General features: G+C 43.8%; 3 protein-coding genes across 4 annotated transcripts; 2 read left to right on the top strand and 1 right to left on the bottom strand.

The window, feature by feature from the left end:
- Positions 1–1,892: 1,892 nt before the first annotated feature.
- On the bottom strand, positions 1,893–4,184 carry LOC140311447 (tripartite motif-containing protein 16-like). The gene has a single exon (XM_072388819.1). It carries the CDS (start codon positions 3,941–3,943, stop codon positions 2,216–2,218), a length of 1,728 nt encoding a protein of 575 aa, XP_072244920.1. The 5' UTR covers positions 3,944–4,184; the 3' UTR covers positions 1,893–2,215.
- Positions 4,185–14,189: 10,005 nt separating this feature from the next.
- On the top strand, positions 14,190–24,541 carry gorab (golgin, rab6-interacting). Its single transcript, XM_072388637.1, has 5 exons — positions 14,190–14,382; positions 14,486–14,795; positions 17,039–17,140; positions 17,249–17,389; positions 24,058–24,541. Exons 1-5 carry the CDS (start codon positions 14,328–14,330, stop codon positions 24,377–24,379), a joined length of 930 nt encoding a protein of 309 aa, XP_072244738.1. The 5' UTR covers positions 14,190–14,327; the 3' UTR covers positions 24,380–24,541.
- Positions 24,542–41,019: 16,478 nt separating this feature from the next.
- prrx1b (paired related homeobox 1b) lies at positions 41,020–65,223 on the top strand. 2 transcript variants are annotated; one of them, XM_072388861.1, is made up of 5 exons: positions 41,021–41,697; positions 46,272–46,447; positions 52,883–53,064; positions 59,445–59,510; positions 64,468–65,223. In XM_072388861.1, the coding sequence occupies exons 1-5, from the start codon at positions 41,451–41,453 to the stop codon at positions 64,598–64,600; spliced, it is 804 nt and encodes a 267-aa protein (XP_072244962.1). In that variant the 5' UTR covers positions 41,021–41,450; the 3' UTR covers positions 64,601–65,223. The 2 variants fall into 2 exon arrangements, with proteins under 2 accessions (XP_072244963.1, XP_072244962.1); XM_072388862.1 differs by lacking the exon at positions 59,445–59,510 and having other exon boundaries at positions 41,020–41,697.
- Positions 65,224–71,009: the final 5,786 nt, after the last annotated feature.

The raw sequence follows: 71,009 nt of genomic DNA, 5'->3' as shown, positions 1-71,009 counted from the left end.
GGTCCGGTTTCTCCTTCTGACAGGTGGGAATCCTCAGAGCGTGCAGCACAGACCTCTGTTCAGATGGAGCAGGGACGCCCTTCAAAAACAGTAACAGGGCTTGGCGTGAGGTTGGTACAACCGCCAAGTCTGGAGAAATGTTTTGGTTATGATGGTGGAGGAGCTCAGGTTGGGTTGTTTTTCTCACATTCGATAGCTTTGAGCTTCAGAAAAATTAGGCAATGGTACAAAACTATCAGCAGCAAACTCTGTGTGAAGTTAGCCGACTGTCACAGAGCACGGAGTGAATAAACTGTGCTGCAGGGGGGCGTGTGGATGAAGTGGTCCCAGTAGAGTGCCTGTGTAGAAATCCCTCCGTTAGCTCTCCTATAGCTACAAGTAGCCACATAACAGCATCTATGAGCTAACAGAGCTATAGCACACGTTCATTCATTCATTCTTCTTAAAGAAGAAGAAATAAGGTTTAAAAATACCGGAGTTCCCCTTTAACGTTTATGCTTCAGTGAGTTGGAATATTTTCTATAGGGGAATTTTTAAAATTAGACCTTATTTCTGGCATGAAATACGTTCATCTACTCACTAAGAACAGTTTGGTGAAAGTCGGCGTCCTTCTGAAGATATTTAGATAACTGGAGATCCATATAACGGAGTGAACGGGGCTTAGAGGATGCAGCCTCTAAATAAGGCATTATCTGTCTTTATTTCACCAATACTTTAAGAAGAATGAATGAATGAACGTGTGCTATAGCTCTGTTAGCTCATAGCTGCTGTTATGTGGCTCCTTGCAGCTATAGGAGAGCTAACGGAGGGATTTCTACACAGGCACTCTACTGGGACCACTTCATCAATAAGGTGTTTTATGCTTTTTTAGGTGTTTTATGCTTTTTTAGGTTTATTATGTTGTCATTGACGCCCCCCTCCAGCACAACTCATTCACTCCGGTAAGAACGTCCATCTTACTCAAAGTCCTCGTTCACATTGTCAAAATCTGATAAATATCCTGCCATGTTGCACAAAACTATCAGCAGCAAACTCTGTGTGAAGTTAGCCGACTGTCACAGAGCACGGAGTGAATAAACTGTGCTGCAGGGGGGCGTGTGGATGAAGTGGTCCCAGTAGAGTGCCTGTTTAGAAATCCCTCCGTTAGCTCTCCTATAGCTGCAAGTAGCCACATAACAGCAGCTATGAGCTAACAGAGCTATGAGCTAACAGAGCTATAGCACATCTGTAGTAATAGTAATGCTACTCTTACTCTACAATTACCCTGGAGTAATAGTCTAGGTCTCGGTTTAAAAATACCGGAGTTCCCCTTTAATTCTTTGTCTCTCCTAAATTGAAGCAAGGAAATGTCTGGATCAGCATTCACCCTAACTACGGGCTGAATGTTACATAAAGTTAATGTTAAATGTTACACTAATATATGGCCTATGTCAGCCTGCCTGCTCATTAACAGTTTGTCTTTTGTTTATTCTGTTTTCTCTTGTTTTTTTTTGTTTCTGTGTTTGGTTTTAATGTTGGAAAAATAACTGAAAACTTAATTCAAAGAAGACTGGACTCATTTCTCTGAGATGAAGCTGTTTTATTGAAGAAAGTCAAATATTTTCTGCTCTGAACATGAACTCTGAACTTTGTGCTGTTACAGGAAAACTGCCTCAGTTATACCCTCACATCAGTTTGACATTTTCTCCGTCAGATTTCACACAAACACTGAAATGAAGACAACAGAAAACACTTTGTTCACTCCTTCAAAGCGGTATTTGCTGTGAAAATCTTCACTGGTTCTCACATTAAAGCTGATGAAGGATCTCCTGATTCCTGCTGATCCTGGAAATGACCGTTTCTGAGCACCTCAGAACAGACTTCCTCATCTGTTGATTTAGAAAACAGCAGCAACATTTGATCTCTGAAACCAATCAAAGTCAGTGTAGCTCCAGAATAATTTTACATTTACAAAGTGATGAGATGTGAACAGAATCTGTGATAAAGGAAGGTCTGCTGATCTCTCTGTTGGGCTCCATGAAGTGGAAGAGAAACAACAACATACAGACACATCAACACAAGCATCCAACTAACATTTAGAGCTCAGAGAAGTTTAGATTTTCATGTGGAGAAACATTTCTGTGAATAAAACTCATCATTAGCAGTGATATCCTCCATGGCTGCACAAACCCAGGAAAAAGCAGCAAATAAACAGCAAAGAGCTGACAGGATACCTTTATTCCACTTTACACAACTCTGCTGTGTCTCCATAAGAATAAAGCCCAATCCCAGCATAGAGCGGCTGAGTGAATGTGGTCTGGACTCTGTGGAGGAGAGTCATGGTTCCAGAGACGCTGTAGAAGGACAGAATACCTGCTCTGTGATCCAGGTACACTCCGACTCTGGAGGACTCAGGAACAGAGATGGAAGTTGAGATGTTGTTGTACATAAATGAATAACCGTCTGGGTCACAATCTAATGCCCAAGATTTGTCATTATAACCAAATCCACATTCATTCCCACCTCCTGCTCTGCTGATGTTCTTGTATGCGACTGCGACACCAACTCCTCTCCCTCTCCACTCCACCTCCCAGTAACAGCGTCCAGTCAGACTCTCTCTGCTCAGGACCTGAGAATATTCAGTGAATCTGTCTGGATGATCAGAATAAGACTGTTCTTGTTCCATTCTTGTCACTTTTCTGTTCCCCTCTGACAGGAACAGCTTTCTGTTTGCTGTGTTTGGATCCAGTTTGATTTCACATGAATATTTTAAGAAGTCAGCTCTGCTCTTTGGTTCTGGTTCAGGTTCAGGTTCAGGTTCAGGTTCAGGTTCAGGTTCAGGTTCTGGTTCTGGTTCCTGCAGTAAAACATCCACCTCAGAGACTCTCAGTGAGATGTTGGTCCATTCCTCTCTCAGGATGTCCTGTAGTTTCTCTCTGAGCTCTGACACAGCTGCTGTCACAGCCTCAAAGTGCCTCAGAGGACGGATCTTGATGCTGGATGAGGGTGTAGACTCCCTGAGTGCTGACACTGAGGGGCAGTTCTGTAGAAACTGGGTGTGATCCTCTGTGTGTGAGAGCTGCTGCAGCTCAGCATCTTTCCTCTGCAGCTCAGTGATCTCCTGCTCCAGCTTCTCCTGAAGCTCTTTGACTCGACTCACTTCAGTTTCCTGCTGGGATCTGATCTGCTGCTTCACCTCAGAGCTTCTTTTCTGGAGGAGACGGATCAGCTCAGTGAAGATCTTCTCACTGTGCTCCACTGTTTTATCAGCAGACTGATTGATGGCCTCCACCTCCTGCTGAAGCAGCTTCACATCTTTCTCTCGGTCCTGGACTCTCTGCTGGATTTGCTGCCGACTCCCCTCCAGCTCTCTCTGCCTCTCAGTCCTTTCTGCTGCAGCTGACACTGTGTCGTGGCCTTTATGTTCCTCCACAGAGCAGAGATAACAGATAGACTTCTGATCAGAGCGGCAGAACATCTTCTTCACCTCACCGTGACCAGAGCAGATGTTCTCCTGGAGGTTCTTGGAGGGCTCCACCAGCTTGTGTTTCCTGAATGGAGGTGAATCATAATGAGGCTGAAGGTGATTCTCACAGTAAGAGGCCAGACAGACTAAACAGGACTTGATGGCTTTCAGTTTTCTTCCAGAGCAGACATCACAGGCCACATCTTCAGCTCCAGCATAGCAGTGATCAGCAGGAGCAGCTTGGAGTCCAGTCTTCTTCAGCTGCTCCACTAAAGCAGCTAACATGGTGTTTTTCTCCAGGACAGGCCTCGGTGTGAAAGTTTTCCTGCACTGAGGGCAGCTGTGGATTCCCTTCTGATCCTCTCCATCCCAGAAGCCTTTAATACAGTTCCTGCAGTAGCTGTGTCCACAGTGAAGAGTCACCGGATCCTTCAGCAGATCCAAACAGATCGAACAAGAGAAGCTTTCTCGGTTCAGCTGAGCTCCTTTCTGCGCCATTTCTCCTCTCAGATCAGCGACTGAGTCGTCTGTGTTCCTGCTATAAAGGACTCCTCACAGCTGCTGCACCTTAAACACTTTGGACTTTAACTCGTGTCATCAGGCTCTAATCTTTCCAGGAGGAGGAGAAACTTTAAAGAATATCCAGTAAGTAATAAAAACTGAGTGGTTTTATTCATCATAAAGACATAAAAACAGCACAAAGTCCAACTTATTGGATCTGATATCAGAGAAAGAACTGATAAACTTTTCTGAGATGATTAACAGGTCAGCGAACAGAACCGTTTAGTTCAGCAGCTGCTGGTTACACCCATCATCAGGGGAGGGAACAAGGAGATATGTGAGAGCAGGAAGTGTGTTGAAGCTGTTTTACACCAGTTTTCATGGTTAAAATACGGCTTGATTCTTCTTTTAATCCCTTTGGAAAGAAGTTTAGCTTCACTTTCACAATGAATCATTCTGTTAAAACTCGGGAGATCCCGAGAACTCCCCATCCTCAGGTTGTGAGGAAGGCGAGTTCCCCGGCGGATGTTGCTGCTGAAAGTCTTGGATGAGACCCCGGTCCACAATGTGTTGAGCAGGAACCCAGGACTGGATTGTGGTATGATTGCCACCTTTCATGTGGGAGATCTGTGTTGAAAGGTATTACCTCCAGTAGGGGTCCTTAGGCAAGACCCCCTTACCCTACCTGCCTACCTGTAAAAGCGTCTGCTAAATGCATAAACATGACATGACATCTTTCCTCTGGACCGTAGCCCTCAGCGCATAGCATATATGATTCAATGAGGCGAGGGGGAGGTGGGCTTGACTTGACTATGTCGGGTCATAGACCGAGGGAGCTTCAGCTGACCTTCTCGATGACCTTCCTGACAAACTTGGGAGCCAGCTTCTTGGATTCCACACGCAGAGGAAGGTCACGGGTGGAGAGCCAAACCCTCTGGCCCACCTGGTATTGTGGAGCTTGAGGTTGGCTGCTGAGGAGTATCGGTCTGCCGCCTTCAGGAGGGAGGCCCTAGCATGGCTCCATGAAGGCTGAAGGGCAAGAGGCCTCCCCTTCCAGGGCTGGGAAGAGAGGAGGCTGGAAAGGAGACAAACCGGTGGCGGAGCTGGTCAGGGTGTTGTGGGCATATTCCACCCACAACAGATGCTGGGACCAAGAGGATGGGTTCTGTGACACCATACACCGGAGGGCCGTCTTCCTCTCAGCCTGGCCATTAGATTGCGGGTGGTACCCGGATGACAAACTGGCCGTGGCTCCCAAGAGCTGATGAACTGATGAAAACAGGGGCCCTCTGTCCGAGACCACGTCAACAGGAATCCCATGAAGGCGGAAGACGTGGTTGAGGAGCAGCTGGGCTGTCTCTTTAGCTGATGGGAGCTTAGGCAAGGACACAAAGTGGGCCATCTTAGAGAGGCGGTCCACAATAGTAAGAATAGCCATCTTCTCATTCGATGGTGGCAGGGCTGTCACAAAGTCCACTGAAATGTGGGACCGGGGGTGATGTGGCACCGGGAGAGGCTGCAGGAGGCCGGATGGTGCTTGACGCGATGTTTTATTCTGGTTGCAGGTCTGGCAGGCTTTGTCATACTCCCAGGTGTCCTCCTGTAATGTTGTAGAAGGACATCTCGGGTTCTCTGGATCCCAGGATGGCAGGTCAACTTAGAACCACGGGCCCGCTGGAGTACATCCGACCTCAGAGCTGCAGGCATGAATAAGCAACCAGTAGGGCAGGCACTAGGACCAGGCTGACCCTCTGTGGCAGCTCTTACTTTCTCCTCAATTTCCCAAGTCAGGGATGCCACAACACACAGGGACAGAAGGATGGTGTCAGGAGCACTGGTGCCATCATCCTCCCTCTGGAACTGACGTGACAAAGCGTCAGGTTGGACGTGACAGAGCCGGGTCTGTAGGAGAGGGTGAAATTGAACCTGGTGAAGAAGAGGGCCCATCGTGCCTGTCGAGAGTTGAGTCTCTTTGTGGTTCGAATGTACTCCAGGTTCTTGTGGTCCGTCCAAACCAGGAAGGGTTGCTTGGTTCCCTGCAGCCAGTGCCGCCACTCCTCCAGGGCCAGTTCAACAGCTCCCGGGTACCAATGTCATAATTTCTCTCGGCTGGGGAGAGATGGCAAGAGAAAAAGGCACATGGGTGGATCTTCTGGTCACTGGCAGCACAGCCCCTACACCCATGTCAGATGCATCCACCTCTACGATGAACCGCCGCTCGGCGTCGGGAACTCGGAGGATGGCTGCAGAACTGAAGCGGTCCCTCAGGGTCTGAAAGGGCGTATCTGCAGAATGGCCTTTCTCCACTGCTCTGGAGTCCAGTGACGGCGTGCTTTACATCGCTGCATCCGACGCTTTGCATTGCACCTGGTGATGTACGGCTTGGATGCAGTTACCATGGAAACCCATTCCATGAAGCTCTCTACGCGCTGTTCTTGAGCTGATCTGTCACAGTCTATGTTTTATCGGTCACAGTTTGTTTAATCATGGTTTCAGTTATGTTCTAGTCCCGTTTTTCCCACCTCGGTTCACTCAGGTCACCTGGCTCATTGTTCCCAGCTGCTCCTCATTCACTGATCACTCCCTCCACAGTATTTAGTCTTCTGGTTTCCTTTCAGTCGCTGCAGAATCCTTACCTCACTTTATGCCACACAGATAAGTCTCGTTTTGCCGATCTCAGTCTTGTTTTGTGTTCCTTCGCTTATTCTCGTTTTTGTTTCATAGTTAAGTATTTTTGATCCGGCTCTGCCGCGCTTTATGTTTTTTGGCCTTGTCCTGTTTTTTGTTAATAAACCTTGTTACGTTTGGAAGAGCTGCATCTGGGTCCTACCTCTCCGAACCGGGACATGATCAGAAAGTTTAAGTTCTGTAGCGATGGACTCTGCAGAAAGTCGGCGACCTCTGACCCGCTCTGCCTTTTTACCTGGCCGACCACTTCCTGGCTCAGCTGCTGTCGTTCCCAATCGCTTCCACTCTGTTATAATCCAGCTGACTGGAGTATTTAGCAGCGAGGAAACTTCAGGACTGGACTTGTTGCACAGGTCCTATCAGGGTACCACGCTGGGATTCACTTTCTTTTACAGATGTTTGTGGAAGCAGTCTCCATGCTGAGGTGCTTTAATTCATACACCTGTGGCCGTGGAAGGCACTGGAACACCTGAATTTAACTATTTGGTTGGGTGAGTGAATACTTTTGGCAACATATTGTATCTTTCTTATGTCAGAAATGGTTTGATTTCGTTAAACACTGTTTAAAAATTGCCAAAGCTAATGATAAACAAGTCAAATCAAGGCTCGAGAGCTTAAAACCGCCGGTAGAGTTTCTGTTTAAAGGCTCCAAAATGAAAAGTTTAGAGTCAGCAGATAAAAACATGGCACTTTTCTGTTCTAGGAAAAAAGGGAGGAAATAAAACCGAAACCGAGATACAGACACTGGAGGTGAAACTGCTGCTGGTTAGCAGCAAACTGGCTGCAGATGGCAGGATGAGAGCGATGGAGATTAAAGAAGAAAGTCAGAAGAGCAGAGGAGGCACCCTGACCGGTAAGAGGGACGAAGGCCGAGGGGTCAGCCTCCACTCTGCGTACAGATGTTTTAAAACAGCAATTAGAAAGCAGTTCCTCCAGCTCAGAGCCAAACTGACGGCCTGACCCCTAATCATCCTCAATTTTTTCCAGGCTCTGATGCTCGTCTCCTCAGAAAGGCTGTTTATGCTTTACTTCCTGTTTCCAGTGTGTGAAGACGACTGAATTCAAAGCAAATCGTCAAGCTTTTGAGACGTTAGGTTGCATGTTTTTGGTCAATAATGGTGCTAAACGAAGGAGAAGTTTGAGAGAAACAACATTTAGGTTCAGAATCCAGGCAATTCTGGAGGTTTTTTCAGGCATACATGATTTACATCTTTAGGGGTTTATTTCTGAAACATATAAAAGACGAGATATTACAAAAATATCAACGTTTATTTAGCTGTTTTAAAAACTAAGAACAAATCACATGACAGCTGATCCCTTTGGCTTTGTAATTAATGTTAATTTGGTTTCTCATCACTAGAGGAAAACATTTTGGAATAAAACGAAGTGAAATCAATAGTTTTTAGCTGTTTTCTTTTCTTTAATTACCGATATGTGAGGATAATATTCCTCAGCAGTTAACGGATCCGTCAGATAACAGATGGAGAAATACTTTAGTGATCCAGAGGTTTTCAGGTTTCAAATGTTCTATTTACACATAAAAATATAAGAAAATCTGACAACAATTTGGTTAAATTTAAGGTCAATGATAAGTCCAAAGGTGCAAAGTGCAGTTGCAGTTTCCACCATTAATATAAACTGTTTGCTGGGGACGTCTTTGTGTTTTCTTTCCTGAGAAAAAGTTTGCTCCGTGGACTCCTCGTCCTGAAAAATGACAGAAAAATAGTCCAAAGTGTCAGTCAGGTATCTTATATCTGAACAGCCCAATCTTTTAATATTCACCAGAACAATTGCTCCATAAAATAGTGTTTTGAATGCTTTCAAGAGATCTTTCACGGTGGCAGATGTCAGTATTCCACCTTGTGAAGCCTGTAGAAACACTGTATATATGCAGGTTATTACCTCAGTTTCTTCCACTTTGTGACAACATTAAACTAAAACAAGTGAAACTGCGTTTTTAAAGGATTAAAAATACTATCAGCTTTGAATTTTACAGAGAAGGTTGATCAACTTTAAGTTCTGAGACGTGCAAAACTGTCCATTTGTTCAGAGTGGATTTGGTTCATTTATCATAATTTCAGGAAAATAATGAACATTTCAATTAAAATGTGTAATAATAGACTTTTTTATGTGAAATGTAACTAATTTCTAATTAAAAAGATGGATATTTCATGTATTTTCAGTTATTTTACATTAGATTAGCTAATAAGCTAATTAGCTAATTAGCTGGACAAGCTAACAGTTTGTTATGTTGCTTCTATTCTTGCAAAAACCTCATTGAGACTTTTTTAAAGAATTAAATATGATAAATTAATAAATAAAGATGCTGACATCTGCATCTGGAGCAATTAAAACATTCTTTGTGTTTCTGGGTCTGTTGCTGAAAACTAGCCTTTTTAGTTCATTTGGGTACACTTAATGTACATTTAACCTTTTTAGATGTTACTTTATGTTCATATAGTCTTTTCTCATTTTCTTAATAAGGCGTAAAGTAATAAATCCAACATCCAACAATCTATTTGAATGCAGAGAATTGCTCTTAAAGTTACGAAGCTGTTGCTGGACAGCTGCAAAGCATTACTCATCTGAGAGAAAATGCTGAATTAAACAAACTGAACAACACAAACTGCAGCTTTGTGACAGGATGTTTCCTACAGAAATGCAGCTTAGTTTGATTTATGAATTCCCCTGTTAGAAAGAAACTTGAATTCATGATTCAACCAGAAAGGTCAAGTAAAGGAAAGCTAAAGTAAAAATTAAGCAGGATTTTTCTTCAGATGAAATATAATCTGTAAAAACACCGATTTTTGACTTTGGAAGTTTTAATCGACCCGTTTAACTCAACTGTAACAAAATGCTGAACTTCTGAACTAAGTGAGGTCGTCAGTCACCTCCTCTCCCACCAGCACCACCCACTCCTACAGGGGATTCGTACACTTCCCCCACTTTTAACCCTGATTTGCCTCCACAGGTCATCCCAGTAATGGGCCATGTGGTCCCTCTGGCTCTCCCTAATCAGGGCTCCGAGGCCGTCCCATCTTCTGCCCGACAGAAAAACACTCTCTCAGCCCAAAGTGGCCCTCTGCCTGCCATCTGGCCTCCATGCCTGCTCTGTCTCCACTCTGCCGGCGATTTATGCCCTCCTGAGGTGTTTCGCCTTTTAACTCGCACGTAATTGGTCCCCAGATGCAAAAAAGATGTGGAGGCCGGGTTTTATAGTTGCCAAGCAGAGGTCATTGTTTTTGTATCGCTTTGTCTCCTCCGAGCTGGCAAAGAGACGCTTTCTGTCGGTACCTTTTACAATTACTGGGAAAAAGAGGCTGCCTGTGAAACCTCGGGGGGGGGGTGGACCCAGATCTTTGCAGTGTGTGATGAGTGGAAGGAATAAAAACCAAATCTGATGCATTCTGCCTGAGTTAACCTTCGTGTTTCCTGTCACTTCAGGGACCAAACTACAGGGATTCACACGATTCGCCGTCAGCTTGCATGAGTCAGAAGGTGATGGTCACAGGTGAATCACTCCATAAAAACAGCCTCATTAAAGATCGAGCTGCTGGACCTGCAGGTGGAACCGGCTCTGAGGCCTGATTGAGATGATTCCAGGACAAGGGGAGTTTTTATTCTGAGTCTGATCACTTAAAGCTGTTTTACAGCCATTAGTCAGGTTCATTATCACAGAGTTATATCTCAAAGAGATGGCAGCATGTTAGAAAATGTTTGGCTCACATTTACTTCAGTTTGGGCTGTAGTGCAAAGCATTCTGGGACTTTATGATAACTGAATTTTCCAGTGTAGAAACAGGAGTTTGTCACGATCCGTGGGGGTTTTCCTATGTTATGGTTCTCGCTGTTTCCTGTTTTACTTTGTCAGATCCTGTTCTTCTGTTAGTTTAACCGCTGCCTTTTCTCACCTGGTTTCTGTTGCTGATCGTCTCATTTTCACTTCTCCTTCAGAACATTCTCCAGGTTTTGGTTTCTTCTCCTGCCTGTATCTGGTCACTTTTTTGTCAGAAAGTTCTTTATTTCACTTCTGAGTTTTCATCCTTTGAGCCTTTTCAGATAAACCTTTGTCATCTACCTGCCTTTCCTCAGGAAGTCCCACCTTTGGGTCCTCACCACATGACCTTTGTTTTTGCTGAATTAATGAATGAAAGCATCTGTATCAAATGCAGCCAAAAGATAAACGGTAACGACTCAATGTGATTTAATTTCGTCTGACAAAAGGAGGTTAAGATTAGCTTCCAGGAGTCGTAAAGAAAGGTGAACGTCTTTGTCTTCAGGTTGGAAAATCTGCAGGTTCTGCACCCGACTGCTGTTGGAATTAACTTCAGATCTTTGTTCTCATGTGGATCAGTTTACTTCCTGTGTTTTAGCTCCTTAGTTTGGCTTCTTTGCTCCTGAAATCTTCAGCTTAGCTGCAGTTCCAGTTGCCCACCTTGGTCAAACCTCTCATAGTGTAAGGTCCCCTTTGTGGCCCTTTAACAGGAACTGCTCCTGCTTCAGGGTGGAGGGGCTCAGGGGAGGAATCTGGCCCTGATGTTCACCTGATTTATTTCTTTTCTCTGACAAAGTTGAGTCTTTAAACCACGTCCTTAAACCATCGCTGACAGGGTCCATAGATGCAGTTTATGTGCATATTTAGCACAAAGTTGAATTGTATAAACTGTATTATCAGGGATCATGTTGAATTATGGACTCCTGCTCTCAGAGTGCATATTATTATTATTATTGTTCTTCTTCTTCTTATTATTATTATTATTATTGTTCTTCTTATTATTATTATTGTTCTTCTTCTTCTTCTTATTATTATTATTATTGTTCTTCTTATTATTATTATTATTATTATTGTTCTTATTATTATTATTATTATTATTATTATTATTATTAATAATAATATTATTGTTTTTATTATTGTTATTATTATTATTATTATTATTATTGTTCTTCTTCTTATTGTTCTTCTTATTATTATTCTTATTGTTATTAATAATATTATTATTGTTTTTATTATTGTTGTTATTATTATTATTGTTGTTGTTATTATTATTATTAAGTTTATGAACTGTGACCCGGTTATAGTTTTGTGAGGAATATGAAACCTGAATATAAATAAAACACAAAAGCTTCAGATTGGCAGAAGTGAGGCTGCATTTTAAATCAGGTCACAAGCATCATCATTCAGCCAAATTTCCACATAAACAACATGAGAACAACAACAATAGAATTACAAAATAACACTTATATTCACATATAAAATATAAATAACATAAAATATTCAGAGATACGAGAGAAGAACAGCCTGAAAAGTACGACAGTTATTACTAACAAACATGTGATAAATGGGCTGAATATGAAGGAAGCTGTGAAATTTAAAGCTATTTTAACACAATCTGCATCATCACATCAGTCATTCCTGATCAAATGAACCAGATAACTCTCTAATTCTGCTAAATGCTGTCATCTGGTCCTCCTTAACTTAGAGTTAAACATCTCACTGCTCACCATCACAGAGTCTGAGCAGCTGCAGTAAAGCAAAGTTAGAGGATTAATACAACCTTCATACTTCCTACATTCATAAACGGAAAATAACTTTCTGAATATTCCATCTTCATGAACCCCATCTGTCAGGAGAAAGGGATGCGATCCTCCCTAACTTTCATAGTTTCATGTAAATACTTATGAGTCCTGTTCCACCTGCTTCCCAACAGATGAGTGTGAGTAAGACAGCTTCCTCTTTAATGCTAACAAACACTGATTATTTCTACACCAGCAGCTTTGTTCTTCGGGTAAAACAAGGAAAACTGACCAGATATAAAGCTGCATTTGATCAACCTTCTTTTACTAAAACAGCTGGTCTGAGCTGAACAGTTCCTCACAAACAAATAATCTTTCAGTTCTGTTTTTGTAGCTTTTCTTGCTAATTGTATGAATAAAATAAGCTGAAATTGATTCTGATCATCCACGCTCAACAGGGTGTCTATCTTCCACTTTGCAGTACAAGCACTTAAATTTCACGCAGCTTTCACACGAAGTGGTTCTTTAATTAACCTCTGGTCCCTCCGAGCCCCCGGCAGCCCTTTAAACTTCTGAAGGAGTCATGGAACGTGACGCTAACTCACTGAATAATGCTTCAGGAAAGGATCAAACTGCCTTATCCTAATGATGCCAAATGTGTAACTGCAACAAAATTTGTGATAAGTTCATATTGAACGTTATCTCATTTTAAATGGCCGAAAAATCTGAATTTAAATCTAAACTGTGAACCTGCGGTCATCAAGATGAGACACAACAGGTGAATAAAGTAACACTTTTATCTCTTCAGTGTCACTGTGAACCTTTCCAAACTGATTACTCACATTTACAGTTTTCCAAAATGTCCATCAGAGATAAATACCTAAAAATTCTGCATATTTGCATTCGTTTATAGAACAATGTTGGACAAAGTTACGCTGAAAATTCTTTATTTTGTTGGGATATTAAACACAGATGTTCATCAAATTCTGTAAAGTATATTTTTAAGCACCAATATGCTCATCTGGCTACGATTTAGACATGATTACAGTAACATAATGTAAAGATATGATCGAATATGGTTGTCAAATAAACCCTGAAGTAACTACATAAGCATAATATATAGATCCAATAATAAAAGTCCAATAAATACCTCATTTTATTTAAAAAATGTCCACTTTAGAGCTAAATCAAATGCTTCATTTGATCATAAAGTGCTACATATATTTCCTTTATATGTTATATGTACTTTCTGATGCTACATTCATTTCCTAAATATTTTCTTCCTCCCAGTTTTCTACAGGAATCTTTTTTATTTCCAGTCAAAATCAAATAAATGCAGCCTCAGTGACATAATAATGATAAAACAACACTAAAATGGATCAGTAAAAGCTGGCCTTTTGAAAATTCAAATGGCAAAAAAGCACTTTTTAAACTATACTTACATCTTTTGACATATTTATACTTAATTTATTTATTTATTTCTTATCCATAGCTTTTCTTAATCTCTGTGATACCGGTTAAAACCCCGCAGTAATACATTTTTAAGCTCCAGTTATTAGAAACAATCTTATTTAGAGAAAGAGAGAAAAGAAAGCTTTAGACTGAGAAAGCACTCTCATTTTTAACCGAGCACTATTAACGATTAAGTTTTGGTAGTTAATGAAAATCACTGAAATTACATGCACGAATATGCAGATTAGGTACCGTCTTATTAAATACAGATTGATTTCTATGTATGCTAAAATGTAAAATGCTGTGATGTTAGTTTGATTCATTCTCATCACGTCAGGAATAGTTTGAATGAGGAGCCATAGAGCACGACATAAATATGCCTTTCCTTTAATCGATGCCACAGTCTGAGTCATTTAAATGTAATCGTAAAATGTGACCCAACATACTGTAAAAATGTGCATTCTTTTGAAACCCAGTAGCATAAATCTTATATTTCGTTGAGATTTAAAGTCAGCGTTTATTTTTGTTCAGGCGGCAGCTGGGACCTCAACGTCACCGGTCCGCTCTGGGTCCTTAACGTGGCACATAAACAAAGATGGCGGTGGAGTTTAACGCTCGTTCGAGTTTGTAAACTTTTCAGGGGGCGGTTTCGGTCATTAATCGGACCATTTCCTGCATGTTTTGTTGTCGCCGTGTTTCTGGGGGAGTTTTCGGTGCGAGGCCGGAGGATGAGCGGCTGGGCCGGGTTTTCTGATGAAGAACTGCGGAAGATGCACCAGAAAGGTAACGCTGAAGCAGAGCCTGCGTCTGCCTCGGCTTTCTCAGGCGGTGATATTTTATCATGTCACCACTAATGTCAAGTAACCATGACGGCATTTATTTTCAGACTCAGCGTCTGCCCGCGGGCGGAAACCGCCTCCAGCCGGCCGGAGTCGGCAGCAGTTGCAGCGGGAGAGGGCCCTGCAGTTAGCCGCCCAGAAGACCGCAGGAGCCGGGTCCCCTGGCCTCCCACCGGAGCAACAGCTCACCAAACCGCCCCCGAAGGAAGAACCTCAGCCCGCTGCCCTGCCGGAACCTCCCCCTGTCAGACTGGAGCGGCAGGAGCCCGCTGTGATGAGGCCGGATGGGAACCATCAGCCAGATGCAGAGGAGGCGACCCCGGTGCTGAAAGAGCTGGAGAAACAAGAGGTGGAACTGTTAGTATGATCTTCCTTTCATATCCGCTTTAAAGATGGCAGTCTGAGTGTTTTGTTGCATAAACTTGAGCTTTAGATTTAATTAGATGAAGGTCTGGCTGCTTACGATATGTTGTCTTTGACATTAATCTGTTAAAAGGAGGGATTTAAGGGACTCTTTTAGGCCCAAACTGGGATGTCTTGACCGCTGGGTCACAGTTTCTCTGCTGCTGCAGCGGTTCAGATCAGCAGCGGTTAGGATGGCGTTTGGATGGCCAGGGCTCCCTGGTGTTCCTGGAGAGGAGAGAACAGCTTAAAGCTGGTTCTGATAGGTGTCAGAACGCAGCTGAGATCCGATCAGTGCGAACAGAATGAACTATGGATGGACCGCCATGGAGTTTCCTTTTCCTGGTGTTATTCCACAGAAGGCTGGGTCAGTGTGTCGTTTACCTGGAGGAGACGTTATTCATCCCTTTGGGAGGTTCCCACATGGCACTGCTGCCCACCAGCTGCACCGCCTCATGGAAGTGGCGTTCCCTGTTGGCAGAGGTCTCTTTCAGAAGAATAATGCACTCTGCCAGGCAGGAAACGAGGCTCGGGAACGTTCTGAGGACCACAGGAAAGAATTTGAGATGTTCTACAGATCTCAGTCCAGTCAGGCTTGTGTGGGATGTGCTGGACAAACAAATCTGGTTCCACATGGATACCACAGCAGCAGCCCTTCAGCAGCCCTTCAGCAGCCCTTCAGCAGCCCTTCTGCTGCCCTTCAGCAGCCCTTCAGCAGCCCTTCAGGGATTTGATGGAGGTCATGCTTCAACGGGTCAAGGCTGTGTTGATGGAAGAAGAAGGACCCACTGATAATAAGCAGGTCATTAAAGAACTATCACTGATTAGTGTCGTTTTATTATCTGTATTAGCTCCAGGACTCAGTTTAGCTTCCACATGTTAGTTTTCCCTCTGAAGCATCAGACAAACCTGCTGAGACTCAAAATGACCCCAAATAGCACGTCATGGAGTTCCCATTCAATAAACCTTCAGATGCTTTAGTTTTTTTTATCTCAAACAGCTTTGTCAAGAGTCCAGATTCTTTATTTCTTTTCTGAATTTCTAGCTTAGAAATTAGTTTATCAGAGTCGGCTCCAGTCCAACTGTTTGGAAGTGAGAGAATGAAGGCTTCGACGGTTTGGACATGTCCAGAGGAGGGAAAGAGGGTTTATTGGATGCTGGATGTTGAAGACGGAGCTGCCAGGCAGGAGGAAAAGATGAACCCTGACAGTAAAGACTCTGAAAGTCCACTCAGGTGTTCTGGCTCTGGATGACGATCAATTCCAGTCGTGGATCTGGAGTTTTTTACCAAAAAGAGCAGAAGATAGTCCTGAAAATATGAGTGTTTTAATCTTTCTGTCAGACTGAAAGTGTGTGAATGCTTTAATTTCTAATCGGTGTCACTGCAGCATCATCTCGAGCAGATTTATAGATCAATGAATGTTTTAATAAAGGAAAAGCCTGCAGTTTGGGATGGATCAGACCGCCTTAAAAAAGAAAAGATGGGACGCCGTGTGAAACGGAAACAAAATGCAATCCTAAACCAATAGTTTACTCACAACAGTGTTCAATGTGAGACGTTTTTAATGTTCTGTGAAAAATACCAGCAAGAAAAGGCTGAAAATGTAAGTGGTGCTGAAGAGAAACAGCTGGAGGAAGGTGTAGCTGATCAGGTTAATGAGCAGCATGACTGGGTATAAAAAAGAGGACCTGAGAGAGGCAGAGTCTCTCAGAGGTGAGGATGGGCAGAGGTTCAACAATCTGCTGAAACGCAGCTGTCAGGCAGGAGGAAAAGAATGGAGGCAGGAGGTCAGACGGCCAGAAGAAGAAGAGGCCTGAATTTACCAGCTTCTTCCCTGACCCAGGGTCCAAGTCTCAGGAAATTCTGCTCGGTGGCGTCGGCATCATCCCGATAACCAACATCCAGACAGACAAGCTGCAGAGCTGTTCCCTCAGCGGAGGAACCTGGAAAAGGAAAACCTTCAGGTGAACATCTTCAGATGTTGGACTGACGATGAAAAGGTGGAATTCACCGTGTCAGCAGCTGGGAGAACCTTATGGAGGGAGTTCATGTCTCAGAGCTGAGATGGATATTTACAGCGTGGCTGCAGGGAGTCTGGAGTGGTTGGAGGGCTGCTTTGAGCTCGGTGTGGTGGTGTTTGAATGCTGTTTCTGTGAGAAACGCTGCGTCTTCACCTGCTTTTGGTTTGTCTTTACAGACGGGAGAAGACGCGTCTGGAGCAGCTTCAGCAGGAACAAAAACTCATTGAAGAGGGGAACAAACGCAAAAAAGCTCTGCTGGCAAAAACCATCGCTGAGAAGTAAGTGCAGCTTGTGTGGCGTCGGAGCAGATGGAAGTGATCCTCTGCACTGAAGGCCAAGAACAAAGCAGAAAGGAGAATTTGCATGAGTTCTGTGGTTGTCTGCAGATCCAAACAGACTCAAGCCGAGGCCGTGAAGCTGAAGAGGATCCAGAAGGAGCTGCAGGCGCTGGATGACATGGTGTCCAACGACATCGACATCCTGAGAGGAAGGATCGAGGAAGCCAGCTGGGACTACACTGCAGCGAGGTACAGCAGCAGCACGTTATACAGCTATCACAGAAACTGGATCTCAGTAGAGTTCTTTAGATGCACTTAGCTGCTGAGGAGCTGTATCTGCGAAGGCTGGACGCTCACTTTCTGGCTTTAGCTCCTCCAACCCTGACAATAAAGACTCTGAAAGTCCACTCAGGTGTTCTGGCTCTGGATATGTGACGATCAATCACATTTTTTACCAAAAAGAGCAGAAGATAGTCCTGAAAATATGAGTGTTTTAATCTTTCTGTCAGACTGAAAGTGTGTGAAAGCTTTAATTCCTAATCGGTGTCACTGCAGCATCATCTCGAGCAGATTTATAGATCAATGAATGTGTATTTAATAAAGGAAAAGCCTGCAGTTTGGGATGGATCAGCTGCTGTTCTTACAGACCGCCTTAAAAAAAGAAAAGATGGGACGCCGTGTGAAACAAAAACAAAATGCAATCCTAAACCAATAGTTTACTCACAATAGTGTTCAATGTGAGACGTTTTTACTGTTCTGTGAAAAATACCAGCAAGAAAAGGCTGAAAATGTAAGTGGTGCTGAAGAGAAACAGCTGGAGGAAGGTGTAGCTGATCAGGTTAATGAGCAGCATGACTGGGCATAAAAAGCACCTGAGAGAGGCAGAGTCTCTCAGAGGTGAGGATGGGCAGAGGTTCAACAATCTGCTGAAGTTGAAGACTTTAAATATTCCATCATCTCCAGAGCATAAAATCATGTCTGTGACCTTCAGGCAGCTTAAAAACAGACCTTAAACATTAAAAACAGACCCGATTCTGTCCTGGAAATAACTGCCTGGAACCAGGAACAGTTCCAGGAATCACAGCTCAGGGTAACATCCACCAGATGCAGGTTAAAGCTCCATCAGATGCAGGTTAAAGCTCCTTCAGATGCAGGTTAAAGCTCCATCAGATGCAGGTTAAAGCTCCATCAGATGCAGGTTAAAGCTCCGTCAGATGCAGGTTAAAGCTCCATCAGACGCAGGTTAAAGCTCCATCAGATGCAGGTTAAAGCTCCATCAGACGCAGGTTAAAGCTCCACCAGATGCAGGTTAAAGCTCCTTCAGATGCAGGTTAAAGCTCCGTCAGATGCAGGTTAAAGCTCCGTCAGATGCAGGTTAAAGCTCCGTCAGACGCCGGTTAAAGCTCCGTCAGATGCAGCTTAAAGCTCCGTCAGACGCCGGTTAAAGCTCCGTCAGATGCAGCTTAAAGCTCCGTCAGACGCAGGTTAAAGCTCCGTCAGACGCAGGTTAAAGCTCCACCAGATGCAGGTTAAAGCTCCATCAGATGCAGGTTAAAGCTCCTTCAGATGCAGGTTAAAGCTCCATCAGATGCAGGTTAAAGCTCCTTCAGATGCAGGTTAAAGCTCCGTCAGATGCAGGTTAAAGCTCCGTCAGATGCAGGTTAAAGCTCCGTCAGACGCCGGTTAAAGCTCCGTCAGATGCAGGTTAAAGCTCCGTCAGACGCAGGTTGAAGCTCCGTCAGACGCAGGTTGAAGCTCCGTCAGACGCAGGTTAAAGCTCCGTCAGACGCAGGTTAAAGCTCCGTCAGACGCAGGTTAAAGCTCCGTCAGACGCAGGTTGAAGCTCCGTCAGACGCAGGTTAAAGCTCCGTCAGATGCAGGTTAAAGCTCCGTCAGACGCCGGTTAAAGCTCCGTCAGATGCAGCTTAAAGCTCCGTCAGACGCAGGTTAAAGCTCCGTCAGACGCAGGTTAAAGCTCCACCAGATGCAGGTTAAAGCTCCATCAGATGCAGGTTAAAGCGCCATCAGATGCAGGTTAAAGCTCCTTCAGACGCAGGTTAAAGCTCCGTCAGATGCAGGTTAAAGCTCCGTCAGACGCCGGTTAAAGCTCCGTCAGATGCAAGTTAAAGCTCCGTCAGACGCAGGTTAAAGCTCCATCAGACGCAGCTTAAAGCTCCGTCAGACGCAAGTTAAAGCTCCGTCAGACGCAGGTTAAAGCTCCATCAGACGCAGCTTAAAGCTCCGTCAGACGCAGGTTAAAGCTCCATCAGATGCAGCTTAAAGCTCCATCAGACGCAGGTTAAAGCTCCATCAGACGCAGGTTAAAGCTCCATCAGACGCAGGTTAAAGCTCCATCAGATGCAGGTTAAAGCTCCATCAGATGCAGGTTAAAGCTCCATCAGATGCAGGTTAAAGCTCCATCAGACGCAGGTTAAAGCTCCATCAGACGCAGGTTAAAGCTCCATCAGACGCAGGTTAAAGCTCCATCAGACGCAGGTTAAAGCTCCATCAGACGCAGGTTAAAGCTCCATCAGATGCAGGTTAAAGCTCCATCAGACGCAGGTTAAAGCTCCATCAGACGCAGGTTAAAGCTCCATCAGACGCAGGTTAAAGCTCCATCAGACGCAGGTTAAAGCTCCATCAGACGCAGGTTAAAGCTCCATCAGACGCAGGTTAAAGCTCCATCAGACGCAGGTTAAAGCTCCATCAGACGCAGGTTAAAGCTCCATCAGACGCAGGTTAAAGCTCCATCAGATGCAGGTTAAAGCTCCATCAGATGCAGGTTGAAGCTCCGTCAGAGTGAGTCTGGATGCTTTCAGCCTGACAGACGAGTTTTCTCCTCAGCCTGTGGAGTCCCGCAGGGCTCTACACTTGGGCCGCTGGTATTCTCCCTTTACAGGCTTCCCTCGGCTTCATCCTGAGGACACATGGCATCACATTTCTGCCTTTAAAGGCAACAGTTCAAAGCGCTGTTGGACTGACTCACAGGAGGAAAAGCTTGGGTGGCTTTAAGCTTTCTAAAACTTTGAGGATGAGCCTTTCTTAAGGTGGAACAGCTAATATTTGGGCCTAGTGCACCTTAAATGCTTCTCCGCTTAAACCTTTTGTATTGTGGCGTATAAAACGCTCATTGGCCCTTTTGAAATGTGTCTGAAAACAAGTTTTATTCCTTGGTTTCCATCTGTTTTGGGTGTATTTCTGAAAATCCCGTTTTTTGAGGTGCTTTGGCTTCATTTCCAGCCGCAGCAGCCGTTTTAAACCAGATCACCGGTTACCGGCCGGTTACTGGACGCTGCCCTCTGCAGCTCAGCTCCAGTACTCGTGTGCCCGGGCTGTCGTGCACAGATCCGTGCACAGATCCGTGCACACGGGCTGCAGCTCTGCTCCAGCACCCCAGCGAAGCCGCTTTTTTCCACTCGACCTTTAACCCGTTTGACCTGATGCAGTATATCTGTGTTTCTTTGGGATCTTTTATCTTTCGGCAGCATTTACCTCATGAAAAAGTGCTTTTCTTTTTCAGTCTGTGGCTGTAAACAAAGCTGTGAGCGGATCAACTGCAGCCTCACACAGAGACTCTGACCTCAGATGCAGGTTAAAGCTCCGTCAGATGCAGGTTAAAGCTCCGTCAGATGCAGGTTAAAGCTCCGTCAGACGCCGGTTAAAGCTCCGTCAGATGCAGCTTAAAGCTCCGTCAGACGCAGGTTAAAGCTCCGTCAGACGCAGGTTAAAGCGCCATCAGATGCAGGTTAAAGCTCCTTCAGATGCAGGTTAAAGCTCCATCAGATGCAGGTTAAAGCTCCTTCAGATGCAGGTTAAAGCTCCGTCAGATGCAGGTTAAAGCTCCGTCAGATGCAGGTTAAAGCTCCACCAGATGCAGGTTAAAGCTCCATCAGATGCAGGTTAAAGCGCCATCAGATGCAGGTTAAAGCTCCTTCAGATGCAGGTTAAAGCTCCATCAGATGCAGGTTAAAGCTCCTTCAGATGCAGGTTAAAGCTCCGTCAGATGCAGGTTAAAGCTCCGTCAGACGCCGGTTAAAGCTCCGTCAGATGCAGCTTAAAGCTCCGTCAGACGCAGGTTAAAGCTCCGTCAGACGCAGGTTAAAGCTCCACCAGATGCAGGTTAAAGCTCCATCAGATGCAGGTTAAAGCTCCATCAGATGCAGGTTAAAGCTCCATCAGATGCAGGTTAAAGCTCCATCAGATGCAGGTTAAAGCTCCATCAGATGCAGGTTAAAGCTCCGTCAGATGCAGGTTAAAGCTCCGTCAGACGCCGGTTAAAGCTCCGTCAGATGCAGCTTAAAGCTCCGTCAGACGCAGGTTAAAGCTCCACCAGATGCAGGTTAAAGCTCCATCAGATGCAGGTTAAAGCTCCATCAGATGCAGGTTAAAGCTCCATCAGACGCAGGTTAAAGCTCCATCAGATGCAGGTTAAAGCTCCGTCAGATGCAGGTTAAAGCTCCGTCAGACGCCGGTTAAAGCTCCGTCAGATGCAGCTTAAAGCTCCGTCAGACGCAGGTTAAAGCTCCGTCAGACGCAGGTTAAAGCTCCACCAGATGCAGGTTAAAGCTCCATCAGATGCAGGTTAAAGCTCCATCAGATGCAGGTTAAAGCTCCATCAGATGCAGGTTAAAGCTCCGTCAGACGCCGGTTAAAGCTCCGTCAGATGCAGCTTAAAGCTCCATCAGATGCAGCTTAAAGCTCCGTCAGATGCAGGTTAAAGCTCCGTCAGACGCAGGTTAAAGCTCCGTCAGACGCCGGTTAAAGCTCCGTCAGATGCAAGTTAAAGCTCCGTCAGACGCAGGTTAAAGCTCCATCAGACGCAGCTTAAAGCTCCGTCAGACGCAAGTTAAAGCTCCGTCAGACGCAGGTTAAAGCTCCATCAGACGCAGCTTAAAGCTCCGTCAGACGCAGGTTAAAGCTCCATCAGATGCAGCTTAAAGCTCCATCAGATGCAGCTTAAAGCTCCATCAGACGCAGGTTAAAGCTCCATCAGACGCAGGTTAAAGCTCCATCAGACGCAGGTTAAAGCTCCATCAGACGCAGGTTAAAGCTCCATCAGACGCAGGTTAAAGCTCCATCAGACGCAGGTTAAAGCTCCATCAGACGCAGGTTAAAGCTCCATCAGATGCAGGTTAAAGCTCCATCAGATGCAGGTTGAAGCTCCGTCAGAGTGAGTCTGGATGCTTTCAGCCTGACAGACGAGTTTTCTCCTCAGCCTGTGGAGTCCCGCAGGGCTCTACACTTGGGCCGCTGGTATTCTCCCTTTACAGGCTTCCCTCGGCTTCATCCTGAGGACACATGGCATCACATTTCTGCCTTTAAAGGCAACAGTTCAAAGCGCTGTTGGACTGACTCACAGGAGGAAAAGCTTGGGTGGCTTTAAGCTTTCTAAAACTTTGAGGATGAGCCTTTCTTAAGGTGGAACAGCTAATATTTGGGCCTAGTGCACCTTAAATGCTTCTCAGCTTAAACCTCTTGTATTGTGGCGTATAAAACGCTCATTGGCCCTTTTGAAATGTGTCTGAAAACAAGTTTTATTCCTTGGTTTCCATCTGTTTTGGGTGTATTTCTGAAAATCCCGTTTTTTGAGGTGCTTTGGCTTCATTTCCAGCCGCAGCAGCCGTTTTAAACCAGATCACCGGTTACCGGTCGGTTACTGGACGCTGCCCTCTGCAGCTCAGCTCCAGTACTCGTGTGCCCGGGCTGTCGTGCACAGATCCGTGCACAGATCCGTGCACACGGGCTGCAGCTCTGCTCCAGCACACCAGCGAAGCCGCTTTTTTCCACTCGACCTTTAACCCGTTTGACCTGATGCAGCGTATCTGTGTTTCTTTGGGGAACTTTTATCTTTCGGCAGCATTTACCTCATGAAAAAGTGCTTTTCTTTTTCAGTCTGTGGCTGTAAACAAAGCTGTGAGCGGATCAACTGCAGCCTCACACAGAGACTCTGACCTCCTGCTCGCAGATGTTTGTGTAACGGGGAAAGAACCCGACCTTGGTGCGCTCATTACGCCGAGCTCTGTTATGATTACCGTGATTTAATCAGTTGTTGAGATTGTGCTGCAGACGTGAAATTTGACTTTTGAACATGTTTGACTTCATCTGGTCGGTTACCACAATGTTTCCAAACAGCTTGTTCTGCGCTTCACAATTACAGCAATGACTCTGTGGCTGGAGCTGCTCAGCAGCAAAACGTGCACGTTTTAAACCAGCAAAATGTGCACGTTTTAAACCAGCAAAATGTGCACGTTTGTTAGAGATTAAAAGAGTGTTTTCTGCTGTCAGATTCCTCAGTTTCAGCTCTAAAAAACCAGCAAAATGTGCACGTTTGTTAGAGATTAAACCAGCAAAATGTGCACGTTTGTTTCAGCTCTTAAAAAACAGCAAAATGTGCACGTTTGTTAGAGATTAAACCAGCAAAATGTGCACGTTTGTTAGAGATTAAACCAGCAAAATGTGCACGTTTGTTTCAGCTCTTAAAAAACAGCAAAATGTGCACGTTTGTTAGAGATTAAACCAGCAAAATGTGCACGTTTGTTAGAGATTAAACCAGCAAAATGTGCACGTTTGTTTCAGCTCTAAAAAACCAACAAAATGTGCACGTTTGTCAGAGATTAAAAGAGTCTTTTCTGCTGTCAGATTCCTCGGTTTCAGCTCTAAAAACGGCTTTATTCTCTCTGGATTTGAGCAGCAAAGCAGCGTTTCGTCCTCATCAGAATCTAAATGCTTCCAGAGTTTTATTTCTGTGTTGAACACATAATTTTGGCTTCATTTCTGCTCATTAGAGTTCAAACTTTGACAGAAAGCGGGTGAGAATGAAAGTGATTTTTCTGGATTTTCTTGGATCTGTTAAAAGTTGCTTTGAACTTTCTTTGAAGCTGAGACCTAAACCGCAGCTTCTGCTGTCTTCCTGACAGGAAGCGCTACGAGAAGGCCGAGGCCGAGTATGTGACGGCCAAGCTGGACCTGCACAAGAAGACGGAGGTGAAGGAGCAGCTGACGGAGCACCTCTGCGCCATCATCCAGCAGAACGAGCTGCGCAAAGCCCACAAGCTGGAGGAGCTGATGCAGCAGCTGCAGGCCACCGAGGCGGAGAAGCTGAAGGAGGCGCAGCGGCACGGCAGCGAGGGGAACGGCTCGGTGCGATCGACTGAAAACTGTGGAGAGCAGGGGGGGGGGCAGGCAGACTGTAAAGCTGCAGAAAACTGTGTTCAGGGTGAAACTGTGGCCTCCTCCTGATCCCCGGCTCAGAGGCTCCTCTGTGTTCTGGGAACCATCCTCACCTATAACTGATGAAATGGGTTCGACCTGCAGGGATGCTGGCAGTCCCAGCCACACTGAAAGACCTCAAACTGCATCTTATTCACTAAATATAGCCATTTTCATGTATATATTTTCCTGCTCTCTTGGTTTTTTGTTTGTCTTTTCTCTAAACATAAAATCAGGAGCACACATAACCTGAAGATACTTCTACAGAAAGTTTTCAGCTTTCCTCACGAACAAGAACCAAACTGCAAGAAGTCCAACCAAAGAGAAGATCCGTCAGAAGATCCGTCAGAGTCCAACAGAGTCCAACAGAGTCCAACAGAGTCCGTCAGAGTCCGTCAGGCTCCATCAGGCTCCATCAGGCTCCATCAGGTTCCAACCGGTTCCAACAGGTTCCAACCAGGCTCAAAACCGGTTCCAACAGGTTCTAACAGGTTCTAACAGGTTCCAATCAGGTTCCAACAGGTTCTAACAGGTTCCAATCAGGCTCAAAACAGGTTCCAACAGGTTCTATCAGGTTCCAACCAGGCTCCAACAGGTTCTATCAGGTTCCAACAGGCTCAAAACAGGTTCCAACAGGTTCTATCAGGTTCCAACCAGGCTCCAACAGGTTCTATCAGGTTCCAACAGGCTCAAAACAGGTTCCAACAGGTTCTATCAGGTTCCAGCCAGGCTCCATCAGGCTCCCACAGGTTCCATCAGGTTCCAACCAGGCTCCATCAGGCTCCAACAGGTTCCAACCAGGCTCCATCAGGCTCCAACAGGTTCCAACCAGGCTCCATCAGGCTCCAACAGGTTCTAACAGGTTCCAACCAGGCTCCATCAGGCTCCAACAGGCTCCATCAGGTTCCAACCAGGCTCCATCAGGCTCCAACAGGTTCCAACCGGTTCTAACAGGTTCCAACCAGGCTCCATCAGACTCCAACAGGTTCTAACGGGTTCCATCAGGCTCCAACAGGTTCCATCAGGCTCCAACAGGTTCTAACCGGTTCCATCAGGCTCCAACAGGCTCAGAACAGGTTCCAACAGGTTCTATCAGGTTCCAACCAGGCTCCATCAGGCTCCAACAGGTTCCATCAGGTTCCAACCAGGCTCCAACAGGTTCCATCAGGTTCCAACCAGGCTCCATCAGACTCCAACAGGTTCTATCAGGTTCCAACAAGCTCAAAACAGGTTCCAACAGGTTCTATCAGGTTCCAACCAGGCTCCATCAGGCTCCAACAGGCTCAAAACAGGTTCCAACAGGTTCCAGCCAGGCTCCATCAGGCTCCCACAGGTTCCATCAGGTTCCAACCAGGCTCCATCAGGCTCCATCAGGCTCCAACAGGTTCCAACCGGTTCTAACAGGTTCTAACGGGTTCCAACAGGCTCCATAAGGCTCCAACAGGTTCTAACAGGTTCCAACCAGGCTCCATTAGGCTCCAACAGGTTCTATCAGGTTCCAACAGGTTCAAAACAGGTTCCATCAGGTTCCAACAGGTTCCATCAGGTTCCAACCAGGCTCCAACAGGTTCTATCAGGCTTCAACAGGCTCAAAACAGGTTCCATCAGGTTCCATCAGGTTCCAACAGGTTCTAACAGGTTACAACCAGGCTCCAACAGGTTCCAACCAGGCTCCAACAGGTTCCATCAGGTTCCAACCAGGCTCCATCAGGCTCCAACAGGTTCTATCAGGTTCCAACAGGTTCTATCAGGTTCCAACCAGGCTCCATCAGGTTGTAACAGGCTCCATCAGGTTCCATCAGGTTTCATCCAGGCGCACACAGTTAATAACGTTGAAATGAACTCACACAAGTTCTATCAGGTTCCAACAAGCTCAAAACAGGTTCCAACAGCTTCTATCAGGCTCCAACAGGCTCAAAACAGGTTCCAACAGGTTCTATCAGGTTCCAGCCAGGCTCCATCAGGCTCCCACAGGTTCCATCAGGTTCCAACAGGCTCAAAAGAGGTTCCAACAGGTTCTATCAGGTTCCAACCAGGCTCCATCAGGCTCCAACAGGCTCAAAACAGGTTCCATCAGGTTCCAACAGGTTCCATCAGACTCCAACAGGTTCTAACAGGTTCCAACCAGGCTCCATCAGGCTCCAACAGGTTCCATCAGGTTCCAACCAGGCTCCATCAGGCTCCAACAGGTTCCAACCGGTTCTAACAGGCTCTAACGGGTTCCAACCGGTTCTATCAGGTTCCAACAGGTTCAAAACAGGTTCCAACCAGGCTCCAACAGGTTCCAACAGGTTCCAACCAGGCTCCAACAGGCTCAAAACAGGTTCCAACAGGTTCCAGCCAGGCTCCATCAGGCTCCCACAGGTTCCATCAGGTTCCAACCAGGCTCCATCAGGCTCCAACAGGTTCCAACCGCTTCTAACAGGTTCTAACGGGTTCCAACAGGCTCCATAAGGCTCCAACAGGTTCTAACAGGTTCCAACCAGGCTCCATTAGGCTCCAACAGGTTCTATCAGGTTCCAACAGGTTCAAAACAGGTTCCATCAGGTTCCAACAGGTTCCATCAGGTTCCAACCAGGCTCCAACAGGTTCTATCAGGCTTCAACAGGCTCAAAACAGGTTCCATCAGGTTCCATCAGGTTCCAACAGGTTCTAACAGGTTACAACCAGGCTCCAACAGGTTCCAACCAGGCTCCAACAGGTTCCATCAGGTTCCAACCAGGCTCCATCAGGCTCCAACAGGTTCTATCAGGTTCCAACAGGTTCTATCAGGTTCCAACCAGGCTCCATCAGGTTGTAACAGGCTCCATCAGGTTCCATCAGGTTTCATCCAGGCGCACACAGTTAATAACGTTGAAATGAACTCACACAAGTTCTATCAGGTTCCAACAAGCTCAAAACAGGTTCCAACAGCTTCTATCAGGCTCCAACAGGCTCAAAACAGGTTCCAACAGGTTCTATCAGGTTCCAGCCAGGCTCCATCAGGCTCCCACAGGTTCCATCAGGTTCCAACAGGCTCAAAAGAGGTTCCAACAGGTTCTATCAGGTTCCAACCAGGCTCCATCAGGCTCCAACAGGCTCAAAACAGGTTCCATCAGGTTCCAACAGGTTCCATCAGACTCCAACAGGTTCTAACAGGTTCCAACCAGGCTCCATCAGGCTCCAACAGGTTCCATCAGGTTCCAACCAGGCTCCATCAGGCTCCAACAGGTTCCAACCGGTTCTAACAGGCTCTAACGGGTTCCAACCGGTTCTATCAGGTTCCAACAGGTTCAAAACAGGTTCCAACCAGGCTCCAACAGGTTCCAACAGGTTCCAACCAGGCTCCATCAGGCTCCAACAGGTTCTATCAGGTTCCAACAGGTTCAAAACAGGTTCCATCAGGTTCCAACAGGTTCCATCAGGTTCCAACCAGGCTCCAACAGGTTCTATCAGGCTTCAACAGGCTCAAAACAGGTTCCAACCAGGCTCCATCAGGCTCCAACAGGTTCTATCAGGTTCCATCAGGTTCCAACAGGTTCAAAACAGGTTCCATCAGGTTCCAACCAGGCCCCAACAGGTTCTATCAGGCTTCAACAGGCTCAAAACAGGTTCCAACAGGTTCCAACAGGTTCCATCAGGTTCCAACAGGTTCCAACCGGTTCCATCAGGTTCCAACAGGTTCAAAACAGGTTCCATCAGGTTCCAACCAGGCTCCAACAGGTTCTATCAGGCTTCAACAGGCTCAAAACAGGTTCCAACAGGTTCCAACAGGTTCCATCAGGTTCCAACAGGTTCAAAACAGGTTCCATCAGGTTCCAACCAGGCTCCAACAGGTTCTATCAGGCTTCAACAGGCTCAAAACAGGCTCCATCAGGCTCCAACAGGTTCTATCAGGTTCCAACAGGTTCCAACAGGTTCCAACCAGGCTCCAACAGGTTCTATCAGGTTCCAACAGGTTCTATCAGGTTCCAACAGGCTCAAAACAGGTTCCAACAGGTTCTATCAGGTTCCAACCAGGCTCCAACAGGTTCCATCAGGTTCCAACAGGTTCTATCAGGCTTCAACAGGCTCAAAACAGGTTCCAACAGGTTCCAACAGGCTCAAAACAGGCTCCATCAGGTTCCATCAGGTTTCATCAGGTTCCAACAGGTTCCATCAGGTTCCAACAGGTTCTATCAGGCTCCAACAGGTTCCATCAGGCTCCAACAGGTTCCATCAGGTTCCAACCAGGCTCCATCAGGCTCCAACAGGTTCTAACTGGTTCCATCAGGTTTCATCCAGGCGCACACAGTTAATAACGTTGAAATGAACTCACACAGAGGTACTGGAACATGTTTAGATCTTCAGTACCTTCCAAAAGTCCTGATCAGCTTCATTTATTTCTTTATTTTTCCATAAAAACAGGAAGCAGCTGCAGAGATTCACTGAAACATGTTCAAACATGAACATAAACCCAGAATCTGTGGCAGAAAAAGAGTTTTTTTATCAGTTCTCAGCAGCTTTAAAGTGAATCTCTGGTCTGAGCTCCTTTATTCTCCAACACAGCCTGAACCCTCTGAGACAAGCTTTCTGTCATTTCTTTAAGGAGTCTTCAGGAATAGTTCTCCAGGCTTCTTGAAGGACATCCCAAAGCTCTTCTTTGGATGTGGGCTGCCTTTTGTTCCGTTCTCTGTCAGATGATCCCACACTGCTTCAATAATGTTGAGGTCCGGGCTCTGGGGAGGATTCATCCCTCCATAAGACCTGTTGCCACTGATTTTCAGTCCACTTCTTGTGTCATTTGGCACAGCTCAGCCTTTTCTCCCTGTTTCCCTTCCTTAAGAACGGCTTCTTGACAGCCACCCTTCCATGGAGACCATTTCTGATGAGGCTTGGGCCAACAGTAGATGGATCAGCTGAAGGTCCAGATGCATCTCTCAGGTCCTGTCAGGTCACAGCTGGATTCTTTCCTCTTTCTTAAGGACATCACTTTCAGATCCTGTTCATCTGCTGGAGATAGTTTTTTAGGCCTGACACTTCTTCTTTTGTCCTCCACTTGTCCAGTTTCCTCAAATGTTTTAAGGACACACTGCACACCATGCTGAGATATGCCAAGTTTTCAGCTAATAGCTCTTTGGGAATCACCTTGTTGCTGCAGAAATCCTATTTTCTGTCTGTCAAACTGTGTTTTCTTTGCTGTTTTTCATAGATGCAGCTAAAGAAATGGGAACAAATGATGTGTCTTTGTGACAAAGTGCCTAAAGATCCAGTTTAAAATGGCTTCTTTGCTAAGTTGTCTGTTCTGTGTCGACACAACACTGGTTCATCCCTTGAGTTAGGAGCCTTTTTTCTGCCTGAATGGGTCAAAGGTCAGAGTTAAGTGGCTGAACAAAGAAAAAACACTGAAAATGCTCAGGAACAAGGACTGAAGATGAGTGAAAAAGCAGAAAAACTGTGAAAGAGCTTCAGAAAGCTTCAGAACTATTGATCAGGACACTTTAAAGGTTGCAGGAGAGTCTGAGAGAAATGAGGCCGGATCAGAACTATTAGTGAACAATTTTCATTCTGAAGTTTATTCAAAGCTTTACTAAAATTTAGTAAAATTAACTGTAAATATTCATTTAACACGAGAAAACATGTAAAGATCTAAAGTTATGTTCATATAAAAAAATAAGCCTTTAATTATTTCTAATTAGTCACAAATTTCATGTTTCTGTGCTGGAATAAACTCAAAGTTTTCCTCCTTTTAACAGAAAATATTCAGTTAGATGGAAAATTACAGTAAATTAAAGCTTTTATTGACAGTAAAAGTTGTTTCTTTTCATGTGCTTCAGTTTTCATTGATTTATCTCATAATGCAGTCTGATTTAATCTCCTTTATCAGCTGCCTGGGAGATGAAATGTGCATTTCGACAGCAGCCATATGCACAAAGCTGAGATTTATCATTTTGATTTGAACTGATTGACGAGTCGGAGCAGAAGTGAGTTCATTTCTGTCCTTAAATCAGCTGCTTTTAAACGTTCTCAGCAGCTGGAGCTGGAAATAAATGTGCTCATGATACCTGACAGCATGCTGGAATATCTCTAACATATCTGCAGGGATTAAAAAGGCTTTAATAGATGTTTCTGTGGCTAAATAAATCAGATTTCAGACGAATCCGCCGAACAACGACGGCTCGTCTCATTACTTTCCGCAGCTTTTATGTAAATGTTCACAAATGAGTGGAAATGACATATAATGAAGTCTGTTGGACTTAATTTGGGGCGAACATCAAACGCTGACCTTGGAGGTTGAGTTTGGGACAGACGGGTCGCTCTGAGCTTCTGCCTCCCGACTAATTAAAAAGCTGCTTTTACGGCCTCTGCTTCAGACGGCCAGATGTGCCCGGAGCGCTGTAAAATCCCACAGCGCTTTACAGCAACACTTTGGACATTCCTTCCCGGGCCACAGGCTGCAGGTAAGTCACCATTTATTCCAGTCAAACCTCAGCCTTTAAATGTTTGTGCTGCAGGAGACAAACTAATAAAGCTCCCAGAGAAAGTCTGCAGCTGAGCAGATATCATCTTACCAGAGCGGGGGCCACAGATCCTCAGCTGCACGGACACCAGAACCAGCTCTGTGAAGCACCAGCTGAGCTCATGTTGACAGAAAAGATTCCCGGGGAGGAAACGGGACCCAGCTCTCATTCTCTCAGCAACCAGAGCCAGAGGTGTGGAGCTGGACCTTTCCTCCTGAGGAGGAGGCCGTCTGAGGAGGTTCTGGGCAGCTCCAAATCCCACAAAAAGCACCTGCAGCCACGCACCGAAAGGTGCAAAGTTCTGCTTCATACGTCCAACAGGATTTGGAAGATGGAGCCGAGCTTTTAATGATTTCACTGCTTTTCCGCTGCTTTCTTCTCTGAGGCTGAATGTGTCAACAGTTGCAGCCTGGAAAAGACTTTGAATGAAGACTGAATGTAAGAGAAAGAGCAGTTTGAGTCACGTGTGGAAGCATCGGATCATTCCAGGGTTTAAAAAGAGGAAGAACCAGTTAGAACAGCTGCTGGTGGCATCAGAGAACCAGCTGACGCACATCAGAACCAACCAGAAACTGCAGAAACCCACAGAAAGGATGATGAGAAATCAGAGATTTCACAGCAAACAAGATCAGACCTTCAGGATGTCTCCAAACCTGGAGGATAAACCTGAAATCCCAGGTTTTCAAAGTCTGGTTTATCAGGTTCAGTTTAAATGTTCATGTGCTGAAGGTGCAAATCAGCAGCAGAAACGGTCAGAAACAGCTGCTGATTTTAAGCCTTTAAGCAGCAGCTGACAAAGAACCAAAGAAAACTTTTCATGGAAATGTTTTAAAAATGATGTTAGAATGTGTAAAAAGTCCTGATCCATTTATTCCAGGCAGCCAGACTTTACAGAAATCTTTAAAAGTGGTCTTGAGCAATGGTTCTAAAGGCTTTCTGAGTTTATTTTGGACATTTTCTGCCTTTTTCTTGTACCCGAACATTTCCCCAAAGAGCTATTAGCTGAAAACTTGGCATATCTCAGCATGGTGTGCAGTGTGTCCTTAAAACATTTGAGGAAACTGGACAAGTGGAGGACAAAAGAAGAAGTGTCAGGCCTAAAAAACTATCTCCAGCAGATGAACAGGATCTGAAAGTGATGTCCTTAAGAAAGAGGAAAAAATCCAGCTGTGACCTGACAGGACCTGAGAGATGCATCTGGACCTTCAGCTGATCCATCTACTGTTGGCCCAAGCCTCATCAGAAATGGGCTCCATGGAAGGGTGGCTGTCAAGAAGCCGTTCTTAAGGAAGGGAAACAGGGAGAAAAGGCTGAGCTGTGCCAAATGACACAAGAAGTGGACTGAAAATCAGTGGCAACAGGTCTTATGGAGGGATGAATCCTCCCCAGAGCCCGGACCTCAACATTATTGAAGCAGTGTGGGATCATCTGACAGAGAACGGAACAAAAGGCAGCCCACATCCAAAGAAGAGCTTTGGGATGTCCTTCAAGAAGCCTGGAGAACTATTCCTGAAGACTCCTTAAAGAAATGACAGAAAGCTGGTCTCAGAGGGTTCAGGCTGTGTTGGAGAATAAAGGAGCTCAGACCAGAGATTCAGTCACATTTTAGTCACTTGTTCCTGGAAATATCCAAAGAAACCAGGCTTGGATGAAGACTTTTCAGTGTTTCAGTTACTTTCTGATATTTAGCTGCTTTATCAGGCTGTTCGGAGCATCTTAAAAGAGACATTCTGCATAAAAAAACTCTTTAGTAATAGAATAAAAACACTTTTTCATCTGCTTCACATTTTAATGTGAAATAATAACTTTCATGTTCTTTCGGTGACTCTTTATGTGACGAGAGTTAAAACAAAGAAAGAAAAGGACGCTCTACATTTCCAGCCGTGCGCGTGCGTGTGTGTGCGTGCGTGCGTGTTGGGCCGGACTTCAGAGAGCGGCGCAGGGTTTATAAAGTAAAGTGTGATTTATGCGGCGCTGGCGTCTCTCGACAGGTCGAAAGAGACCCTGAAATCCGAGAAGTCCGAGAGTCAAAGAGGAGAAACTCTGAGGCATCTGGCCGAGCCGAGCCGAGCCGAACCTGCCCGAACTCAGGCCCAAAATGGCACGTTTGGGTTTGAGTTCTGAGAACCAGCCTCAGCCCTGCAGCTCCATCAATGAAGCCAATTAATTTTATTCCAGAAAATTCTGTTTTTATTTGATTTTTTTAACCTTTATTTGTGCAGGAAAAATCTGATCCGGAAACATCGAGTTACTGAACACAGAAAGCAAATCTTTTTCAGGTTAATTTCAGCTCAATTAAAGCGGATTTAGCTTCAAATCCAGGCTCTGCATTTATTTAGAGAAAAATAAATGAATTTAAATGAAATTTATTGAAGTTATTTTAGTTTGAAATGATTTCTCCCTGATTTTAGATGAATAATAACACAAATGTCCGGCCCTGAAGCCGTCCTTCTGGGCCCCGTTGGTTCGGGCTCCCTGAGCGGTTCTCTGGGTCTGTGATAATGAGCCGCGCACGCGCTCCGTAACCCCCGCGCGTGGTAATCAGGAGCAGATTTGCTTTTTCATGTCGGAGCACCACAGAGCGTTTACAGCTACAACAGAGCAGCAACAGAAACAACAGCCATAAAAAGAGGGGCACGGCGTGCGCGCGCGCTCACCGACACCGAGGTGTGCGGCTCCGCACGCGAGCAAACCTTCATCCCAGGCTGGGCTGCAGGATGCTCACCAGAGAAGAAGAAAATCTCACGAAAAACTGAGCTTTAGAGATAATTTGAACCAAGCAAATAAAGTTAGTCGCGTTCACGCGCGCGCGCAACACTTTAACAACCTTTTCTTTTAAATTCTGAGTCTTAAAAACAGTCTCAGGTGATAAAGCAGGAGATGGTTTATTTTCCCCATTTTTTTCAGCCCGGTTCTTTTTGGAAATGTGTTTTTCTTCTTTTTGTGGCGTCATCAGAGTTTATTTCATCATTTAAATCACCTGAAATCACCTGAAATCACCTTTTCCACTGAGCTGAGCTCACGTTTCTGCTTTTTATTCCTAAAAATACATATTTAAATCACCTGAAATCACCTTTTCCACTGAGCTGAGCTCACGTTTCTGCTTTTTATTCCTAAAAATACATATTTAAATCACCTGAAATCACCTTTTCCACTGAGCTGAGCTCACGTTTCTGCTTTTTATTCCTAAAAATACATATTTAAATCACCTGAAATCACCTTTTCCACTGAGCTGAGCTCACATTTCTGGTTTTTATTCCTAAAAATACATATTTAAATCACCTGAAATCACCTTTTCCACTGAGCTGAGCTCACATTTCTGGTTTTTATTCCTAAAAATACATATTTAAATCACCTGAAATCACCTGAAATCACCTTTTCCATTGAGCTGAGCTCACATTTCTGCTTTTTATTCCTAAAAATACATATTTAAATCACCTGAAATCACCTTTTCCACTGAGCTGAGCTCAAATTTCTGCTTTTTATTCCTAAAAATACATATTTAAATCACCTGAAATCACCTTTTCCACTGAGCTGAGCTCACATTTCTGCTTTTTATTCCTAAAAATACATATTTAAATCACCTGAAATCACCTTTTCCACTGAGCTGAGCTCACATTTCTGCTTTTTATTCCTAAAAATACATATTTAAATCACCTGAAATCACCTTTTCCACTGAGCTGAGCTCACATTTCTGGTTTTTATTCCTAAAAATACATATTTAAATCACCTGAAATCACCTGAAATCACCTTTTCCATTGAGCTGAGCTCACATTTCTGCTTTTTATTCCTAAAAATACATATTTAAATCACCTGAAATCACCTTTTCCACTGAGCTGAGCTCACATTTCTGCTTTTTATTCCTAAAAATACATATTTAAATCACCTGAAATCACCTTTTCCACTGAGCTGAGCTCACATTTCTGCTTTTTATTCCTAAAAATACATATTTCAGTCACCTGAAATCACCTTTTCCACTGAGCTGAGCTCACATTTCTGCTTTTTATTCCTAAAAATACATATTTAAATCACCTGAAATCACCTTTTCCACTGAGCTGAGCTCACGTTTCTGCTTTTTATTCCTAAAAATACATATTTAAATCACCTGAAATCACCTTTTCCACTGAGCTGAGCTCACGTTTCTGCTTTTTATTCCTAAAAATACATATTTAAATCACCTGAAATCACCTTTTCCACTGAGCTGAGCTCACATTTCTGTTTTTTATCCCTAAAAATACATATTTAAATCACCTGAAATCACCTTTTCCACTGAGCTGAGCTCACATTTCTGGTTTTTATTCCTAAAAATACATATTTAAATCACCTGAAATCACCTGAAATCACCTTTTCCATTGAGCTGAGCTCACATTTCTGCTTTTTATTCCTAAAAATACATATTTAAATCACCTGAAATCACCTTTTCCACTGAGCTGAGCTCAAATTTCTGCTTTTTATTCCTAAAAATACATATTTAAATCACCTGAAATCACCTTTTCCACTGAGCTGAGCTCACATTTCTGCTTTTTATTCCTAAAAATACATATTTAAATCACCTGAAATCACCTTTTCCACTGAGCTGAGCTCACATTTCTGCTTTTTATTCCTAAAAATACATATTTAAATCACCTGAAATCACCTTTTCCACTGAGCTGAGCTCACATTTCTGGTTTTTATTCCTAAAAATACATATTTAAATCACCTGAAATCACCTGAAATCACCTTTTCCATTGAGCTGAGCTCACATTTCTGCTTTTTATTCCTAAAAATACATATTTAAATCACCTGAAATCACCTTTTCCACTGAGCTGAGCTCACATTTCTGCTTTTTATTCCTAAAAATACATATTTAAATCACCTGAAATCACCTTTTCCACTGAGCTGAGCTCACATTTCTGCTTTTTATTCCTAAAAATACATATTTCAGTCACCTGAAATCACCTTTTCCACTGAGCTGAGCTCACATTTCTGCTTTTTATTCCTAAAAATACATATTTAAATCACCTGAAATCACCTTTTCCACTGAGCTGAGCTCACATTTCTGGTTTTTATCCCTAAAAATACATATTTAAATCACCTGAAATCACCTTTTCCACTGAGCTGAGCTCACATTTCTGTTTTTTATCCCTAAAAATACATATTTCAGTCGCATGAAGCACCTTTTTGGCTGTTTTTTACCAAAAAGCGGCCCAGTTTGACGTCACGTGCTGAGATTTTAAATGATTGCAGTAATTCGTGTTAATGTAAAACTTAAATTCTCTCCAATCTGCCTTTTTTCAGGTGATGCTGCTTTAAATTTAAAGTTTCAAAGCGTAAAAAGGCTAAAGTTCGATGTGAGCCAGAAGTTTCCTTCATAAATATGAAGAACAGATGAAGTTGGAGTCTGAGAACAAAGGCTGTAATTATTTTCCGCATGTTAAACACGACCTCATTCCGCCACAGGTCAGGTGGTTTCTGCAGCTTTCAGGCTGCTGCGTTGTCCCGACAGTCTCCTCTGAAAGCTGCAATCAGCCCGTCTGCGAGTGTGCGCGTGTGCGCGTGCGTGCGCGTGTGTGGGGGGCATTTTCAGCTCAGCAGAAGCAGCCGCCGCTCGATGAGAAGTCCCGGTGCAGCCGCTGCAATCAGGCGGAGCGTGTCTGCAGCGCGAGGCTCCCTCACAGGATGTGGGGAGTCAACAAGGAGGCCATTTACCCCCAATTAGGGAAATAAAGCAGGACAGGGGGGGGGGAGCTGCTCCAATCAGCGGCGGGGGTCACCGGAGCGCGGCGCGACAGCACGGCGGCGCGGTGCTGTCACCATCCTCATCCTCAGCTCCGGGCCGACGCTGCGCAGAGCTGAGCGCGTGCCCTGCCGCAGCCTCTGACTGCTGAGAAGTGTCCAAATCTAGTAAAAGTTGTGCATTTAAAGTGCGCAGACGCACGAAGCGCATCAGCAGCAGCGAATTCCGAGTGATGCCAACGCGCCGCATCTCAGAAAAGCTTTAAACCTCACTGATAATCCAGGAAAACACTTTTCCCGGCGGCCATCGCGACAACAGCTGCAAAGCCGTCATTTCGGAGATATTATGTGAAAAGTGGAGTCTGGATCTGATCAGTGTAACTGAAGCTGTCAGCCCAAAGAGTCAAAGCGCAGATTTAGCTTCTGAAACACAGAAAGTGTCTGTGGGCCGTTGGTCTGCGGCACAAAGGCTCAGAAACAGGGACATGGCTCCATTTTCAGGCCCCTGAAGGCACCACGGGCCACGTTTTCTGACATTTCCACACTATAAATCAGAAAAAAGTGATTTTGCGTTACTTTTAACATGTAAAGTGAGATATTATCAGCTGAGTTTCCCCGTGGTTCAGCTGCTGTGCGCGTGCAGATGTTTGCAGATGTTTTTGCATCATTTACGGCCTGAAAATATCAGCTCTTTCTCACACGGATTTCTTCTTTTTCTGCGGGTTTCACCTTCATTTTGATCTTTGGAAACATTTGGAAACTAAAAAAAATTAATTTATTTTAAAGGAAGCGTCCCGTAATAACGCACATAAACGCGTGTGCTTCAGCGGGGACGCGCAGGCTCGTGGGTGATAAATACAGTGAAGAATGAAGCTGATCCAGGCCCAGCTGACGCGCCGCTCTGCGGGAAGCAGCGAAGCGTCTTCTGCCTCCAGTTTGGGGCTGAAAGCTGAGCGAAGCGTCTTCTGCCTCCAGTTTGGGGCTGAAAGCTGCTAAAAGCAGGGAGGAGGCGCTGGATCAGTCAGAAAACATCCCGACACCTGATAAAAGCGCGTTTCTGTGCAGCAAACGGCTCGTGCTTAATGATAGCAGTGATTTTAAAGCTGTGGGGGGGCGGGGGGGTGCTGAGCCAACAGTGAAAGTCGGGCTCCGCTGCCTCCCTTCATTTGGAAAATAAATCTAAAATTAGTCACACAGCCATTTTATGTGCGGAATAAAAACCAAGACAAACATGTCGGTTGTCCTCATTAAGGCCCGAGCTTCACCCCGGGGGGGTCAGCGGGTTTCTGTGGCTTCACCTCTGAGCTGCCACCCACCGCCGCCTGGACCCGGACCAGCCCGGACCGGCGCAGGCCCCAATTACCCGCGAGCACGAGCTGAAGTGCGCAGTTTCAGGCTCGCCGCGTGAATTTCTGGCCGCTCCAGACTCTCCGGCCGGGAGATTTATGGGGTTCAATCCGAGCCCAGGAGATGCTTCTCAGCCTCAGACGGACGCTGATTGGACACGTGGAGCCTTTAATGAAGCGTTGCTGTGGATTTAGGGACATTTAAGGGTGCCGTCGCCATGGTAACGGCGGCACCGTCCCCTTATCAGCGTCTGTTCATTCTGATCCAGTCTCGTGAATCAGGACTTGTGATCGGTTCCGGTTCTGCGGCGCAGGAACATCGTTCCCATCTCATCCGTGATGACTGTCACGTGCACGTTTAATTAACGGCAGAACCTTTCTGGGTCACTTTCGTGCGTAAATATGTTGCGCTTCCCGCTGGTTTCGGGGGCAGAAGCCCACCTCCGCCCGGCTCGGTGGCGTTTTCCTCCCCCAGATGTTTGGCCACTTTCTCATGGAGCTCCGAACAAAGGCTCGGGGCCCCGGAGGAGAAGCGCGAGACGCGGGGAGGCCTTTTTTCTCTTTCTTTTCCTCTCTCTCTCTCTCTTTTTGGCTCTCGCTGGCACCGGATCGGACTTGTAGGCAGGAAAAGAGAATCTGGGGGGAAAACTAATGATGAAAAAGTCTACTCTATCCCTGCGCCTTCATTAAATACATGGAAAGAACGAGAGAGGCACATCTGGATTCAATCTGCGTCTCTTTGATGGCATCAAGTGTTCTTTTCCCAGATCGGGGGGGTTGGAAGCCACGGGATGTCTATGGCAGCCCAGAGTATGAACACATGACCTCTCCCCCCCTACATCACCTCCACCTTCCCTCCATTCCTTCATCCCTTCATCCCCACCTTTCCAAAGCATGCCGGGGGGGCGGGGGTCACTCTGCGCGCTCATGGAAATACTTTTTTCACTATATTTCACTGACAGCTGGAGTTACGGGTTACTTTGCATATTGAGAGAAAAATACGACTCGCAGAATGTTTCTGGCTCGTGTAAAAGAAAGCAGAACATTTAATCTGATGCACTTTAAGTGCCCGAGGGGGGGGGGGGGGCGCGCACGTTTAATTCAAATCTGGCCGATGCGTGTCCTTGTGTGAGTGACTGGAGGTTTTTTCTTGGGGCATCTTGAGCACTACGATGTTAGAAAAGACATTTTATTTGTACTTTTCGCTCTTTCTGTCATTTGAACTGATTTGAGTCATGAAAATTCCCCTAAATCTCCACTTTAGGGATGTTGCAGCGTGACAGTTTCAGTTCTCCTTCCATTAACTGCTTCATCTGCTCAGATGAAGTCATCAGATGATAAGCCAGAGGAGAGGAGGACACACCTGACCGGAGTCCTGCTCTGATTGGCTGAGACACGGAACAGTACCTGGGAATCACACCTGTGGGCGGAGCTCTGGTTAAAAACAGCTGCGCGAGCCTGAGAGGAAACTAAGAAGTTTTATTAGATGATGATGAGAGAAAGATGTCAGGTGGAAGCAGGAGGAAATAAAAAAGAAAGTCACGCTGAGGAAAAGCGAATATAATGTTTAACTCTGAATGTTTGGAGCAACAGTCCAAAGGATGTGATGCTGACATGAATCCATTTAAAAGCCCACGATGACATCAGAGAGTTGATAAAAAGTGGAAGCAAGGGATGAACCAGTGTTGTGTCGACACAGAACAGACAACTTAGCAAAGAAGCCATTTTAAACTGGATCTTTAGGCACTTTGTCACAAAGACACATCATTTGTTCCCATTTCTTTAGCTGCATCTATGAAAAACAGCAAAGAAAACACAGTTTGACAGACAGAAAATAGGATTTCTGCAGCAACAAGGTGATTCCCAAAGAGCTATTAGCTGAAAACTTGGCATATCTCAGCATGGTGTGCAGTGTGTCCTTAAAACATTTGAGGAAACTGGACAAGTGGAGGACAAAAGAAGAAGTGTCAGGCCTAAAAAACTATCTACAGCAGATGAACAGGATCTGAAAGTGATGTCCTTAAGAAAGAGGAAAAAATCCAGCTGTGACCTGACAGGACCTGAGAGATGCATCTGGACCTTCAGCTGATCCATCTACTGTTGGCCCAAGCCTCATCAGAAATGGTCTCCATGGAAGGGTGGCTGTCAAGAAGCCGTTCTTAAGGAAGGGAAACAGGGAGAAAAGGCTGAGCTGTGCCAAATGACACAAGAAGTGGACTGAAAATCAGTGGCAACAGGTCTTATGGAGGGATGAATCCTCCCCAGAGCCCGGACCTCAACATTATTGAAGCAGTGTGGGATCATCTGACAGAGAACGGAACAAAAGGCAGCCCACATCCAAAGAAGAGCTTTGGGATGTCCTTCAAGAAGCCTGGAGAACTATTCCTGAAGACTCCTTAAAGAAATGACAGAAAGCTTGTCTCAGAGGGTTCAGGCTGTGTTGGAGAATAAAGGAGCTCAGACCAGAGATTCAGTCACATTTTAGTCACTTTTTCCTGGAAATATCCAAAGAAACCAGGCTTGGATGAAGACTTTTCAGTGTTTCAGTTACTTTCTGATATTTAGCTGCTTTATCAGGGTGTTCGGAGCATCTTAACAGAGACATTCTGCATAAAAAACTCTTTAGTAAAAGAATAAAAACACTTTTTCATCTGCTTCACATTTAAATGTGAAATAATAACTTTCATGTTCAGATTCTGGGTTTATGTTCGTGTTTGATCAGGTTTCAGTGACCCGTTGCATCTATTTCCTGTTTCTGTGACTGTTTCAAACCTGTTTGAATCCTTATTTTTAACCTGTTCGCGTTCATTTCAGCTTTAAATGCTGCTTCAGTCCGGTCCGCAGTTCCTCCCAGGTCCGGTTCTGAAGTGGACACTGATAACTGTTGTTGTTGCCGTGGGACAGAACCGAACCAGGCTGGTTCTGATGGCTCCGCTGCGCGTGACGGGGGTGGAAGGGAGCTCGCGCGGCCGCCTTCAGACGCAGCGTAAAGTTTGCCACGTAATTACGAGGCTCTAATAGGAGTGTGTTTCAGCTGAAGTGTGTGTGATAGACACACACACCCAGAGGGGGGGGGGGGGGGGAGCAGGCGGTAACGTCCTGCCTCCTCGCGCCTGCCTGCTGCTGATCAAGCTTTGCGCGCACACGGAGCTTTGCGCATCTGGTCGTCATCAGCAGCAGCAGCTCTTCCTGCTCAGATGTGACTGAACCACAGTGGGCTGAAAACAACTTCTTCTTCTTCTCCTCTCCAGACTTTCTCCAAACCTGCCAGAGTTTGGCTCTCGGGACGAACCGACGCGTCGCGTGCACCGCTGGATGGATTGGCTGTAAGGGGTCGAACCGCCGCGGAGCGAACTTTGCTGAAGTTTGCTCGAGCCTCCGCCTGCCGTGGATGTGAACAGATCCGCCTTCTGCTCGGAACAGCCGAGTTCGTGTCCGGCCGCTCTCCAGAGGCGCTGCTTGTGCGTTTTTGCATGCACGGATCTACTTGTCTCGCTTGTGATTCTCCTCTCTCTCCCTCTTCTCAGCGCTCCGTTTTTTCCGCCGTGCCTCACTTGCGTCATGACTTCTAGCTATGCGCATGTAATGGACAGGCAAGCCACGATACCAAACCGCCTGGAGAGCCCGATCACGTCGAACCTGGACAACCTACAAGCCAAAAAGAACTTCTCGGTCAGCCATCTGTTGGATCTGGAGGAGGCCGGGGAAATGGTCGGAACCCAGGCGGACGAGAGCGTCGGGGAGGCCGGGAGGAGTATGCTGGAGTCCCCGGGGCTCACCAGCGGGAGCGACACCACCCAGCAGGAGAGTAAGTGTAACGCGGATCGGGAGGAGGCTGAGCTCAGTCTGGGATTGAGCCGCGGAGAACAGACGCGACTTTTACGTGTTTTATACTCAGAAAAGTGCCACAGATTCTGGGAAATTCATCAGATTTCACGCAGATGTATGTAACGACAGGCCGAAACTAACTCCTGGCGTGTGTCCGCGTGCGGAGCGCATGAATGGAGCTCTGCAGAGAGCTGCGCGCACGGAAGGAATCCTTTAGTGAGTTTTGGCAATGCATCATCCCTGACGGCCCCCCCCTCCGAACGGCCATTAATTTAGCATTAACACTTTGATGTCAGTGAGGTCTGGAGATGTTGGCGGACACGGTCCGCGAGGCGGTGATAAATCTGCTGCTCGCGCTGCTGACCTCAGTCAGGCCACATCTTCATGCTCCGGGTTTTGATCTTTGGAGAAAGAGAAAACACGTTTTCAGGACATAAAACCGCGTAAAACCGAGCCCGCGGTTTTATTTTAAACTTTAGAAGCTGTGAGAAGATGAGTTTTTCCCCGGTGTGTTCGGGAATAATCCCCGCGCCGCGCCGCGCCGCGCACGCACGCTCCCAGCCTCTCCTCCTCCGGCTGGAACCTGAAAGGCTTTAATGACTGTTTGTGTTTTTCCTTTAAAAAGCTGCTGGGAGAAATGTGCGTGAGGAAGTGTCCGCGTCACGCCGTTAATTCACGCTTATTTTCAGCCTGTCAAACACCTTCAGAATATCGGAGCCTAATCATTTGTCATAATTAGCGCGCGCGCGTCGTCGCTCCAACAATCAGGGAGTCTGAAAACGAGAAGATGGCAAAACAAACACAAAGAGCCACGAAAGAGTCAGATTTTACACGAAAAGGTTGGAATTTCACGCTGTTATTTGTCCGGTTTTAACGGTTTTTACGCGACGGATTTACGCAAAACTTAAATTAAAATTAAAACTTTTCGACACAAAAAGCAACAGTTGGTTTAAACATTTAGATGGTGTTGAACACAGCTATTGCGCGTCAGTGACGAGCTCCGGGGTCGCAGCTGTCTCCTGGCAGCAGCACTAATTGACTTTCACTGATAGCTGCTAATGAGATCAGTCTCCTCTCACGTGCTGACCACACTCGGAGCTGCTGAATGATGATGATGATGATGATGGGGGTGTCGGGAATGGCTTTGATTTGCTCTTTTAAACACAAGCCGGCGGAGTTAATTAAAAGCTTTCCCGGGACAAACCGCCGCTCGGGCGCTGCGTGCGCGCGCGCGCGCGGCTATTGAAAGAAAACACAAACTCCCTTTTTGGGACGTAAAAGTGTGAATTAAAATAAAAATATTTGCTGAATAAATTCAACTCAAAGACTTTCTGCAGTAAAATCTGATTATTTTCTCTCCTGTTTTCAGCTTTAAATAAGAATAAATTGTAAAGTTATCTAAAATATGACTTTAAAATGAATCTCCTTCTTTTTATCACGTGACGTAACGAGTTTAGTTCGTTAAACATGAAGCTTTTTCTCAGCGTCATCGGGCCGATGAGCCCGTGAAACGGCTCTGTGCTCGCGGGGAGCTGCGCGCGGCCGCCTTCAGCATTCACAGCCGCACTTTACGGCACTTTGGACCGACTCTTTCCCTCCAGCTCCTGGCCAAACTCACGTTAAACTGTGCAATCTGCGGGCCGCAGAAGCAGCGCTGCGCTGGTTTCTATCGAAAGTCAAAGAATAAGGCAGTAAATATATTTCCTGCGGCTTTTTCTCCTTTCAGAGGCGCGTGCGCGCGATTTCCAAAGCATTTTATAACAGTTAAATTAAAGCAGCAGAGTCACTTCTGCATATAGTCGGTCCTCGCTGTGAGATTCCTCCCCAGAAGAGGAGAGGAATGACTCCTTCATTAGTTTAATCTGTTGGTTTTCAGCCCGGGGGGCCCGGAGCCCCGCAGAGGGGTCACGAGATAAACCCAGAGGTCACGCAGCCATTAACTGCACGGAAACACGCAAACAAATCTCACATTTTCTCTTAATTACGGCTTATTTTCCATTTACAAAATGAAAATCCTCAGAAATGTTTAAATTCAGGCCAAAGAAATGCGATGAAAGATTTTTCCTGTAAAAAAACACGTGATTTTAGTTTAGTTTTAACAGGAAATAGAAACATTTCTTCATCTTTCTGAAGGATTTCTGCACCGAGGCGAACCTGATGCTCACAAAATGTTTAAATGAGATTAAAACACGATCAAATCTGGTCTGAAACAGGCAGAAATAGGTGCGAAAATGAGCTGCTTCCGCGCGACAACAGCACAAACACGCTGCGTGCCTGCGCGTGCGTGAGACATATCTAAAGTTTCCACCCCCTCCTTTCATATCTGATAAAGACTGAATGTGCTCCTTAAATTCTTCTGAAATAATTCCCTCCACGAGTCAAATAAGAGTAAAAAAAAATGTAAAAAGCGTCAAATGAAAAGTTTAATTTTTTATGTTTCAGCTCCAGAAAAACAGCACGAGGCTGAAAGGTCTGGAAAAGCGGAGATAAAAGACATTCTTCGTGTATTTGATCAGAATCAACGCGTTTCTGTCGCTCTGCTTTGTCAGAAACAGGCTCAGAGTTGAACCGAACTCTGCTTTAAAGGCATTTTATCAGCTTTTTCAGGCTTTTTCAGGCTTTTTCAGGCTTTTTCAGGCTTTTTCAGACTTTTTCAGGCTTTTTCAGACTTTTTCAGGCTTTTTCAGGCTTTTTCAGACTTTTTCGGGCTTTTTCAGACTTTTTCAGGCTTTTTCAGACTTTTTCAGGCTTTTTCAGGCTTTTTCAGGCTTTTTCAGACTTTTTCAGGCTTTTTCAGACTTTTTCAGGCTTTTTCAGACTTTTTCAGGCTTTTTCAGGCTTTTTCAGACTTTTTCGGGCTTTTTCAGACTTTTTCAGGCTTTTTCAGACTTTTTCAGGCTTTTTCAGGCTTTTTCAGGCTTTTTCAGACTTTTTCAGACTTTTTCAGGCTTTTTAAGACTTTTTCAGGCTTTTTCAGGCTTTTTCAGGCTTTTTCAGGCTTTTTCAGGCTTTTTCAGCGGAAAAGAGGAATTTTTCAAACATTTAAAACAAAAAAATGAATTTTAAACAGAGAGTTGAGTGAAATAAGTTCAGTTTTTTGTGAAGGTTTCAGCTCACGTTGAACATTAAATGAGAATCAGAAGCGATGAGCGCGTGTGTGCGCATGCGTGTGTAATTAGGAGCGCTTTTCTTTTCTGTGTGAAAGTGTTACTTTGTGGTTCTGCTCAGCCACAAAAACACATTTCAGCCTGCAGGAAGGTTCTGAACACGGAGGTGCGGAGTTTGTTTTTCTGTCCGCGCGCCCGCGCGTGTGCGTGTGCGTGTGTGCTGCAGATTCAGGGGTTTATTTTATTTAAATTCTATTCTATTATTTTTAGGAGAAGGAACTGAACAGTTTCATATTTTCTGGAGGGAAATTATAAAGTTGAAATTTAGTTTTTATAAAGCCAGAAGCTCCAGATATCTGAGGTTATTATTATTATTATTATTATTATTATTATTATTATTATTATTATTATTATTATTATTATATCTCAGGTTATTATTATTATCATTATTATTATAATTATTATTATATCTGAAGTTATTATATCTCAGGTTCTTCTTCTTCTTCTTCTTCTTATATCTCAGTTTATTATTATTATTATTATTAATATTATTAATATTATTATTATTATTATTATTATATCTCAGGTTATTATTATTATCATTATTATTAGCAGTATTACCATTAGTCGTAGTATTATTATATCTGATGTTATTATTATTATATTTCAGGTTATTTTTATTATTATTATTATTATTATATCTGAGGTTATTATCATTATTGTTATTATTATTATTATTATTATTATTGTGTAAAATTTCCCGTCACAGAACAACCTTTGTGGGCCGCCGTGCTGCTGATATGAACTCGATCACGTGCACGTGCACGTGCACAGCTTGACTAAAGCAGCTTCTAACAGTAAAACATTCTGTTTGGTCACGTGTCCAAAATGTCTAAAAATCAATTCTGAGCAACAAAGTCAAAAAGTTTGAAACTTATTTAACATCTTGGTTCTGCTGCTTGGCACCCGTCTTGTGCATGTTTCCTGGACACGTGCACACAGTAACGCACGTGACCCTTTGAGTGTGTCCACCTGAAAACGCGACACTTTCCTGTCCTGATGCAGGATGAACTCCACAAAGTGAAATCATCCCTCAGTTTATTGTAAAACGATCCGTTTTGTGCTGCTGGACGTGTTCAGTTTGCGTCGGCTGACTTTAAATTATATAAATAACTTTAAAATATATAAATAACGTTTTAATTTAACAGCCAGAGGTCCAGAACACGAGGCTTCCTCAGTTAGAGCCTGTGGGAGGGAAAGGAGGCCGAATATTTGGTTAAATTCTTGAGTAAAACCCACAAACTGCTCATGGTCTGAGTGAAAAAGTGCAATAAAGAAGTCTGAGCTGCAGCTGTGACACTTTGCTGCTGCTGTGAGACAAAAAGAGGCTTTTATCTGCTCTCATGGAGCAAATGAAATGTTTCTAACGCTTCCTTCTCCCCCGCAGATGAACAGATGAACACGGAAGAGAAGAAGAAGAGGAAGCAGCGCAGGAACAGGACCACCTTCAACAGCAGCCAGCTGCAGGCGCTGGAGCGGGTCTTTGAGAGGACGCACTACCCGGACGCCTTCGTCAGGGAGGACCTGGCCCGCCGGGTCAACCTCACCGAGGCCAGAGTGCAGGTAGAAGCCGCTGCTTCCTGCCTTCCTGCCTTCCTGCCTGTTATCTCAGGTTAAACTCAGGATCTGTGGGCTTCGCACTAATCTTGAACGATGATCTTTTATTTCTTAAGAAACAGCAGAAAAAGGGCAGAAACAGAAGCAGCTGCTGACCGCCTTTAACACGCTTCCATGTGCTTTTAAGCGCTTTAGAGGAGGCTGATTCCAGCTTTTTCAGACGCATCTTATCACAAATGACCTTTTAAATGGTTGCTGATCCCGAACAGCCCCCCCCCCCCCCCCCCCCCCCGGCAGGGAGCTGGATGTAATCATTTCCTCAGAAGGTCTCAGATCAGCGATAAACTCCAAGCGTGCGGCACATCAGGCTGGCTGCACGCCGTGCCGTGATTGGTCAAATGACTGATGTCACACATCTAAATGTGATCAGACTTCTGAAACGCTCTTTTTCAAGCGAAGTCGTGCTGCGTTTAACGTGTTTGCCGTCGCTCCGGAGCGCCCCGACGTGACCTTCTGCTGTAATCTGATTACTGGAACTAAACTAAAGTCATTTAAACATTAATCTGAGAGCAGGAAGTCGGGCTTTTTATGCAGATCAACCAAAACGCTGCTTTTTGCATTCATATTCAGATCAAAATCACATTCAGATCAGTTCACATCTTATAAGTTTAGAAGTTTAACAGAAGAAATGAAGTTTAATCTTTATTAAATCAAACTTTTCCTCACGATGAACCTGTAAAGTAAACCTAAAGTAAAGTTTTTTAACTTAAAGCCTAAAGATCAACCAAAACGCTGCTTTTTGTATTCACATTTAGATCAAAATCACATTCAGATCAGTTCACATTTAGATCAAAATCACATTCAGATCAGTTCACATCTTATAAGTTTAGAAGTTTAACAGAAGAAATGAAGTTTAATCTTTATTAAATCAAACTTTTCCTCACGATGAACCTGTAAAGCAAACCTAAAGTAAAGTTTTTTAACTTAAAGCCTAAAGACCAACCAAAACGCTGCTTTTTGTATTCATATTTAGATCAAAATCACATTCAAATCAGTTCACATCTTATAAGTTTAGAAGTTTAACAGAAGAAATTAAGTTTAATCTTTATTAAATCAAACGTTTCCTCACCTATAAAGCAAGGCTAAAGGGTTTAACTTAAAGGCTAAAGGGTTTAATTTAAAGCATAAAGGGTTGCTTTATATATATATATATTTATTTATAGGCTCATCGCTGTGGTATCAGCAGCTTTCTCTCTTTTCTCTTCAGAACATGTTAGAATAAAAGAAACCGAACCGACACAAAGTCAAAGACTTCATGAAGGTGGAACTCTTTGCCAGCGTCGCTCTGTTCAGGACAGTCGGTATCATCCTGCAGCAGGACCTACGGGAGCCCGGAGGAGGCGTTTCCCCTCGCGATGGCGCCCATTTCCACGTGTTTCTGGAGCATTTATCAGGAGACGGTGGAAGCTGCGAATCGCTCTGACCTCACTGTTCCCCACCAACCGTTCAGGTTCTGCTCTGTCGACATGTTCAAGACATTTTTAAATGTCCGTCGTCATGCCAACAGCGATGTAACTCGTGCACACGTTACAGCCTTTCTGGTGCGAGCTGGGTTCCTGTGGGTCTGAGCTGCAGTTCTCATGCAAACAGAGCCTTTATTCCCAGCTCTGTGCGTCCCAGCTGCCCCTTCAGGTTATATTCTGGGTGCTGAGGCAAAGCTTTGGGGCTCTGGGTCTGAGTCTGAGCTGCAGTTCTCATGCAAACAGAGCCTTTATTCCCAGCTCTGTGCGTCCCAGCTGCCCCTTCAGGTTATATTCTGGGTGCTGAGGCAAAGCTTTGGGGCTCTGGGTCTGAGTCTGAGCTGCAGTTCTCATGCAAACAGAGCCTTTATTCTCAGCTCTGTGAGTCCCAGCTGCTCCTTCAGGTTATATTCTGGGTGCCGAGGCAAAGCTTTGGGGCTCTGGGTCTGAGTCTGAGCTGCAGTTCTCATGCAAACAGAGCCTTTATTCTCAGCTCTGTGAGTCCCAGCTGCCCCTTCAGGTTATATTCTGGGTGCCGAGGCAAAGCTTTGGGGCACCAACCGAGGCTCTGGGTCTGAGCTGCAGTTCTCATGCAAACAGAGCCTTTATTCTCAGCTCTGTGAGTCCCAGCTGCCCCTTCAGGTTATATTCTGGGTGCCGAGGCAAAGCTTTGGGGCACCAACCCAGGCTCTGGGTCTGAGCTGCAGTTCTCATGCAAACAGAGCCTTTATTCTCAGCTCTGTGAGTCCCAGCTGCCCCTTCAGGTTATATTCTGGGTGCCGAGGCAAAGCTTTGGGGCACCAACCGAGGCTCTGGGTCTGAGTCTGAGTTAATGGCTGCTGAATGCACCATGAAAGGAGAAGTTAGCGCCTCAGACTCCAGCTGCTGAGGCGTGTTTCGTCCTCGGTGAGAAGCGCTTTCTGTGCTCAGAGACCTGAGCTGCAGCTGATGAACAAGCCTTCTGACACCAGCAGGAGCTGCATTTCCTGGGTCTAAATGCTCTCATAACCATCCCAGTCCTCGTTGCACAGCTCGCTGAAAGTATGTGTTCTGTGGGCAGCGTGAGGAAAGAGGAAATTGTGCTGTTGGAGCGGGAGAAGCTGCACATCTGTGATTAATGTGTTGCAGAAATCCTTTGATAAAAGAGACTTTGGGCTCATTCCTGAGGCAGTGCGTCAGCGGGCAGCGAGGCCCTGTGAGCGCCCACAGCTTCTAATAATGGATTTGATTTCACAGCGAGGAACAACATTAGCAACCCCCCGAGTCACAATCATCTGCTCAGGGAGGAGGGCGGGGGGGGGGGGCTGATGAAGGAAGTGTGGGTGTGTGAAAGAGTTTGGGATGCAGATGGGATGACTGTAGGTTTCTGAATGTGACGCTCGCTGTTCATTTATTTAACTGAGCATTAGGTGCAGGAACCTGGAGCTGAAACGCTCAGAAACTCCCAAACCTCCCAACCCCCTTCAGAAGAACTGCTCCACCTTCACTCCAACCCACACTGGCTGCAGATAAAGAAGCTGTTTGGACTCCATCTGCTCTGAGGCTGCATGAACTTAAAGAAACTCTCAGCCTCTAAAGTCCTTTTCCAGTGACCAACTGTTAAAATATGAGCTTCTATCCCCAAACAAAGCTTTATAATCAGCACAGTGACTCATAAAATGACTTCATACAATAAACACAACAGAAATGATTGGACTTTACTGTAATAAAGTGGTCAGGGATGAGATTTCAGCAGGTTTTAGCAGCTGATCTCGTATTCAACAGTGCAGTTCGGTTATTTTCTCCACCTCTTCTCTTTTCTCACTCAATTCGACCATTTTTAGCCAAACAAAACACAATCTAACCACATTCTCTCAGTAATAACCTGTAATAACGATCAATACCCACAAAAATCAATGAAATACGTCAGGATAAAACAACTGTTGCTAAACAACAGTTTTTAGAGCCAACGTGGCTTCAGAAGAAATGAAACCTGAACCCAAACTTATTTCCTGTTTAATTAGAACGGCTAAAGTCTCCAGTTGTGCATATTTGACCTACTTCAGTGTTAATGCATGTATTTCTGATGTTGGTTATCCTTCAGGACGACTCAGTCCCAACAGAAAAGAGAAAAAAGCTTCAGTCGTCAACATATCCAAAGCGTTTGAACTTCTGTGTCGAGCAGAAATCAGATGCTTTCTATTATCTAATGATCTGTCCGTGTTTATTCATGTCGAAGCAAAGTGAGAAGTCAGATGTGGCGCTGCGCAGTGTTTATGAGCATGTTACAGATGTTAATAATAATAATAATTAAAATGCTAAACGTGTACGAGCCGGGATTTTAGAAGTAACAAGTTTGGAGCCCAGAAAGTGTAGCAATTTTACCATTTTAAGCTTTTATTGTTCATTTGGTGTAAAATATATATATTTTTCACTGTAAAATATACATATATATACATATATATATATATATATATATATATATATATATATATATATATATACATATATATATTATATACATTAGCAGAGTATGTTTAACCACAGTAAACATATTGAATTTTACCATTTTAAGCTTTTATTGTTCATTTGGTGTAAAATATATATATTTTTCACTGTAAAATATACATATATATATATATATATATATATATATATATATATATTGATATTTATATATATGTATATATATATTTCATATACATTAGCAGACTATGTTTAACCATAGTACACATATTGAATTTTACCATTTTAAGCATTTATTGTTCATTTGGTGTAAAATATATATATTTTTCACTGTAAAATATATATATATATATACATATATATATTATATACATTAGCAGAGTATGTTTAACCATAGTACACATATTGAATTTTACCATTTTAAGCTTTTATTGTTAATTTGGTGCATTTGCACGATGGCTCCAACATAGCTGCTGATGTGCCAGACTGTAATATATATATATATATATATATATATATATATATATATAATATACATTATCAGAGTATGTTTAACACATATTGAGTACGTTGTGTTATTACAGAACTAACCTACAGTCTCGTGGAATTGTGTGAATTAGTTGATGTATTTTTACCCATCGACTGGTTGTTTTATTAGCATTATTAGCATTAGCATAAGTTCATATTTAGAGGCCGCAGAGTTTTGTTTGTGTAGTTATAAACACGAACGTTAACCAGGAACATCTGACTCACTTCTTTCTACACTTGTTGTTTGAAATTCCTACTTTTATGTCAGTTGCTGTTTGGTTAGGTTTAGGAAAACATCCCAGCTTGCTCTGAAACAGCTGTTTACTACAGACACGTCAGATAAATATGCCGACATGAAAGGAACCTCCAACTGAACTGCTTTAGGTTTAGTTTTCGTTGTACAAATACTGCAGATAATACTTTACTGGGGTATTGTCAAAGGTTTTAACACTGAAGGCTCTTTCCATGCATATTGGCCCAATTACTGCCTACCAACAGACGCTGTGGTACAACTGATGCTTCAAATCCTCGTGGGCAGGAAATAAATGTGAAAGTCATGGCACAAGACTGCTGTGTTCTCCTCATCCTAACCAGGTTATTAATAACTAACCCTAACCGCTGAGTTAAAAGACTATAAATGGAAACTCGAAGCAAAAATGACTGATTTGTAACAGTTTCCTGACTTGCTGTGAGATTCCTCTATGAAGTTATTCTTATTATCACAGAATCGGCAGATTAGGGGTTTGTCAGTCGAGTTACATAGTAAATAAAAAGACGTCTCGATGTTGCATTGATTGTAATGATCAAAAATCTTCTAATTTAATGAAACAATGAAAAACTCAGTCATCTTTATCTAAAGATCTGATTTATACACCTAAAATTTCAACCGAGACTTCACGAAACATAACCTGGTTTGAAAGATAAAAGGCTGGTATCTCGTTCATCTTTAAAGGGGAACTCCGGTGTTTTTAAACCTTATTTCTGGCATGAAATACGTTCATCTACTCACTGAGAACAGTTTGGTGAAAGTCGGCGTCCTTCGGAAGATATTTAGATAACTGGAGATCCATATAACGGAGTGAACGGGGCTTAGAGGATGCAGCCTCTAAATAAGGCATTATCTGTCTTTATTTCACCAATACTTTAAGAAGAATGAATGAATGGACGTGTGCTATAGCTCTGTTAGCTCATAGCTGCTGTTATGTGGCTACTTGCAGCTATAGGAGAGCTAACGGAGGGATTTCTACACAGGCACTCTACTGGGACCACTTCAAGTTCCCCTTTAAGTGAGATAAAGATTGTAAAGTCAGTCGGAGCCACTGAGATGCGGTTAATAAAGAAGAATTATCCTTTATGTGAGTCCATGACTACTTGCTACTTGCGGTTTCACAATGAAGTGGTCCCAGTAGAGTGCCTGTGTAGAAATCCCTCCGTTAGCTCTCCTATAGCTGCAAGTAGCCACATAACATCAGCTATGAGCTAACAGCAGCTATGAGCTAACAGAGCTATAGCACACGTTCATTCATTCATTCTTCTTAAAGTATTGGTGAAATAAAGACAGATAATTCCTAATAAGGTTTAAAAATACCGTAGTTCCCCTTTAACAGAACAGCCACATCTCCTGGTCCCCAGCAGTGAATGGAGCTGGATCAGATGACCAAAGTACCGAGCCTCATGTAAAGTACTGTCTGACGTAGGTCATGTGATGCGCCCGATCCAGTTTGATTAAACACTGACTCAGAGGATGAGATGCGTTTGAGAACTCAGAGAATCTGGAATACTTCACAGATTTGTATATAAATATGCAAACCAAAGTCAGCTAGTGTGGATAAATGCTTCAGTCCACCGGAACATGTTCAAAATTCTGACAGTTTTAAACAAAGTTTGCATTTGTGGTGAGCTTGTAATGGTGGTGCCTCCTCATTCCTGGTGTTCTTTGTTGTTCCAGGTCTGGTTTCAGAACAGGAGGGCTAAGTTTCGCAGGAACGAGAGAGCCATGCTGGCCAGCAAAAACGCCTCGCTCCTCAAGTCCTACTCAGGAGAAGTGACAGCGGTGGAGCAGCCAATTGTGCCACGCCCTGCACCACGCCCAAACGACTACCTGTCCTGGGGCAGTGCTGCCCCCTACAGGTAGGAGTCCCCTTCAGTCCGAGCACCCAACGACCCGAGATCCACATTCCACCCACATCCAGCCTGCTTATCTACTAACAAAAGTTCCTCCTCTGTTTGCTCTGATGATCTGAAAACGCCGCAGTTTCAGTCAGTTTATCTCTAAACTCAGAACCACGGGGAGAGCCTGAGATCATTTTCTCAGATCAGCAAAAAACAGCAACATGTTAGGATACTACGGAGGCTTCATGTGCTTCAAGGTTAATCAGCACGTTTTTACAAAGTCGACAGGGAAAAAGAAAAGATAGAACAAACGGATGGATGGATGGATGGATGGATGGATGGATGGATGATGGATGGATGGATGGATGGATGGATGGATGGATGGATGGATGGATGATGGATGGATGGGTGGATGGATGGATGGATGGATGGATGGATGATGGACAGATGGATAGATGGATGGTTGGATGGATGCATGGATGATGGATGGATGGATGGATGGATGGATGGATGATGGATGGATGGATGGATGGATGGATAGATGGATGGATGGATGGCTGGATGGATGGATGGATGATGGATGGATGGATGGATGATGGATGGATGGTTGGATGGATGGATGGATGGATGGATGATGGATGGATGGATGGATGGATGGATGGATAGATGGATGGATGGATGGCTGGATGGATGATGGATGGATGGATGGATGGATGATGGATGGATGGATGGATGCATGGATGATGGATGGATGGATGGATGGATGGATGGATGATGGATGGATGGATGGATGGATGGATGGATGGATAGATGGATGGATGGATGGATGGATGGATGATGGATGGATGGATGGATGATGGATGGATGGTTGGATGGATGGATGGATGGATGGATGATGGATGGATGGATGGATGGATAGATGGATGGATGATGGATGGATAGACGGATGGATGATGGATGGATGGATGGATGGATGGATGATGGATGGATAGACGGATGGATGATGGATGGATGGATGGATGGATGGATGGATGATGGATGGATAGACGGATGGATGATGGATGGATGAATGGATGATGGATAGACGGATGGATGGATGGATGGATGGATGATGGATGGATGGATGGATGGATGGATGGATGGATGTTTGGATGGATGGATGGATGGATGGATGGATGGATGGATGTTTGGATGGATGGATGGATGGATGGATGGATGGATGGATGGTTGGATGGATGGATGGATGGATGGTTGGATGGATGGATGGATGGATGGATGGATGGATGGATGTTTGGATGGTTGGTTGGATAGATGGATGGATGTTTGGATGGATGGATGGATGGATGGATGGTTGGATGGATGCATGGATGGATGGATGTTTGGATGGTTGGTTGGATAGATGGATGGATGTTTGGATGGATGGATGGATGGATGGATGGTTGGATGGATGCATGGATGGATGGATGGATGGATGGATGATGGATGGTTGGACAGATAGATAGATAGATAGATAGATAGATAGATAGACCCTCAAAGAGTTCACATTTAAAACAGGAAGTAGACTCGCCCTCTGTTGCCGTGGCGATGACACAAACACCTGTGAGTTTGGCACATGCCGTGATTCTGTGGACTCAGTCTGACTCTCACATGTTTCCACAGTCCTTTCGCTTTTCTGCTTCACTCTCAACCGCCGATGGTTACGGTCAAAGTTAGCAGCAGATGGCTGGGATTAGATGCTTAAAATACCCGGTTTTAAACTCATGGCTCTCAGTTCCCGTCACGTTACGCTGCTGCTGGCTCGTTAAAAAGCTGCAGCCTTTACATCTCCTGCATGTGGACATCTTTCTCTCACTTTAAAGCTGCAGCCTTTACATCTTTCTCTCACTTTAAAGCTGCAGCCTTTACATCTTTCTCTCACTTTAAAGCTGCAGCCTTTACATCTTTCTCTCACTTTAAAGCTGCAGCCTTTACATCTTTCTCTCACTTTAAAGCTGCAGCCTTTACATCTTTCTCTCACTTTAAAGCTGCAGCCTTTACATCTTTCTCTCACTTTAAACACTTTAAAGCAGCAGCCTTTACATCTTTCTCTCGCCTTAAAGCAGCAGCCTTTACATCTTTCTCTCACTTTAAACACTTTAAAGCAGCAGCCTTTACATCTTTCTCTCGCCTTAAAGCTGCAGCCTTTACACCTTTCTCTCACTTTAAAGCTGCAGCCTTTACATCTTTCTCTCACTTTAAACACTTTAAAGCTGCAGCCTTTACATCTTTCTCTCACTTTAAAGCTGCAGCCTTTACATCTTTCTCTCACTTTAAAGCAGCAGCCTTTACATCTTTCTCTCACTTTAAAGCAGCAGCCTTTACATCTTTCTCTCACTTTAAACACTTTAAAGCAGCAGCCTTTACATCTTTCTCTCACTTTAAACACTTTAAAGCAGCAGCCTTTACATCTTTCTCTCACTTTAAACACTTTAAAGCAGCAGCCTTTACATCTTTCTCTCACTTTAAAGCTGCAGCCTTTACATCTTTCTCTCACTTTAAAGCTGCAGCCTTTACATCTTTCTCTCACTTTAAACACTTTAAAGCTGCAGCCTTTACATCTTTCTCTCACTTTAAAGCTGCAGCCTTTACATCTTTCTCTCACTTTAAAGCAGCAGCCTTTACATCTTTCTCTCACTTTAAAGCTGCAGCCTTTACATCTTTCTCTCACTTTAAACACTTTAAACCAGCAGCCTTTACATCTTTCTCTCACTTTAAAGCTGCAGCCTTTACATCTTTCTCTCACTTTAAACACTTTAAAGCTGCAGCCTTTACATCTTTCTCTCACTTTAAACACTTTAAAGCTGCAGCCTTTACATCTTTCTCTCACTTTAAAGCAGCAGCCTTTACATCTTTCTCTCACTTTAAACACTTTAAAGCTGCAGCCTTTACATCTTTCTCTCACTTTAAACCAGCAGCCTTTACATCTTTCTCTCACTTTAAACACTTTAAAGCAGCAGCCTTTACATCTTTCTCTCACTTTAAAGCTGCAGCCTTTACATCTTTCTCTCACTTTAAACACTTTAAAGCTGCAGCCTTTACATCTTTCTCTCACTTTAAACACTTTAAAGCAGCAGCCTTTACATCTTTCTCTCGCTTTAAACCAGCAGCCTTTACATCTTTCTCTCACTTTAAAGCTGCAGCCTTTACATCTTTCTCTCACTTTAAACACTTTAAACCAGCAGCCTTTACATCTTTCTCTCACTTTAAAGCTGCAGCCTTTACATCTTTCTCTCGCTTTAAAGCAGCAGCAAAGGTTTGTTTCAAGACTATTTTGCTGTGAGGCAGGTGCATAATTACTTTGACAGTATTACTTACATTCATCTTTACAGTTAAACCTCCATAATTAGTGTGAGGAAACATCCCATCAAGGCCCAACTTCTACATTTTGCACAACTCTACACCTTGAAAGCTATGCTTTGGGTTCCCCGGTGAGGGGGGCAGGATCAGATCCTTTTTTATTATCACTGCCACTGAGCTGCTTCAACCATCAGATGAATTTATAGGCGTTAAAATGATAAAATGAGGACGTGTTCAGGCTGCAGAACTGTGTCCAGCAGAAACAGCACGAGCTGAGACCTCAGTAAGCACACGTTAACGCCACCGTGACGCCTCGCGCACACACTGCTGGCGCTCTGTTATTCTTTCATTTCCTCCTCCTCTGCCACCTGAACATGCTTCTCATAGCTCCTCTGAAGGTCTTCATCTGCTTTGATCCACCTGAACTCCAACTGACTCGGACCGATGAGCTGCAGCTCGCCGCTTATTTACACAACTTCGGCGCCGCCTCGTGCACACAGCACAAGGAAATGATGGCGTTTCACTTCTTGCATGTGCAGAATCGAACCTTTTTAGAGCCGAGACTCACCTGCATGCCGTGAAGCGCTTTAACTTGCAGATTAGATCCAGACAGAACGAGGGAAACTCAACCTCTGCCTGCTTACTCTCTGCTTTGGGCTAAACTCACATGTTTATTCATTATGGGGATGTATTGTGATCATTTTGGGTGTAAGATAAAAAATAAAAGCCCGTTACGGTAATGAACTTTAAGATTGAAATGTTGTCATAAAATATAGAGTAATCCATCAAATGCAATAATAACAGTAGTCCTACAATTAGCACATACCATAGTTTTATATATAATACAAAAGTTTGATTGTTTTAGTAGTTTAGTCGATCAAACCCTTACAGACAAGATGATCAAAATGCAATTTCGTGACGTTTCTGTGCTTTAAAGAAAAAGAGCCTGGAGCAGATCTCTGCCTGCTGACTCTCTGCTTTGGGCTAAACTCACATGTTTATTCATTATGGGGATGTATTGTGATCATTTTGGGTGTAAGATAAAAAAATAAAAGCCACGTTACGGTAATGAACTTTAATGTGTGAGAAATGTTGTCATAAAATATAGAGTAATCCATCAAATGCAATAATAACAGTTGTCCTACAATTAGTACATACCATAGTTTTATATATAATACAAAAGTTTGATTGTTTTAGTAGTTTAGTCAAATCCTTACAGACAAGATGATCAAAATGCAATTTCGTGACGTTTCTGTGCTTTAAAGAAAAAGAGCCTGCAGCAGATCTCTGCCTGCTGACTCTCTGCTTTGAGCTAAACTCACATGTTTATTCATTATGGGGATGTATTGTGATAATTTTGGGTTTAAGATAAATAAATAAAAGCCCGTTACGGTAATGAACTTTAATGTGTGAGAAAGGTGGAGACGACTTCTTTGGTTTTAATTTGACCAAACCTACAGGTTCTGAAGATCTCTGCCTGCTGACTCTCTGCTTTGAGCTAAACTCACATGTTTATTCATTATGGGGATGTATTGTGATCATTTTGGGTTTAAGATAAAAAAATAAAAGCCCGTTACGGTAATGAACTTTAATGTGTGAGAAAAGTGGAGACGACTTCTTTGGTTTTAATTTGACCAAACCTACAGGTTCTGAAGATCTCTGCCTGCTGACTCTCTGCTTTGAGCTAAACTCACATGTTTATTCATTATGAGGATGTATTGTGATCATTTTGGGTGTAAGATAAAAAAATAAAAGCCCGTTACGGTAATGAACTTTAAGGTTGAAATGTTGTCATAAAATATAGAGTAATCCATCAAATGCAATAATAACAGTAGTCCTACAATTAGCACATACCATAGTTTTATATATAATACAAAAGTTTGATTGTTTTAGTAGTTTAGTCAAATCCTTACAGACAAGATGATCAAAATGCAATTTCGTGACGTTTCTGTGCTTTAAAGAAAAAGAGCCTGGAGCAGATCTCTGCCTGCTGACTCTCTGCTTTGGGCTAAACTCACATGTTTATTCATTATGGGGATGTATTGTGATCATTTTGGGTGTAAGATAAAAAAATAAAAGCCCGTTACGGTAATGAACTTTAATGTGTGAGAAAGGTGGAGACGACTTCTTTGGTTTTAATTTGACCAAACCTACAGGTTCTGAAGATCTCTGCCTGCTGACTCTCTGCTTTGAGCTAAACTCACATGTTTATTCATTATGGGGATGTATTGTGATCATTTTGGGTGTAAGATAAAAGAATAAAAGCCCGTTACGGTAATGAACTTTAAGGTTACAGACAAGATGATCAAAATGCAATTTCGTGACGTTTCTGTGCTTTAAAGAAAAAGAGCCTGCAGCAGATCTCTGCCTGCTGACTCTCTGCTTTGGGCTAAACTCACATGTTTATTCATTATGGGGATGTATTGTGATCATTTTGGGTGTAAGATAAAAAAATAAAAGCCTGTTACGGTAATGAACTTTAATATGTGAAAAAGGTGGAGACGACTTCTTCGGTTTTAATTTGACCAAACCTCCAGGCATGAAATGAGCCGCTTCCCCCGCCGTTAGCCCAGCTCCGTGGCGTTTCTTTTCCGTCTCTGACCTCTGACCTTTCACATGTTTAACCCTCTTTCCCTGCATCTGACTTCGGACTAACTGTGTGGAATAAAAGCTCGCTTTTCCTCGCCGTCTCTCCCGTCGCTCGCCTCTGATGGCGTGAGCGCGGCGGCCCGCAGCCGTGACCCTCCTGACGAGGCGATAATGTGAAAACAAAGCGTGTTAAATCCCCAGCTGACCCCTGTGACCCCCCCGATGCTACGCTACACCCGATAATGAACAGTTCGCTCTACTGGGCAACATTTTTTGTGACTCCGGTTACATTGGTCACGATTTACAGTAATCCTCTGTTATGAAAGTCGGTATAAAATGTCAAACCCTGTGGCTCAGACTCACTGAGAGGTTTTTTGGCTTGATGCAGAGCTGCGGCGGGGTGGGGGGGGGACTTTTGTGATCCAGGAATAATGCTATGTGGTGCTAACACTTCACTGTATATTATCCTAAAGCTGGTATCCGATGCCGGAGGGGGGGCCAGTGAGAGTGCCACAGAAAATGCTGCCCTCAGAGAACAAGTACGCTTTCACTTTACTACTCTGGTTGTTTTCTTGTTGTCTTCACACTGTTTTTGCACATTTTACTTCTATTTTTGTATATTTTCCCTGCTGTTTTTTCCCATTTTAAACAGACTTTTTCAGGCTTCCAACCTTTCCTCGTGGATAAGAAGCATCACATCTGCTTTTAGTGCTGCAGCTGCACCACTTATTATTAGCATTTACCCATTTTTAACACAAAAGTTTACCTTAAATGCATTTAAACAAGATGCAGATTCAACAGAGTCGAACAAACATGTAAAAAGAACGGCTCCAGATGGATATTAGACCGTCAAAAACTCAAATATTTCATCCCATGATCCTTCTGTTGACAGACATGAGCCAAAGTTTGAAGAATCTCTGGTTATTTATTCACATGTTGGAAGGAAAACATTTAAGAGACCAAAATAAAACCTTCAAAAAGAGGTCGAAAAGATAGAAACCAACACAGATGACGTACTTTTATCAGTACACAAGCTAAAAATGTCACTTTTTCTTGGATTTCAGCTGCTTTTCATCAAACTCCATCTAATGCAGGAAGATTTATTTTTCACATTTAAGATTATTAATGAAGCAGCTGAGGTCAGCGTGGCTGATTCCAAGCTTGCAGCTGAGTCCAAATAATCAGTTTTGCTGTTGCCGATTGTCAGATTTATGAGGAAATATTGACTGAGACCACTGATAAAAGCTTTTATTAACGATGAAAACTGGAGAAAAGATGCTCTGTGTGTGGATTTGTTCTTCTTGAACACTCGTGTGATTTATAGAAGCTTAGAACCATATTTCCCTTGTTGTTTGGCATAAAAACATGAAGTAAAGTCGTTTAAAAACGTGCAAAAACACTGGTTTTGCACGTCTTAGTTCTATTTTTGTATATTTTCCCTGCTGTTTTTCCCATTTTAAACAGACTTTTTCAGGCTTCCAACCTTTCCTCGTGGATAAGAAGCATCACATCTGCTTTTAGTGCTGCAGCTGCACCACTTATTATTAGCATTTACCCATTTTTAACACAAAAGTTTACCTTAAATGCATTTAAACAAGATGCAGATTCAACAGAGTCGAACAAACATGTAAAAAGAACGGCTCCAGATGGATATTAGAAAGTCAAAAACTCAAATATTTCATCCCATGATCCTCCTGTTGACAGACATGAGCCAAAGTTTGAAGAATCTCTGGTTATTTATTCACATGTTGGGAGGAAAACATTTAAAAGACCAAAATAAAACCTTCAAAAAGAGGTCGAAAAGATAGAAACTAACACAGATGACGTACTTTTAGCAGTACACAAGCTAAAAATGTCACTTTTTCTTGGATTTCAGCTGCTTTTCATCAAACTCCATCTATTGCAGGAAGATTTATTTTTCACAGAGACATTTAAGATTATTAATGAAGAAGCTGAGGTCAGCGTGGCTGATTCCAAGCTTGCAGCTGAGTCCAAATAATCAGTTTTGCTGCTGCTGATTGTCAGATTTATGAGGAAATATTGACTATGCAACAGACCACTGATAAAAGCTTTTATTAATGATGAAAACTGGAGAAAAGATGCTCTGTGTGTGGATTTGTTCTTCTTGAACACTTTATAGAAGTTTAGAACCATATTTTCCTTGTTGTTTGGCATAAAAACACGAAGTAAAGTCGTTTAAAAACGTGTAAAACCAGTGTTTTTGCACGTCTTAGTTCTATTTTTGTATATTTTCCCTGCAGTTTTTTCCCATTTTAAACAGACTTTTTCAGGCTTCCAACCTTTCCTCGTGGATAAGAAGCATCACGTCTGCTTTTAGTGCTGCAGCTGCACCACTTATTATTAGCATTTACCCATTTTTAACACAAAAGTTGACCTTAAATGCATTTAAACAAGATACAGATTCAACAGAGTCGAACAAACATGTAAAAAGAACGTCTCCAGATCGATATTAGACCGTCAAAAACTCAAATATTTCATCCCATGATCCTTCTGTTGACAGACATGAGCCAAAGTTTGAAGAATCTCTGGTTATTTATTCACATGTTGGGAGGAAAACATTTAAGAGACCAAAATAAAACCTTCAAAAAGAGGTCAAAAAGATAGAAACCAACACAGATGACGTACTTTTAGCAGTACACAAGCTAAAAATGTCACTTTTTCTTGGATTTCAGCTGCTTTTCATCAAACTCCATCTAATGCAGGAAGATTTATTTTTCACATTTCAGATTATTAATGAAGCAGCTGAGGTCAGCGTGGCTGATTCCAAGCTTGCAGCTGAGTCCAAATAATCAGTTTTGCTGCTGCTGATTGTCAGATTTATGAGGAAATATTGACTGAGACCACTGATAAAAGCTTTTATTAACGATGAAAACTGGAGAAAAGATGCTCTGTGTGTGGATTTGTTCTTCTTGAACACTTGTGTGATTTATAGAAGTTTAGAACCATATTTTCCTTGTTGTTTGGCATAAAAACATGAAGTAAAGTCGTTTAAAAACGTGCAAAACCAGTGTTTTTGCACGTCTTAGTTCTATTTTTGTATATTTTCCCTGCTGTTTTTCCCATTTTAAACAGACTTTTTCAGGCTTCCAACCTTTCCTCGTGGATAAGAAGCATCACATCTGCTTTTAGTGCTGCAGCTGCACCACTTATTATTAGCATTTACCCACTTTTAACACAAAAGTTTACCTTAAATGCATTTAAACAAGATGCAGATTCAACAGAGTCGAACAAACATGTAAAAAGAACGGCTCCAGATCGATATCAGACCGTCAAAAACTCAAATATTTCATCCCATGATCCTTCTGTTGACAGACATGAGCCAAAGTTTGAAGAATCTCTGGTTATTTATTCACATGTTGGGAGGAAAACATTTAAGAGACCAAAATAAAACCTTCAAAAAGAGGTCGAAAAGATAGAAACCAACACAGATGACGTACTTTTATCAGTACACAAGCTAAAAAAGACACTTTTTCTTGGATTTCAGCTGCTTTTCATCAAACTCCATCTAATGCAGGAAGATTTATTTTTCACATTTCAGATTATTAATGAAGAAGCTGAGGTCAGCGTGGCTGATTCCAAGCTTGCAGCTGAGTCCAAATAATCAGTTTTGCTGTTGCCGATTGTCAGATTTATGAGGAAATATTGACTATGCAACAGACCACTGATAAAAGCTTTTATTAACGATGAAAACTGGAGAAAAGATGCTCTGTGTGTGGATTTGTTCTTCTTGAACCATATTTTCCTTGTTGTTTGGCATAAAAACATGAAGTAAAGTCGTTTAAAAACGTGTAAAAACACTGTTTTTGCACGTCTTAGTTCTATTTTTGTATATTTTCCCTGCAGTTTTTTCCCATTTTAAACAGACTTTTTCAGGCTTCCAACCTTTCCTCGTGGATAAGAAGCATCACATCTGCTTTTAGTGCTGCAGCTGCACCACTTATTATTAGCATTTACCCATTTTTAACACAAAAGTTTACCTTAAATGCATTTAAACAAGATACAGATTCAACAGAGTCGAACAAACATGTAAAAAGAACGGCTCCAGATGGATATTAGACCGTCAAAAACTCAAATATTTCATCCCATGATCCTTCTGTTGACAGACATGAGCCAAAGTTTGAAGAATCTCTGGTTATTTATTCACATGTTGGGAGGAAAACATTTAAGAGACCAAAATAAAACCTTCAAAAAGAGGTCGAAAAGATAGAAACCAACACAGATGACGTACTTTTAGCAGTACACAAGCTAAAAATGTCACTTTTTCTTGGATTTCAGCTGCTTTTCATCAAACTCCATCTAATGCAGGAAGATTTATTTTTCACATTTAAGATTATTAATGAAGAAGCTGAGGTCAGCGTGGCTGATTCCAAGCTTGCAGCTGAGTCCAAATAATCAGTTTTGCTGTTGCCGATTGTCAGATTTATGAGGAAATATTGACTGAGACCACTGATAAAAGCTTTTATTAACGATGAAAACTGGAGAAAAGATGCTCTGTGTGTGGATTTGTTCTTTTTGAACACTTTATAGAAGCTTAGAACCATATTTTCCTTGTTGTTTGGCATAAAAACATAAAGTAAAGTCGTTTAAAAACGTGTAAAACCAGTGTTTTTGCACGTCTTAGTTCTATTTTTGTATATTTTCCCTGCTGTTTTTTCCCATTTTAAACAGACTTTTTCAGGCTTCCAACCTTTCCTCGTGGATAAGAAGCATCACGTCTGCTTTTAGTGCTGCAGCTGCACCACTTATTATTAGCATTTACCCATTTTTAACACAAAAGTTTACCTTAAATGCATTTAAACAAGATGCAGATTTAACAGAGTCGAACAAACATGTAAAAAGAACGGCTCCAGATGGATATCAGACCGTCAAAAACTCAAATATTTCATCCCATGATCCTTCTGTTGACAGACATGAGCCAAAGTTTGAAGAATCTCTGGTTATTTATTCACATGTTGGGAGGAAAACATTTAAGAGACCAAAATAAAACCTTCAAAAAGAGTTCGAAAAGATAGAAACCAACACAGATGACGTACTTTTAGCAGTACACAAGCTAAAAAAGTCACTTTTTCTTGGATTTCAGCTGCTTTTTATCAAACTCCATCTAATGCAGGAAGATTTATTTTTCACATTTCAGATTATTAATGAAGCAGCTGAGGTCAGCGTGGCTGATTCCAAGCTTGCAGCTGAGTCCAAATAATCAGTTTTGCTGCTGCTGATTGTCAGATTTATGAGGAAATATTGACTGAGACCACTGATAAAAGCTTTTATTAACGATGAAAACTGGAGAAAAGATGCTCTGTGTGTGGATTTGTTCTTTTTGAACACTTTATAGAAGCTTAGAACCATATTTTCCTTGTTGTTTGGCATAAAAACACAAAGTAAAGTCGTTTAAAAACGTGCAAAAACACTGGTTCGTGTGGCTGTCCGTCGTTTCTTTGCAGCCTGACCTCTAACCTTTGCCTCTTTGCTCCTCAGCACCATGGCCACCTACCCGCCCACCTGCTCCAACACCAACACGTCCCAGGGAATGAACATGGCCAACAGCATCGCCAACCTGCGGCTCAAAGCCAAGGAGTACAGCCTGAACCAGGTGCCCACGGTCAACTGAGAGCAGGGAGGGGAGGCTGGGGCTCGCGCCTGAGGGGGAGGGGACCCTCTCCGCTGCTGGACCCCTGCAGACGGATCTCTGGGAACGTCTCCCTGGATCTTCTCTCTTTCCTGGAGCAGCCCTGATGGCGCGATACCACCGAAATGCAAAATGTTGGACAGCGAGTGACGGATTTCCCCCTGAGGTGACTCTGTTTTCCTTCTGAGCATCACTGAACTCCTGCTCGTTCTGAAAGACATCCAGACTGGATGCTGTAGCCCAATATCTGCCTAGTTTTACATGTGAGTTCTGCTCTCGGACTACGTGGAACTCCGTGGTGTGGATAGAGTTACGCACCAACAGTGGGACGACTCCTCTTTCTGTTTTTTAGCTCAACAACAAACCCACAAAGACTTCCTCTGACATTTATTCCATTTCTTTTAAGATGCTTTTGTTTTTTCCACATTTCTTTCCATGATATACCACTGAGAGGCAAACATTTCAACATTTTGATTTTCATGTTATAGTCCAATATAAAGGAGAAGCTAATGTATTTCTGAATCCAAAACCAGTAGATAATTTCCTATGATATCCTTTATTTGTAACAGAACCTTGTATATTAATAAAAATGTGTTTCAAGCAAAGCAGTGGCGCAGTGTCCAACTCAACAAAAAGAAGGAAAATCCGCCTTTTTCCTATTTTTTAGCTCTTCTGCTTCGTCCTCAAATCGTCCCTGATTGAATTTTTCTAGTTGGAAGATTTGTCCGCAGAAATCTGACTTTTACAATGCAGTTAAATTTAAATCAGGCTTCAGAAACTATGAAGAATAAGCATGTTTATGGTTGAGAGCATTTGGCAGGTAAAATGATCCTGGAGCTCCATAAACGGGAGATTTACAACCCGAGAACAGATTCTCCTTCAGAAAAACCTCAAGCTGTTCCTGCTTTCTGTGTTTTTTCCCGTGATTACTGCAACCTGAAATTTCCATCTTAAAAACAGGATATTTACGAGCAGGGAAATCCTCTCCTTAATACGGAGGCCCCCGGGCCTCATCTAACCCCGCGGCTGTCACACGAGGCGTTTCTTCTCCTCGGCCCCTCATAACCTCACCATCAACAAACATGTGGGTGCTCGTCCTCCAATGGCAAACACAGGCTGTAAAAGCAGGCTGGAATTAAAGCCATACGCCAGCGTTTCACCGGGTTTTTAAACAGAGAAATGTTGCTGAAGCAGCCGTGAAAACGCACATCTCCCTCCTCAGTGCAGCTTTTTCTGCAGTATTTCCATTTCTGAGCGCTGTTACCTGACATTTGGAGTTCATTTACCAGATTTAGGTTTTATATCCAGCGTGTGAGACACTCGTTAAATGTCCATGTTGCTCTTTTGGAAGCAGACTTTCTGTTGCTTCAGCTTTTGGTTTGTTGGCCAAGCATTCCTGAAAGTGGAATATAGGTGTTTTCGATGATTTCAGACACTTTTTCTGTGTGTTTGAGCTGGATTAAAGGTTGATCCTTGATATAATTTAAGGATTTTTCCCCCTGATTCGCATAAAGCATTGTGTAAAAGTCCTGATTCAGAGTCCTGATCAGCTCTCATTTCTTTCTGTTTCCTTCCAAGCAGCCAGACTTTCTTTAACCTTTAAAGTGTCCTGATCAACAGTTCTGCAGCTTTCTGAAGCTCTTTCACAGTTTTTCTGCTTTTTCACTCATTTTCAGTCCTTGTTCCTGAGCATTTTCAGCGTTTTTTCTTTGTTCAGCCACTGAACTCTGACCTATGAAGCATTCAGGCAGAAAAAAGGCTCCTAACTCAAGGGATGAACCAGTGTTGTGTCGACACAGAACAGACAACTTAGCAAAGAAGCCATTTTAAACTGGATCTTTAGGCCCTTTGTTACCAGCAGCCTGTCACAAAGACACATCATTTGTTCCCATTTCTTTAGCTGCATCTATGAAAAACAGCAAAGAAAACACAGTTTGACAGACAGAAAATAGGATTTCTGCAGCAACAAGGTGATTCCCAAAGAGCTATTAGCTGAAAACTTGGCATATCTCAGCATGGTGTGCAGTGTGTCCTTAAAACATTTGAGGAAACTGGACAAGTGGAGGACAAAAGAAGAAGTGTCAGGCCTAAAAAACTATCTCCAGCAGATGAACAGGATCTGAAAGTGATGTCCTTAAGAAAGAGGAAAAAATCCAGCTGTGACCTGACAGGACCTGAGAGATGCATCTGGACCTTCAGCTGATCCATCTACTGTTGGCCCAAGCCTCATCAGAAATGGGCTCCATGGAAGGGTGGCTGTCAAGAAGCCGTTCTTAAGGAAGGGAAACAGGGAGAAAAGGCTGAGCTGTGCCAAATGACACAAGAAGTGGACTGAAAATCAGTGGCAACAGGTCTTATGGAGGGATGAATCCTCCCCAGAGCCCGGACCTCAACATTATTGAAGCAGTGTGGGATCATCTGACAGAGAACGGAACAAAAGGCAGCCCACATCCAAAGAAGAGCTTTGGGATGTCCTTCAAGAAGCCTGGAGAACTATTCCTGAAGACTCCTTAAAGAAATGACAGAAAGCTTGTCTCAGAGGGTTCAGGCTGTGTTGGAGAATAAAGGAGCTCAGACCAGAGATTCACTTTAAAGCTGCTGAGAACTGATAAAAACTCTGTTTTTTCCACTTCTGTTTGCACCTTTCAATAAATCACTGCTTCTACTTCCTGTTTTCTTCTCCAGAAGTTCTTATTGGACCTTTCAGTCAGAGTTGCATCACATTGTGTTTCCTTCAAAGCTTCATTTTGTGCTTGTTTTCCTGCTGATCCCTCGCTGTGGTATGTCCAGTGTCAGACCCTCTCCCCCGCCAGGCGCCCGGGCTCACCTTTCACGGCCAGGGCCCGGGCTGACCTGAAGTGATTCCAGATGTGGAGATCTTTCTGCCCCCCTCCTCCCTCACCTTATCCTCCCCCCCGCTCCTTTTCGCCCCCAGGCCCCGGCCAGCCACTCCATCAGGGCTGACAGCGTCCCCTCGGACAGCGTCTCTCCTCGCCTGAGCACATGACATGCAAGGCAGCGCCCCCCCGCCGCCGCTCCTCCTCCCCCCGCACCCACCCACCCCCATCCTTAGCAACACATCTGGAGCTCATTACAGAGGAGACAGTGAGAGCTCGGGAGGGGCGGGGAGTCTGCATGCAGAGTATGTGTGTGCATGAGAAACAGAGCGTTTCTTAACCCTTTAAAACACCCACCTTTCTTCTTCTTCTTCTTCTTCTTCTTCTTCTTCTCCTCCCTCGTCGCCTGCAGTGATCTTTGTCCTGCTGCCTCTGCCACATGATCAGAAATACTTCATTAATGATTGGCTTTGGAAAAGCAGAGAAACAGGACCTCTGCACAGCTGTTAACAGTGTGTGGTTTGGGTGAACAACCAAAAGAATGTCCCGAGATGTGGAGTTTCCACGCAAAGTCGAGTTGACTGAGAGGTTGCACTGTTTGTGTGATTGAGTCACTATTATTACACACTTCTCATAAACACAGATGCAGGCTCCAGCGCACGCTTTGTTGGACTGGAAAGGAAACATAATTAGCTCCAAACTGCCATCTCAAGGTTAAATTCGATGACCATATGTACTGGACTCTGATCGCCAAAGGGCGGTTGTTTTTCTTTTCTGCAGGAACTGAGAAAATCTGGCTGCTTTTTCTGATTAGCATATTTCTAAACCCCTCTGTGCCAACAGCATCCAAACGTTACATCACAGCGTGGCTCTGGGTTTTTGTTCTTTGGTTATTAACCGAGAAATCGCTGAGATGCAGTGCAGTCGGGAGGGACAGCAGCTCGTGTTTTAACGCTTTTGTTTTGCACTTTCTGCTCAGAAGTCTGAGCTCCATCTTGAAAAAACAGAAATCAAACCGACAGATGGGAGGAGGCCGGGAAGGAAGACGTCCAAGTAATCCAAAGCCTCACTTTTCTTTTCCCTTTCAGCCGTCATTCTTCAGTCAAAGTGCTTTTATCTGAACCCGCCTCTCTTATAAAAGGTGACTTAACGAAATGACCTTTTCATTTCTTAGCACAGTCATTCTGAAGCCACAGGGAGGCGTAATAGGCCACATCCCTGATGGCTGTAACTCAGTAGAAGAAGTAGCAGTCCTCAGCAGAAACAAACCTCAGCTGCGGTGGACATAAAGAGGTCCTGCTCAGGAATCCCTTTCATCTCGGGGAATATCTTGGATGTCATATCTGGGAAGACTCCAGTCAGTCAGAGTTTGTTGTTTGTCGGCTCAGACTGAAAACAGCTGGTGAGTCGCATCATTTTAATCTTTGCCAGTCAAACCAGATTCATTCCCACTAATGAGCATAAAGTAAGCAGATAACTCACTGCCGAACCCAGCTGATTGCATGCTGTTATCCACAGAGTGATTTTACTCAAATGACCAAAGTTAAATCAGTGCAACACAAGGAAAAAACAGCACAATCTGAGGAATAGATCTGTTTGAAATAGAAAAAGAGGAATGGATGCTTCACCCAGACATAGTTTTATTGGTGAAAGTGCCTGAACTCTCCATGCGTTAGCATTGATGCTAATTAAAATTATTTAAATCGTTAGCATTGATGCTAATTAAAATGATTTAAATCGTTAGCATTGATGCTAATTAAAATGCTAACACAGAAGCAGCTTCTCTGATGAAGTCCTTGTTCATTTGTTCCCATTTCTTTGGTTAGCTGATGGAACTGAGCCAGATGTGTATTTTCGTGCGTGGAAGCACAGCTTCTCCTGTGCAGGACAAAGCGATCCCAGTGTTTTACCATCCTGACCACCTTAAAGTCGCCACGTCCAGCTTGTGCAATGATTCACTTCCTGGTTATTTGCTGCTGGATGCCCTGAACATGTTCCTGAAGGCTCATCTAATGAAAACTATTTCACCTGGAAGTCCCATAATCCATTCTAATGAAACTGTTCAGGCTGTAAAAGTGTCTGAGGAAGGAACCAGGACCGTTTTCTCCACCCACTTTGCTTCTTTTCCACCTCAGACTTCAGATTTCGTTGCATTGTTGACAATCGCAGATGACAGACTGCGGTTAAACTGCCGTGTAATTATAACAGCTGGGCCTGAGATTTAGGGTCAAACTTTAATGGATAATAGTTAACCTTCGAATCAAATCTCCTGATGAAAGATTTTCTGCAGAGATTTAAAAGTGCAGCGAGAGCCTTAGAATAATCCATTGTGTAACACGGGCAGAGAGGGCTTTGCTCGGGCCTGGAACAAACCTAATTATGGTGTGAAAAATGCTTCTGGCGCAGCTTAAATAGCTGTTGTGACCATTTTGGGACTGGATGCATTAGCAGGGGTTGGATTCTCTCGGCTCCTCTGAGGGAAACAACCAAAACAACAGTTCTGGTGAGCGACATGACGCGAGCTCAGAGACACCGTCACTGTAATCACTGCCAGAGCTCACGGTCCCTCGTGGCACATGAACTATTTTGAGGAGTCTGTTGATCTTTTACAGGAAGTTTGGCCTCTTAAAGCTGGATACGTGTACGACCTGGGAAATATGTAAGAACTATCAGCAGCTCAGATGTTTACTTACCACAGGGAATATCACATCAGTCATCCGAAAGGCCTTACAGCCTGTTTCTGCCTTTAAATTTCTCCTGTAAGACTGAAACAGAGCAGTAAAAGCCTTTAAAGGGCGGTGCTATCAGACAAGCAGAGCCTGCTGAGTCCCTGCTATCGCACCTGTGTTACCTTATCCAAACCTCTGCTCTTTCAGCTCAATGTGAGGACGTGAAATGTGGAGCCAAGCTGCACATTGAGGGTCCCCAGCTGCTCCGATTCCGACCTAAAAGTAGCCTCAACTGGAAAAGGCTGTAAGCCAAATGCAACCTGTGTCATTTTGCCTCTGACTTTCTCTCACAGGGGCTGAGATTCCTCAGATTTTCAGATGTCTCGCTCCCTCTGCTGGACGCTTTCAGACCTCACAGCTGCAGGTCAGCCGGAGGAGAAGCAAACATGTAACAGTCCTTCCATAATCAATACAGATGCAGCTGTGAGCAGGGACCCAAAAAGGCTTGATTCAGCTCGTTGGTTCCCTCTGAACAGGATGAAGCAGGTCAGTGAAGACGCTGAGAGTCCAAAAAAAAGAACAGATTTAAGTTTGTAATGTGCTTTAGACAGTTTCAGGTGAACAGGAGTCATCAGGAGTGAGTTCAGGATGACCTGCCACAAACCAACAAGTCTGGAGGACCACAGGAGCATCTCAGCATCAGATGCAGGTTCTTCTCAGGGGAATTTGTGGCTCTAACATGGACAGAATCTGCAGTTTGATGCATCTCAGCATCAGATGTAGGTTCTTCTCAGGGGAATTTGTGGCTCTAACATGGACAGAATCTGCAGTTTGATGCATCTCAGCATCAGATGCAGGTTCTTCTCAGGGGAATTTGTGGCTCTA

Source organism: Leuresthes tenuis, unplaced genomic scaffold (assembly GCF_036924035.1).
Source record: "Leuresthes tenuis unplaced genomic scaffold, fLeuTen1.0.hap1 SCAF_7, whole genome shotgun sequence".
Taxonomy (NCBI): domain Eukaryota; kingdom Metazoa; phylum Chordata; class Actinopteri; order Atheriniformes; family Atherinopsidae; genus Leuresthes; species Leuresthes tenuis.
Note: the sequence above shows the minus strand (reverse complement) of the source record. Positions and strands in the feature narration are given on the sequence as shown.

Excerpts from the sequence above, each read along its gene's own strand:
- prrx1b (XM_072388861.1), top strand. The coding sequence starts at position 41,451 with ATGACTTCTAGCTATGCGCATGTAATGGACAGGCAAGCCACGATACCA. Across the intron at positions 46,448-52,882 it reads TCACCGAGGCCAGAGTGCAG|GTCTGGTTTCAGAACAGGAG; the intron begins GTAGAAGCCGCT and ends TTGTTGTTCCAG. Across the intron at positions 53,065-59,444 it reads GGCAGTGCTGCCCCCTACAG|CTGGTATCCGATGCCGGAGG; the intron begins GTAGGAGTCCCC and ends ATTATCCTAAAG.
- gorab (XM_072388637.1), top strand. The coding sequence starts at position 14,328 with ATGAGCGGCTGGGCCGGGTTTTCTGATGAAGAACTGCGGAAGATGCAC. Across the intron at positions 14,796-17,038 it reads GAGAAACAAGAGGTGGAACT|ACGGGAGAAGACGCGTCTGG; the intron begins GTTAGTATGATC and ends TTGTCTTTACAG. Across the intron at positions 17,141-17,248 it reads GCAAAAACCATCGCTGAGAA|ATCCAAACAGACTCAAGCCG; the intron begins GTAAGTGCAGCT and ends GGTTGTCTGCAG.
- LOC140311447 (XM_072388819.1), bottom strand. The coding sequence starts at position 3,943 with ATGGCGCAGAAAGGAGCTCAGCTGAACCGAGAAAGCTTCTCTTGTTCG.